Source organism: Castanea sativa, chromosome 1 (genome assembly GCF_040712315.1).
Source record: "Castanea sativa cultivar Marrone di Chiusa Pesio chromosome 1, ASM4071231v1".
NCBI classification, from domain to species: Eukaryota; Viridiplantae; Streptophyta; class Magnoliopsida; order Fagales; family Fagaceae; genus Castanea; species Castanea sativa.
In genome coordinates this window covers 10954807-11026895 of record NC_134013.1, presented here as the reverse complement: position 1 = coordinate 11026895, position 72089 = coordinate 10954807, and the positions used below count along the sequence as shown (strand labels likewise).

Here is a 72089-nt window from a genome sequence, read left to right as displayed (position 1 = left end):
TAATTAAGCTTTTGTGTATTGGTTTTGCTAAGATCTATTTTCAATTGATAATATGTTTAATCCATTTAATATTTTTGAGTGAGACAATCGATTTTAAGTATCCATTTTAATTTTGAAAAAAATCTTTTTGTGTAAAAAATTATAACAAGTATTGTCTGTAAAAATTTTATAAGAGATACTTCATTTGAAAAAAAAAATCTGTATTTAGTACATAATCAATAATTATTATATTACATGTTTAAATATCATTATAATTATTTTTCTAACACCGTGAAACCGTTCTCTTCATATTTTTCATAAATTTTGTACATAAATATAAAAGTTATGCTATGTATTATACATTTTATAACATGGTGAAATATTTGACTCATATTACACGTATATGTAAATTATTTTCTTCAAATGTTATATCACCGCTGTCTTTCTTTTTCTCAATAAAGTAATAGATTTCTTCTGGGGCAAGAGCATGTCAAAAATGGATAAGTAGTGTTGCAGTGTCAATAAGTTTATTTATTGGAACCAAATGCAACTTAAAATTAATTTTTGTCTTATTCTTTGGAGTAGCTAAATAAATTAATAAAAACCACTAGTTTCGAGAAGCTTGAAGCAAGATACAAGTTCTATTTGTTTTGTTCACCAAAAATACAAATCTTTACACATGATACTTCTACCGAAGGCTATTCTATAATTCATACCGTGGCCAGAGCATTAAGCAAAAATGAAAATTGTCTATACCTACCTGACATTATTATTTTCATTCGAATTAATTTGAATGGGTTTGACAATGTTTCACTCAAGAAGAATTTGGCAATGAAGCAACAAATTATAATGATGATAGAGTTAAAGCAAGAGGCAAACAAAGACTATAAAGCAAGCTAACTTGCATTCAAACTGTAATTTAGTACAAGTCAATTGGCTCCAAGAGCTCCACTAAAATGAATCCAATATGTAAGTAAGTTTGAGTACAAGATTAATTAAGGCACACTTATATATGAAACTACTCTTCAGTCTTTACTAGGCAAACTTCATGGATAGATAGATAGCTACATTTAACTTTGTCAGTTCTGAAAAAACCAAGCTAACAACTGGATTTGAATGTGTATTAATCACTACTCGACGCAATAGTTTGTTTACTAATCAAGGACTTATTCTTGATAGAAAGATACAAACATAATTTTCGATCGATCACCAACCAAAAATTTTGCTGGAATTTGAATAATTAATTAAGCCGAATTGATCCATGCTTCTCCTCCAATATTTGGCCCTGAGTCATTTTCCAGTTACGATAAAATTTTATTTAGTTGTTAAACTATTCATATCCTTCTTCTTTTTGATAACATAGTTTTAGTTAAGGTGTAGAGAATTACTCAGCTATGGTTGTCCTTTTGCAATAATTATTATTTATGCTCAGATTAAATGAAACAATCAGAAGGGTTTTAGGCAATTCAGAGAATATCAACATCAAGCTCTCAATAATTAAATAGTGATAATGACTTGTTAGGTTTTAGGGTCATGATTATAATACCTTGAAGATGTATTGACTAAGACAGTTCAAATGTTCAATATATATAATTAAGCAATTGTCGTAAATTATAAATAAACTAATGCTTTAAGTGATCATCTATTCATCTAATTAATAATTGCAAAAATGGTTTATTCTGTGTGATTGACTTTTTCTTATTGTTGTGGGGTCAGCCGGTCAGGTAGGGTTCCCCATTTTTGTTGAGTTATGGCCAGAATTACTCAAATAAATGGGCTGTTTGCTTATCTGTTTGCCTGGGTGGCTTTTTGCTTTTAGTTTTTATGTACACTTTTTTTATAAAAAAAAATTTAATTTTTTTTAAAGTATAAATATAGTTTAATACACTTTCAGTAAAAAAATTTCTGTAAAAAAAAAAAATTAAATAAAATGTTCTCAAATGCAAAATGGCTAAATAAATTTTCAATAATTGACTTGGAATGTTGTTCTTGTTATCCTTTCTAATATGTCATTATTAATTAAGTGGAACTAGTAGTGGTTTAGGTGTCGTTTTAACCCAAACGTTTATTAAATATATGAAGTGTAAAGGGAAAAGGATAGACGGGGAAACATTAATTGGATGCTTCCTCTAACTGGACAGTAATGTAAAGAGGAAATTCCAATTTGCCAGCTAGAATGATAGCATATCTCCAAATGAAAATGACGACTTTATATTATAATATTACATAAATATCGTAGCATGACGTGTGGATTTTTATTTATTGGTCTATTTTTAAAAAACTTGTTGAATTAAGATTATTGAACTTTATCCAGTGCGCTGAGCTCAATGTAATTTTATAATACATAACTTCTTGGTCTTTCATGCAATTAATTAATATGTATTACACACAAATAATATTATATGTATATATGTATTAATATTACTATTATTTTTATGGTACCGATCGATGTTTATAGAGCAGTACGAGAGAGAAGAAGAAAAGTTATGCATCATGATATATGGACCTCAGTTGTATGCTTTTAAGTTGCATGCACATGTGACAGTGCACGTACACATTTGTATATATATGTGCTTCATGTGAAAGGGCGTACGTGTTCCAATTTTACACACGAAGCATTAATATTTAATAAGATATAGTAGATACTATTGGATTGTCATATAATCGTATAGCCAACTCAGAAAAAAGAAATATAATCGAAAAGCCAAATATAATCAAGGTAGAAACTTGAAAATTGGAATTAATTTATTTCAGACCTTTCAGCTCACATAATTAGAGGATAATCCGGAAAACAAAAATTTAAGTGACAACATAAACCAAATAGTCTTTAGAACAATTTGCAGAATATACCATTGGATAGTCATATAATCGTATAGTAGCCAAATATAATCAAGGTACAATTTGAAATTTATTTATTTTTCAGACTTTTCATTAGGGAGAAAAAAAAAAGTTGCAGAGAAAAAAATTGCTCACATAATTAAAAGGATAATCCGGAAAACAAAAATTAAAGTGACAACATAAATCAAATAGTATGCAAAACAATATGCAGAATAATATATGTTTGTATTAATTTTTTTTAATATAAGCTTATTTGTTTTTTTTAATTAATTCTTATTAGTTGAAAGTTGATAGAAGTATAATTCTATTTAAAAATAAGTGAAACTTTAAAAAGCTATAGATAAACAAATAAGGCAATAATTAAGCTAATATAATATGGACAAAGTTTGATTACAAATTTTCTTGTAACCTTAAATGACGTGTCTTTTTCATTTGCATACTAAACTATAGTTAAGTGATTGTATACAATCATTTTAAGCGAGTCATGTGCAATGGATATTACAGGAACACATGTGATATGTCACATTCCTATTGTTGAATATATGGAAAAAGTTAATGGATGCTCTAAGCGATTGTATACAATTTATTTTAAATGAATCATATGCATGCATATGACAGGAACACATGTGACATGTCACACGTTGAATATATGCAATAGATGCTCTAAGGAGAATGATTTAACAAATATATTTTAAAACTTTTGATAGGAAAATAAAAATATAATTAATTTTTTTTTGCTATTTTTATATATTATTTTTCATATAAATGATATCAAAACTTTTCTAAAACTATCTATTATTAAATGTTTTAAGAGCATTCATTAATCAGGCCCATAATATATATTACACGCATGTGCAAGTGCATGCGCGCAAACATATAATAGTGTGAGAGAGCCGCATAGGCGATGGTAAAGCCAAGGTTGTGGGCTTTTTCCCCTAGTTGGAGATGATGAATAGATAGCATTCTTAAAAACCCCTTTAAAATTTCAAAGAGAAATGTGAGTGGTGGTGGAGGCACGGCATGGGGATGAGATCTGAGAATAAGAATGATTGCTAATAACATGGAGAGCCAGCCTCATTAGTTTTTGTGTATACAGGTTCTCTCTCTCTTTTTGTGGGAATTTTGAACCTTTGCTTTGTTGGTACGAAAGAATTTTATTTATGGGTGGGGGAAGAGAGTAATGTTATAGAACCCAAAAAAAATTATACCCACTTGGGGTCCCACGTTTACACAAGACAGCTTTAGTCCACCTCCCCATACTTTCTATGCTAAAGCAACCCAGTTTTTTTTTTTTTTCTTGGATTCGATTTGCTTTTGGTACTTCTCCAATCTCCCAAGTCATGTGTGCTCTTTTCTTTTTGCTTTCCCCTTTGGTGATTATGATCAACATTGTTTTTTTGTTTATCTTTGACTTAAGTTGCATTAAAATTCTAGCATTAATTATTGATGCCAGGTAACTGACCTTGGAAACTTAATGACACTCTTCTTTAGGTGTGTGTGCTTTCTATCTTAAGTTACATTATGTTATACAACTTTATAACTTTTTATTGAAATAGTATTTTGACAAAATTTTAGATTAAATTATCTCTTTATGCCCTTCATGTTTGTAGAATATAAAGCTAATTGAATATCAATAACTATTTTATAATTAAATGTTTAAATTTAAAAAATAACTTTAAACTTTTTTTTTTGGAAGATAATATAGAGAAAAGAAACAAGAAAAGGATGAGAAAACAAGACTTACAATACTAACATTTACAAAATGGCCTAACCTTTGTAAGTACTAGCAAGGTTTATAAACTGAAAACTCATTCACCAATTGACCGATTTGTACTTTAGACCGCTTATCTTTTTCTCTTTTTTTTTTTGAGATAATATAAATAGAAGACACAGGAGAATGAGAATGAGAAAATAACTTTAAACTTATAAACTTAAATTTATAAATAAATTTAAACTTATAACACAAAATATGAGTTTAAGAATTAAGAAATAAATAACTTTCAATTAACACGAATTTTGATGCACATAGAATATATGTAATCCAACCATTAAATTTTCATAATATTAATCCTATCAAAAGTATTTAACATCGCAAAAAAAGTTACATAAAAATATATTTTGGTCCTAACTATATAACACACACACATATATATCAACATGTTTGGGTATAACTAAAAAAAAAGTTCATGCTAGTGGATTTATATATCGCCTAACACGAAAATTTAAATAAAGATTATGCCCATCAACATTATATCGGTTACTAATTTTGTTATAATCATAGAGTCTCTATACCAACTTGCTTAGGTCGAGCTTTTTTACTTTTAGAAAACTGTTTCCAATTTTTTCTACCTCTTAGTTTTTATTTTTTATTTTTAAGAAAAAAATATTTTTTTAATAGGATGCTTAAAAACTTAACATTGAGTATTCTATGTGAGAGTCTACAGTATTATATTGGGACACTGTCTAGGTATCTAACCCCAAAAGGGCCAAAACCTTAAGTTGGTGAGTTTGCATTAATCAGTGTAATATCAAAATTAAATAAATATAGTATGTCTACTTGGATTCGCATTACATAATAGATAATAGAGCTGTCAAAGACTTAGTGGCAAATAAAAGAAAATATTTTATATGGAAGAAGATTAAAATGGTACAACAAACATTGCAAATTGTATCTTTGAAGTTTAATTTATTAAAGGATTTAACAATTTTATTGCAGGTTATCTTAGCATGATCATGAGGAATTAGTAAACAAGTAGCTAATGAAAATTGATCCATGTGCAGAAATCCATGAATATCCTAATAAAAGAAATTGCATGGGTTACTGTAGCCAAAGCGACTACTTCAAATGTGAAATAATTAATTACTTATTGACTTAGGCAATCACATATAATTACTTCAAATGTTTTTTAACATTTACGATTCCATAAACAAAAGATGAAAAAGAAAATAAGTTAACGGATATGATGCTAGACTGTGAACATTTGGAAACAACCATAAAACAATAAATGAAAGGGCAGTGGTACAGAACTTAAGATAGCTCGTTATGATTGAGATAATATTTCTTTTATATGGGTTTACTGTAGATAAGCTTTAATCGGATAAGGGGTATTTACGGTGTGGTTGGATATGATTTTGGACCATATTTAACACCGTCCCGCACGGTTTTTCCAAAGCCCTTCCTACACCACACTTTAATAAATTAGTCACTATGAGGTGCAACGCAGTTTAATCGGTTTTCATATATACTAAATATAGGCTAAATATTTATAAAACCTATATAAAATATAAAATAAAAATTATATATTAATAGGTGGGGTGTTGGATAGTTTTTTGAAGTTTTTTGAAAACCTTAAAACAATTTGGTGTGGTGCGGATCTCATCATTTTTTCCTCTCGATCTCGTCGTTGCCGCCGCCGCCACCTCTAGATCGACCCACACATGACCGATCGCCTCTATCTCTTTCTCGATTTGCCTCTCTTTTTTCCTCAATTGCTCACTCTTTCTTCCTCCCTCTCTCAGTTTGACCGAGGATGACAGAGTTTGATGAATGTTTTTTGTTTTGAGTTTTGTTTTTTTAAGTTTATATATTGAAATTTTCGATTATAAAATTTATTTGGAAGCTGAGAAAATATGAAAAACTAATAGAAAATGAGCATTTTCAGAATAAAACCAAACACTTGAAAATATTTTCCAAAGCAATTTTTAAAATGCAACCAAACAATTGAAAATATTTTCCTTACCCAAAAATATTTTCACCTGAAAATATTTTACGTTCGGAAAATATTTCACATGTTACCAAATGCAGCTTTAGAAACAATTGTCGGAGTGGTTTTGGGAATAAACCTAATTGCAGATAAGTTTTTGCCAGAGAAGTCATAGATTTTAGGTTGAATCTTAGGGGAAACAAAAGACTATTTAAAGTTTAAAACATCTATAAACCACATAAATCCAAACTTAGAATGTGTGATCACACGATTGGCTTTTGCCAAGCTGAGTATCATTGTCTTTTAACCCGAAAAGTCTGGGGGCTCAAAATTTGGTATGATCTAGGGCGTTGATTTGACACAAACCGAAGTTGATGGAAGCTGGGCCATGGCTCGTAAACTGGCTTAAATTGCAGGGGGGCAAACTAACCAGGGGCCCATTATGTCCTTGAAGTGGAGAGTACTGGTTTAGCTCTTAGCATGTTCTTCTATAACTTACGTGTCACGAAAGTTCTCTCTTTTTTGAATTGCTTACCTTACTCTCATTGCTTGTACTTCCATCTGTTTTCACCAGCTTTTCGTTTTCCTAATCTTCCAGTGTTTGTTTGAAACTAATAAAGAGAAATGGCTGTACCGACATTTTTACAATAAGGGGTAGAGACCAAAATAGCTGAGTGCAAGAATATATCCAATGTTCACCTTTTGTATATCAGTTTCTAGTTTGGGAATTGGGATCTAATGCGAATTGGGCTCCCCTGGAAATGCACTATGAACTGAGAGAGAGAGAGTTCTCATCTGTTCCAAACATACTAGTGTAGAGGATTTATAGAGAATAGTTACTCACTTACTTGGGAGTAACCTTAGTTTGTTGGTTTGAATCTTGAATTCAGGACCTCATCAATAAATTGGACCCAAAAACCATTAAACCAACAATACAATAATACTTCGGACATATATGGCGACTTGTGTGATGGTGAATGGTTAATGAAAAGTGATGGGTCATAAGTTGGTTCAAATTTTTTAATAATGAGTAAAAAGTGTCTATTACTTACATTTACACAAGTTAATAAGTTGTGAAATTAGGTGTACTCGGTATAATATAACCTATGAGTATTAAAAGAATAAACTAGTTGCAATAGAAAAATAGAATAATACGGTAGTATTCTAACAATATTGTAATAACTAATTCACTTATATTTAACATCTTCCCATTTCAAGGTGGTGATTGCCAACTTGGATCCATTTGTCATGAGCCTTTTCATTTAGCATCTAACATTTTGTTTATGCACAACTTTTTTTAAATTTTACTTTTTTTAAATATAAATATTCTTTAGCTCACTTTTACTGAAATAATAATAATAATAATAATTAAAGAGATGCCAAACAAATACTTAATTTAGACAAAAGATAATAATAGATATATAATTTGTTAAAAAAAACTTAGTAGATGTCTTTTTGTGAAAATATCTATTAACATATTAATGTAATATCATCTTAACATTATAACTGTAGTAAGTGGGTTCCAGTTTAAGTTTAAGTGATAGTTTGGTGGTAATGACATACTTCTGTGGTGTTTTATGTTTGTGATTCCATTCAAATAAGTTGATGTTTAATTTGCTAATTTTTAAAACTTTACAATTTAATTTTTTACTTATAGAACTATATATCGGGTTCAATTTGTTATGCCCTCTAAACAATAGAGATTATTAAAATATAATTTACCCTTTTTTAAGTGGGATTTTATCTCTTTCTAAAAAAAAAGATGAGATTTTATCTTGAGGAGAGTATAATTTTATCCTAACATGAAAAAAAAGAAGACAGAAAGAAGAGAGATTCATATTAATGATTTCTGCTTCATGGGATGTGTTTCCCAACTGATTGTGACTGTGCTACCTTACGGGATTAATTTGATTTGCTTCACTTTGGGCTCTTCATGCAAGGCTTTATCAAATTCTTATAGTTTATTCTAGAACATTTACCAAATTTGATTTTATATATAATTCGATTAAGCATTTAAATCAGATAACTCTATCTTCACATATGACTTATATAAGTATGACTATCTGATTATCAATCAAGATGGCAAGTGTTTTGAAGAGTACGGACTCAAAGTCACAACTCACAAATACACAAAACAACAAAAACGTTGAAAAGAAATAATCACTATTCACAATTGTGTCAATTTCACTCAATAACATCATCATTATCTTAGCTCCTAGTGTTCAAGTAAAATTCGTTGTTGTCATTTATGGATTTTACTAATGATGACAAATGATCACATAATTGGAATATTTTATTCTTTTATTTTGGTAAAATTCGTTGATACTAAACGTAGTTCTTAATTTCTTTCTTTTTGGTAATCATTGAAACTAATCCTAGTTCTCTAGAGTGAGGACAAGCCAAAAGTAACGACAAACTAAAAAAGAGAAAGCAATCTCATAATTAAGAAATATATATATATATATATATATAAAGTCTATAACATTATCTTCATGCTTTAATTGTAGATTTGGCCGTTGATGAAACATCTTTGTTCTTTTTTGGCGATGTGATGGACAATCATCACGTCATTTATAGAGGACTTGGCAGAGGTTGTTGAACATTGAACATTCTACAACTTCTCATGCCTAGAGATTTTAGTCTGCAAAGTAATTTTTTGCGGGTTCAGTTAATTAAGTTAACAATTTTTTTTTTTCTCTATTGAGATTCAATTTCCACTTTGATATTTTAGTTTGAAAGTAAAAAGCATTTATCAAAACCGGATGTTATAAATTAAAATTATTTTAAAAATAAAAAAGAAAAGAGAAAAAAGAATGAGTAGTGAGTAGCGTGAAAGGGGTTCTAGCTAGCTTGTGACTGAGTAGTACAGTAGGCTTTAAGAAAGAGACAGGAATTCTAAGATCAGAAACTGTAAGGACACTCTCGTCTTCTCAGTGGGGTTGGGATAAACTACAATGACTGATCGTAGGAGCTTTACTGTGACTCAGAGTCTGTGAGTGTAGAACTGTCTTACTGTCGGTGCTGCACCATAGGTTTGGTACTGATTTTTTGGATCAACAATGAGTGTTGATAACATTACGTGGTCCACCCAAGAGGACTAAACAATTTAGTACTGTGTAATTTTTTAGTTTTATAAAAACAATTGTTAATATTCGACTTGATTAAATTCTGTTGAATGAAAAATGTTTTTAGTTGAATACATTTTTAAGTATTTAGTTGAGTTCCTAAAAAAGATCCAAAACATTTTTTTGATAGTAAAGTAAAAATTCTAATTTTTATTAATGAACACAAACTTTACCATATCAATATTTAATGAATATAAGAGGTTTCAGATGTTTAAAGTTTATACTATGTATTCAAGAGTTAGGTCATTTTGAATATACATGACTGTCAGTTTTCTTAAGACATTTTTCTCTTTTCTCGTATGTGTTAAAATACTTAGTATTCTAAAATAAAATATTTAACAAATCATATTCTCACAAAATTTAATATAAATAACACAAATCCATAGTTCTAACAAATCGACGGATGGGTGGTTAGGTTGGAAGGGGGAATTGGGTCTTTTACGTGTTTTACTTCTTTATAATGTTGATTGATATGGTTGTGAATTTAAGTTTAAGTGTAAAATTCAACTTAAACTCAATTAAATAGATTTTTGGTTGAGGATTTGGTGGAGCACTCCCTCCCACATAGATGTGGTGAAGACTAATTACACCTTATGAGCTGGAAGTGGACTTGTTAATACGTCGAGCTCATGAAAGAGATTTCCTAATTTGACTTAGTTACTTAACACGATATTTTTTTGGTGTGCAAGAAATGTTTATTAGTTTGATAATGAATCAATATTATGTTCTTGTCCGCCAAGAAACAGATACTAAACCCTCATATATATAGGTTGCACCACAAGTTGGTTTTGTGAGTATTATAATTCTTATTATTCATAGTGGCTTTTAAAAAAAAAATCAGCATGTAGGCATAGAGTTGTTACGAAGTTATGTTTAAGCTCATCATAGCCTCTTATTTTGCCAATATGAAACATAATAAACATCTGATATGGAACCCAACACACACCCTTAATCCAAACATACGTAATCTGTAATCTGGGTATCATAATTCTACTATCAAATGTAAAGGGAATTTGGTTTAAAAAGGTGAAATTTGTAGAACACAAGACACAACCTAAAGGATTTGGAGATGAAACTTTAGTATCTTTCTTCATATAATGCGTCCGAACATAAAGATAAAGATGCCTAACAGACAGGTTACAATATTTAATGATTAGTCCATGCGCAAAGTGGTCCAAAACTAGTTTTCTTGCCTAGTAGTTGTGTGGATTCTGAGGAATCCAAACTCACCCCAAATACAGTCCTATAAGGCAATAACTACGTACCAATGTACCATGCTTCATAATTGTAAGTTTCTCTCTTGTTGTTTTCTTCGTGGACATTAATTTTCAATTCATGCCCTGACCTGCAATCTTGGACACCATACATGCACATTTTTGGTTCACATGCCTTCCACTTTAAATGCCTCATGTGCACATCTTTACTACATTTTGGTTGGTTTAGTTATTACTAGATTTTAATCCTGTAATTTCTTCACCAATAATGTAACTAGTTTTGTGGGGCAATCTAGTTTGAACCAAAACTGTAATATAGAATGCAGCCCAGACATACGGAGAAGATGTAATGAAAGTCTATAATGGAGCCAATGGACCAACACAGCTGGAGACTCTTTGTCCCTATTTTCCTACCTAGCCGTGAGCATTGTTTGGTTGTAGCTGTACTACTAATCACATAGAGCAACTTTGGTATTTCTGAAACTTTAGCCTCTGTAACAACCGGCAAGGTGATTAATACTGTCCTCTGTATGATGGTGTCGTAGTCTCCTCAATCACACGTTTTAACTTTTGATGATAGTACGTCACTATTTTTTGGGATTGAGACTGGCCTCCACATCTATTACAATGACATAGTTGTACTTTTAGTTAACTTAATTGGTAAAATCTCTTATCATCAAATAAGAGATTTAGAATTCAATTTTTGCTTACACAAAAAAATTCAATTAATATTTTGGCCTTATAAGAAAGAGTAATTATAAAAAACCTACGGCATTTAAAACTATCTCTTAAAAACAAAAACAAAAAAACTTTTTCTTTTTTTCAACTCAGGGCCCAAATGAGCATGAGTTGCCCATTACTTACTCAATGTGCACGGGTATGTCACATTCTGCATTGCTGTTTTTTGTTCTTTGGGTTATAATTTCACGACCTAAAACGTCAAGTGAGCCTTAAAACTTGAGTCCAGCTTAGGATAACCCAAATTGACAAGCCCATTGGATTGAGTGAATCCCCACTCTGCTTCAGGGAAGATAGGCCTAGTTTTCGGTTTAATTTTTTGGCCCATTCGTGGTTCAGTACGCCAGGACCATGGAGCCTGTTTCTAATGGATCGAATATTGAATTGCTTTGTGAGTGATAATTTTTTCGAATTGTCTTCTTACTTTTCTGAATTTTGGTTCAAAGAAATAAAAAAAATAACTTTGAGAGAAACGGAAACCTTCCAAGTTCCAATTACACTAGCTAACAATTTATAATTGAGAAAATTCTTCAAATTTCTAGAATTTATCATTAAAATAAATCATAATTTATCCTAATTCAAATAACTTTAATTCATTTTTCTGGGATATTTGAATTAATTATAAAAAATTCCTATCCTGCAAGATAAACAAATTCAAACTAACATGTTTGAATTTATAAAAAATTCTTAGTCTAATTTAACTTATTAAAATCAATCATAACAAACTAAAAACATATTCCCGCCCAATCTTAACAAAATCTAGATACATAATAACGCTCCGTTTGTTTCAATGGAAAACCTTGTGTAAAGATAGTTTTCCTTATTTTCCAATGTTTGGTAGCATAAAAAAATATGAGTCAAAGGAAAATTATCTTTGGTCAATTTAAAAAGTATAGCTTATTTTTAGAGATTGTTTTCCATTAAATTTTTTTGGAAAACAACTTTATCTCACAGCAAGCTAAATAAGGGAAGTTAAGAGGTTGTTTTTCAACTTATTTAAAGTTGCTACCAAACATTGGAAAATGAGATAGTTTTATGGAAAATGCTTTTTAGAAATTTACTCATTTTCTAAAAAACATCATTATTGAAACAAACAGAGCGTAAATCCCTAAATAATTTCACCTAATAAAGTCATAATAGTTTACTAAAGAAATTGCCCGAAGTATTGGATGAGAACATAGTCTTAATACGAGAACGAGTTTTAGATCACAATCATAATCTACATTTAGGCAAGCGGCTCAGCATATTCTAAAATGAGTTCTAGATCACAATTATAGTCTACATTTAGGCAGGCGGCTTAACATATTTTGAGGTGTAAGGTGATAACTTCTCTTATCATTTATTTTATGTAGAATTATTAATTTCTTCCAATATTCCAACAGTGGTTTTCATTGAACACTTCTTTACAAAGCCATCAATTTGGTATTTGTATTTTTTTCAAAAATTTTAGTCCAATTGAATTGATTTCTTTCTACTAATACCACGATGATCATACCAAAATCATGAAACATGTTAAATGCCTTTCATGCAAAATATGACCACATTACTATGAGAATTTTTCATATATATAGAGTATTTTAAATATAAAATAATATTTTAATAAAACTTGTAAATTCTAAATAGTGTCTTTTCTGTCAAATACCTCAAATCAATTTCAAATAATTTCATTTCAAACCGTGCTCAAATTCGCAGTTTGCAATAACAAGCTCAACCCATTTTCAAAATTTTTTTTGTGGGAACTTCTCTTATTATAAATATTAATTGAATAATATTTATATTTTGATATAATTTTAAATAAAAAATCTATTTTCTTGCTTTTTGAGATGCAGGATTACTACAAAATATTTTTTTTGTGTTCAACTTCATGCCGCTAAGATTTCCTTTTCAATTGGTAATATCGTTATTTCACTTACTCTTCCTTGTGACATATTCTATCTTAAATAAGATTTCATCAATTTTAATTTTGGATGACTTCTTTTCTACATATGCAAATGTAAGATATATTGTTAGTTAGTACTGTATAAGCGATACATACATTAGAAAAATAATCTAGCATTTTTATATAACTTAATATGTCAATTAGATTATTTTCGTCTATTTATAAAACATAATTTAAAATTTTTATTTCTAAAAAATAAGTATTATAATAAATATAATGTCTGAGATGGTCATTGTCTCTCCTGGCACTATTGGACTTTAGGTATTAAATAATGAATTTCAATATTGAATTTGTACTGAAAACTATTAATTCTAATTTTAATTTTGATAGAGTAAGAAAAGAATAGTAAAGTTACTGAGAGATTGATGACTTTTACTCTTGTAATAGAATGCACAACATTAAAAAAACTATAATATTTTTTTTAAATTAATTTGGTATTCATTACATTTTTGGGCTTTAATTAAAAATGGACAAAGTTTAGCTACAAAATTGGTTGTAGCTTAAGGTTACGCACTTACTCAATAAAATAAATATTACAACATATTTTGAAAATCTAACCGTTGAATTGCATATTTTTTATGCTCTTAATACGCATGTCAAATTTTGTGTCAATTGAATATTATTTACTATATGATCTATAAGCTTATATTTTGTGCATAATTTCAAATTACAAAAACTTTCAATTTTAAAAAAAAATTAGTGATGACATAGTTATTGATCTTTAATTTTCTTGAAATTTTGCAAGTATAAAGGATATAAGAAGAAGATGTAATCTAATGATGGATTTGTCAAAATTCACCTCCAATAAAAAAATATTGAGTAAACTTGTAGCCTAAAAAAATTTTGTAGCTAAATTTGTTCATTAAAAATTTAACATTATAGGACCAATAGATAAGGCATCTGTTGGCCATTAGAAAAGGTCAAGGCATTTTATAGGCCATAAGAAGATGTCTCTTTCTTTTAGTGTCTTAAGTCATTGCCTAAATGGCCTAATGGTTAAGTCACCCCTATGTCCAGGTACAATCCTTACAAGTAACAATTGAGGGTTGGTTGGCTACAAGAATAATTGGGGAAAACATGAAATGATTTTTCCTAAGCAAACTCGGTTGACCAAGTTATAGGAAAATTTCAAGCGAATTGTTATGTGTAATTAAAATTTAAATTGTAATTGTCTCGCTTGTAATCTCTCCTGATAAACTGAAACTCGCTCAACTAACATTCTTGTTGTAGCACTTTGAACTCTTTCTTCTAAGCTTAAACCTCAATGACCTGATGTAATTACAATTAAAATGAAAATTCAATTCATGAAAATATGCATCTACAACTTAAATTTTTTACACTTTTTTTGGGGGGGGGGGGGGGTTGAAAGTGCTGATATATTAGCTAAACAAAAATACAAATAAAACTATTACATATGTTGGTTGCCTTCTCAAAAGCAAGCAAATTTTCAACCATAGGCAATGAGTTATTAAAAAACACAAAATAAATGCTCTCCTATAGATATACTCAATTCAAATCATAATAAATGTACTCATTAGGTTCCTGTAATTAGTGAGAAATAAGTTTGAACAAACACAATATCCAAACAGGGTCGTTACACATAAATTCATCCCACCCCCCCCCCCCCCACCTTCTTTTCCTTCCACTTTAACGAATTAATTTGTCGCAAAGCCATTTGTTATGAGTCGTGTTCCAATTATCAAACCGTCCAATTCAATAGAAAGCAAAATCCTGCCTAATCTGATCCCCATTCGATTGTGGCTAGACCCACCAAGGCTATTGAATACAAATTATCTTTCTTTCTTAACCTGACACTCATTTTTCCTCTACTGAATACACTTCAAAAGAAAGTGACAATTCTGCACTACCACTGGTTCTACTACTCTCAGAATGATTCTTCAACCCTACACACCTTTCAAGATTACATTACTTGGACTCAAAAGCATGGCTTTAAAGCTTTGATTTTGACGCCCATTTTCTAAAACTGAATTTAAAGTCAAATTTTCACATGGCATTCTGCGAAGGTACAAAGCTTGTCACTTTCAACAAAGATTGTCTCTGTACGAGGTCGATCGCCACAGTATCAATGTAATTCAACGTGAACAATTTGGATTTGTAGTGCTGCTCCATTGTATACCCGTTTATATCCACTGTCACAATTATTCTGCCCACTGATACTGTGTGGTCAATTTATTTTATAGAAAATGTTAACTCGGTAAGGATGATTATCGGGGGGGTCTAACACTCTAACTAATAAAAAATGGGTTGTGTTCATTAACAACAAACTCTTAGGTAATTTTTTCAGGTTTTGGCAATTTTTTTGACAACTTTTTTTTTCTTTTTTTTTAAATAAAACACAAAAAAAAAAACGTTAACAAACACCACATAGTACTTGCTAACATTTCCCATAAAAAAAAAAGTATAAATTAGTGTGGTGGTTAAATATAATATTGAAGCAATAAGTAAAACTAAAAAAAATAACTTTATTGGATCTACATCTTATAAGGTTTGTCAAAAATCTAACATAAAACAAAATAATTTGATATAAAGTTGTTTGTTAATGGACACTATAAGGTGTCCATTAACACTACCCTTATTTTATTAGACATTGAAATACTTTTGAGTTTTGACAAATAATAATCTACTAAAATCTTTTTTTTTTTTAGGATAAAGTTAAACGAAAGTTGATAAACCTATAATCCGTTTGAATCGAGCGAAAGAGAGAAAATGTAGAGTAAAATTGACTAAAAATTATCAAGAAAACAAGCCCATTACTCGCGTTATAGCCCATTGAAAACAAGAGGCAGAGTCAAAGGTCAAATAGAACAGGCAAATATAATGATTTGATATTTTGAATTAAAATTATAGAACAGCCTAAGGCAGTGATTATGGGCTATAATTCATAGTGGTCTAGGCAAAAAAAAAACACCTGTTTTTGGGTCCTAAAATTTAGATATCAAAATAAGAAATGCAAGGTTCATGATCAAGTCAAAGGTCCATAATTTGGGTAGGGTATGGTTGGCTAATCATCTTGACTTCCTCTCCTCTATGGCCCATCCAAAAGCAATTGCTACTGGCTTAATCATAATCACGAACACCTTGGAAGATCACTGCATCTAAGCTCATAACTATTATTCAAGTTTATAGATCAGTCTTTTAAGAAAAATTTTCATATCCCCTTTCTCACCGGTCAATGGCCATTTTGGTCCACTGGCACTTTGTTAAAAAAGAAAAAAAAATCATAATTTAATCCTTTCGTCTATCTGTTCACTTGCGAAAAACAAGTTAATATGAGCAATTGCATTTTAAATCATATAGTTTGAATATATAAAACAAAGTAAATCTTATAATTTTAAAATAACAAATTAAACTCAAAATATAGCTAAGGTTTTAACTTTTAAGTTTCAAAGCTTTGAATTTAAATTGTTATACACTCCTAAACTATTGGGTCCCTAAATTATATAGCTAAGACTAAGATGCTCTTTTGGTAGCTTCCCTTCAAATAAAAAGTGTTTGTCTAGTACTCTAGTCTATTACTCTGTTTATTGAGATTAAATTAAATTAAATATTTAGAATAAAAAAACATTCAGCACAAACCTTTCTAATTAAATAAAAATATATCTAATTATCTAAATTTACTGTGCAAGCTACTTTATCCAGTGCACACAGTTCATGACATGATGCACATGCATTGGCCTCTTTTGGCGGACCATACCCAACTATCCTTTTAATCTAGAGGGTCAAAATTCAAGTACATCTTTTTTTCTTTTTCCATAACACAACACAAGCATTTGATCGTGTTATCAATTATAGGTCCGTCCAATGCAGTGGCATCCACTTCATATGAATTATAATTTCAAAGATCGAATCTTCTTATTTACACTTTAAAAACCAAAAAAAAAAAAAAAACTTGTGATAAAAAAAAGAATGGCACAAGTTTTATAACAAAAAAAAAAAACAAAGGTTAGAGACAAAACATATCAGGTGAAAGAAACACAGCAAACGGAAGAGGAAGACTTGCTTTGCTTTCACGTGGGTTGGTGTCATTATAACTCCCACAACGGCTACCATGATTGAAATCTTCACCATAATTTTTATATAAAAAATAATAATACTCAATTAAAGAAAAACAAACAAACAAACGTACTGTTAATAATTAATATAACTAATGATCGTGTTAGTTGTCAAATAACAAAGTATTACCGAGATAATGGACAATCATCATGGCAGAATATTTTCTCTACAATTTTCCCATTAATCAATCAATAAATAACATGAATTTACAAAAGTGACCTCACCCCCACCAATCACTTTTTTCTCTCTCTCTCTTTGCCTGAAATTTCAAGTGCCTCCTCTTTCTCTCTCTCTCTCTCTCTCTCTCTCTCGCTCACATTGTTGATTGAGTGAGTAATCAATAAAATCTTCTGGCCTCCACTCCGATCCGAACCCGGGACGACTCGGTGGATAACTCGCCCACCCATTTTGCCATCTCCGTAGCTTTCTCCGGAGCCAATTACAGTATCATATAATTTTCTTACACTCGCTCTCACAGCCCAATGGTAAAAAATAATAAAAATTCAATAAAAGTAAAGAGTAAAAATCCCCAACTGGGTTAGTTAACTCGGCCGAGTCAGTTGCAATTTTTTTTGCAAGTATTATACTCAGCTGGCTACTTCTTTTTTCTTTCCGTGGAGGCGAGCTAACTCGAACTGAGTCACACCCGGGTCAGAAACAAATCGTTTTCCTCATTATTATTATTATTTTTTTTCAAATATAAATTTCTCCGAAAAGCGTTACCAAATAGTTTTGTCGGCGATCCCATGAAGCAACGGTCGAGATTCAGGCCAGAAGTCAAGGTTGTTCCGGATGCCCACGTGGCAGTACCTCTGAAAATCCTCGAGATTCACGAACCGGGTCGGGTTGTTGCCGTTCTTACCCGACTCGGATCGCGAAATGAATCGGAGCACTTCCTCGAATAGCGACTCGTCGCACGGAATCGCCAACGGGCCTTGGTTGTTGAACCCGTACTCCTCTTCGGCTTGGACCAGGAGCTTCTTGAAGATGGGGTGGTTCAGGTGCGTCGCGCGCACAACGAATCTCCTGCAACTGCTGCCCACGCAGACCGCCACGTGTCCCGCCGGCACATCGGACGGTATGCGATTGGCTGAAAGCCGTGCCTTGTTGCGCCACCGTCTCAACATTTGGCGGAGCCTCACAATGTGGCGGATTTTGCTGCATTTTCCGAGTCCGGCTGACATTTTTTTTTTCCCTGGAAAGTGACGGAAAAAGTGGCTGAAGAGACTATTTGGTTTTGTTTTTTGTTTTGTTTTTGGGTTTGGGTTTGTTTTGTTTTTTGAAAATGAGAGAGTTTTGAGGGATTGAGATAGTGGGGAGAGAAGAGGGTTATATAAGGATGAGGTTTGGAAAGGACCCTTGATTTTGGAGATAATTACAAAGTTAATGTCTACTGTTTTCGCAGCAATTTCGAAGGACAGTGATATGCTGACCTGACGTTGGTAGATTTATTATGTGATGGCCTGTATATAATACTCCACTAGTGAATGCTTTTAGAAAAGTAGAATAGCCAAGATTTTGAGAGGGTAAGGCATCTATCCTATTCTATTTTACCATTTTAAAAAGTTACTTTATCAATTATATTATATTATTTTATAATTTTTTCAGCAATTTAACTTTTATTTTTTTTATTCTACTTATTAAAATAATATATTTACACAATAAAATATATATATATATATATATAATATTTTTTGTTTTTTTCCAATTGTCTCATTCCACCCGTGCTTCCTGACTCTTCCATTCTTTTGCTTTTCACCATCTTCTCCTTCTCCTTCCATCTTCCATCTTCCATCTTCCATCTTCATATCTACTCAATAAAATAAACCCAGCAATTCCATTAAACATATCCAGCAAATCAATTAAACATACCCAGCAAACCATTAAAATACCTAGCAAACCAGTAAAATCTTAACAGTATCAGGAAAACCCAAATCAATCCACCACCCACCGATACACCACCTCGGCACCACCCTGATCTGCCACATCTGCCTCCACATCAAACCCATAACTGCCACCAACCCATGAGACCCACGATCCACGGCGAGCTCGGCACCACCCCAATCCACCACCACGGCACCACCTCGAGACCCACAGCGACTTAGTCACGGCGAGCACGACACCACCCTGATCCACCACATCAAACCATGAGCTCCACCAAATATGAGACCCACGGAGGTTTGATCTAAGGGAAAATAGAGAGAGAAAAAAAAAGAAGAAAGGCAAGACAGGGACAATAGAGGGGGAAGGGTTGAATGAGAGAATCAGAGAACTGAAAAAGAAGAAAGAACAAAAAAAAAAAAAAAGAGGAGATGAGAGTACCGGTGAGAGAGTGAGGTGATAAAGCAAATAGTAAATATAATAAAATATTAATATTTGGTTTTGCAATTGAGCTAGAGTGCGATTCTAAATGTAAAATCGCACTGCAAGGCCTATAGCTCAATTGTATTTTTTTTTTTTTTTTTTGTGCAATAGTTGCATTTTACACCTTCCAATGGAGCTGACATTTTGGGCCTGGATTGTATAATAAGCTTACATTTGGGATTTGTCATTTCTGTTGCTGATGCTCTAAGAGCATCCACAACGTTTTAGCAAATTCCATCCTATTTAACCATTCAAAAAGTCACTTTATCAAATATATAATACAATTTTACAATATTCCAGCATCCCAACTTTTATTTTCCTATTCTACTAATTAAAATAATATTTCTATACAATAAAAGAATATATCACACAATCACCATCATTCACAATACAACACATTATTTATTCTTTCTTTCTCTTTCTTTCTGTTCAAGAACAACAATCACCACCACCGCTGCACTACACACACTTGACATCACCACCACCATCACTAGCGACCCATAATCTACCATCAACACCAAAAAAAAAAAAAAAACCCAGACCATCAACACCACCCTTTCCGATCATCAACACCACAAAAAAAAAAACACAACAACCCACCGCCACCTAGCACCACCAAAACGACACAACCCACAACCACTGTGACCCACACCTCAACCACACCATGATCCACCGTGACCCACACCTGTGACACCTCAACCACACCTCGATCCACCATGATCCGTCGAACTTGAAACCAACCCACACCACATACCTAGCAACCACCGTGAACACAAACCTTAACCACAACACATTGCCACCACCACCACCACTGAAGAGCATGACTGTGAGCAAAACCCACCACCAAAAAAAAAAAAAAGACCCACGGTGAGCAAATGCAGACCCATGGCAAGCAAAACCCAAACCCATGGCCGCAAACCCACGATAAGCAAATCCTAGATTTACGCCAGCAAACTCAGACTCACGGTAAGCACACCCTGATTTCGTTCAACCACCTAATTGCCACTCCAAAACCCATTCAAAAAATCTAACACAATCAACCCAAACCAACACCGATCCATGTCACCGTTGTCAACTAGAGAGAGAGAAACCAAGCCACGACGTCGCCGTCAGCCAGGCCAATCTGCCGTGGTGTGGTGGCTCGCCGTGGTGTGGTACCTATGGGTTTTGGGTCTGAAGACTAAAGAGAGAAGGAAGAGAGCAGAGAAATAACGAGAGAGAGAGAGAGAGAGAAAGTATAGGAATTGCTTAATAAAAAGGAGGAGAGAGAGAGAATTAAATAATATTATTTACATTTACAATTCAGCTAAAGTGCATTCTACATTTAGAATTACATTGTAGCTAAATTGCAAAAAAATTTGCAATTGTTGGCTTTTACAATAACTGATGGAGTGATGTTTTTGGGCTTAAATTGCAAATTTGGTTTACATTTGCAATATGCCCCATAGGCTGTGGATGCTCTAAGAGCATCCACAGTGGAGCTAAAAATTTAGCTTTTTAGCTTCACAAAAAGTTACTTTATCTATTTTACCTACTCACTTTACAAAACATGTTGCAGCAGTGGATCTATTTTAGCTTTAAATACAATAAAATAATATGAGCATCACAATAAAATAATATATCCTCTACAATAAACGTCCATCACAACCACAGACGTCTCCACACCACCACCACCACCGCCACCACAACAAAGAAAAAAAAAATCAACCAAGCCCACACCCACCCGAGCCACCACCACGAAACCCACCCGAGCCACCCAGCAACCCATAAACCACATTGACCCACCACAGCACACCAACCACACCACAACCCACCGACGCCGATCTACCCACCACAGCCCAGCAACGTCGATCTACCCACTACAGCCCAGCAACTATTCAACCACACCACAGTGACGTTGACGATGAGTCAGGCCGGCGACGGTAAACAGAGTGAGCTTGAGAGATCGGAGTTGAGAGGGTGAGCTTGAGAGAGATGAGCTTTAGATGAGACGAGAGTGAATGAGAGAGAAAGGCATGGTGTGATAAAAGAATTAAAAAAGAAGAAGCAAGTTGTATTATTTTAATTGCCGGCAGGAATAAAAAATCTTTTTTTTTTTTTTCTCAGCTACAGTGCACATGTATCTATACATGTACACTGTAGCTGAGAGCTAAAAAAAAAAAAGCTATACCTCCACTGCTGCAAGGTGATTTTTTGTGTTTTGGTGAAGCTAAAATAGTTATATAGCTATTTAGTCCCACTGATGCAAATGCTCTAAATTCCACTCATCTATGGAGTTTTTTTTTTAACTGGATTTTTTTTAAAAGACATTCTGGTAAAAATACAATCCTAATTTCCACTAAAAAATAAACTCTCACTAAAATATTGCATAAAAAATAAAGTTACTCTTCTATTGATTTTCAAATTTCTTTATTCACTTATAAATTAGATTCTCAAAATAAAAATTATATATATAAAACAAAAAAAACACAATTTTATTTTTTGCTACGACCGCAAAAAAAAAAAATCTCATCGCATGTGCGAAGCGCATGTGATGAGATTAGTAATGTATAATGGGGTTTAAGTTCATATTAGCTAATGAATAAGATTTTTTTTTTACAAGATATAAATTTTACTCTAATTTAATTTAAGTGAATAAAATGTGTAAAGCCTAGAAATTAAACTTCGACTCTTACCCCCCCTTACAAGAACTTTGTACTTCTGGAATGCCAATTAGGTCCAAAACTTTTTAAAATTGATCAATTTGGTCCTTAAAACTAATTTAGTCTCTAAACACTATTAGGTCAGTTAATTATTCATTATCAACTATTTTGGGGACTAATTTGGCTTTAGAGATCAAATTGTTTAGTTTTGAAAAGTCTTGGACCTGATTGGCATTAGTCCAAACCTTAGAATATGTTAATAGAATTTATTCATTTTAAAAATACTAAACAAAACAAATAAGAAGTTATTCAATGTCCCATGAAATAAAATAAATAAAGTTATTCTATCTTTAAAAAAAAATACTCACACAAGAAGTGAGGTTGATTTTTTCTACCGTTTTAATAAAAACAATAACAAAAAACAAAGCAAGTAGTGGATTTTTATCACGATTCTTACCGAATATCTAGTAATATAAGTTAAGATTCAAGTGATTGTACATTTGTAATGTCATTCTTTGTAGTTTCTTGTTCCATGTGACTTGAATTTAGTTTTTTAAAAAAATAAAAATGTGACTTGAGTTTTATTTTTATTTTTCCATTATTTACTTATCTTAAGAAAATGAGAATTTATACGTCCATAACATTTTTATAATATTTTCACAACAAATTATAGGTGTTTAATTGTTATTGGTTCAAATTTGAACATACCACTGAGATTACTTTTTTGCCACAACAATAACAATATGCCACTTAAAATTTGTTGTGAACATGTTTTTAACTTTCGTTAGCTTTTAATTACTATATATAACAAAATGCTACCCCCCTGTTTTCAATCTTATTCGATATTTGAAACTCTATAGCAAGCTTGGTGAGACATCACTGCTTACTTCTAATAAAGGAGTGTCTAAAATCTATCTAGTCGGATATGTGACAAGACAATAGCTTCAAAAAAGAAATGTTTATTATTATTATTATTATTATATTTTTAAGGCTTTTATTAATAGGAGTCGAAGTGCACTTATTGAGAATAAATTGAGCAAGTCTTACATTTTTAATACTAAAAAATATCGGTTTAACTAAACGTTGCTCTGGGAAAATTCTTAGGTAGTCCCGAAGTATAGTGAAATGGTACTTCCTCCTCTCACATTCATGGTGGACCCCACCATAAATTTAATGAGTGGACCCCACCATGAATGTGAGAGGAGGGAGCACTATTTTCCGTGTTCTGAGAGTACCTAAGAATTACTCGTTGCTCTGACTCCCTAAAAAAATTTGATCTGTTGCAATAAAAAACTCAAGTTTAACTAATACATTTCGACACTCGTTAATTAAACCTTAATTTTAAACCTTGTTATAAGCACCCTATTGAAAAACAAAGTAATTATGATAGTCATCTATTATGTTGTTGACATTGACCAATTATATTTATTATCATATCAGTTTGTAAATATCATATAGTAAAATTCATATAAGAATCTTTATTATTTTCTTTACGGAACGGAGCTTAAAAAGATGATCTTAACTCTTAAGTCTTAATTATTGGGCAAACTATTTAATTAAAAGGCCGGCTACCAAGGTGTAAGGGTTTGTAAATGCTAATCAATCTATCGTTCTAATTATTGTAATATCACTTTCATGCGACTGCCACTTGCATCACTTCATCTAGACTTAATACTAAATAAAGGGCAGTGTGGTTAAATCCTAACACATACACAAATCTTTTTGTGGATTGGCGGTTTTATGTAAAGGAGTCATTCAATTTGGTACGTAAATGCTACTTACCGAATCTTATCTCAAATCTGTGAAGATTATCAAAAAAACATGAAGCTGACCGGTTTGGCCTCGAAAAGAAAGGATTTTGGAAGAATTAGATTTAATTATTCACCTAAAAAGGTAAAGCTTGTAGTAGGCGGCTAGCTACTAGCCAAGGCAAAAGATAAAGTGTGAAAAATATCAGAACTGTTCTTGAGTAATTGGAATCCAAGACGTTATCTGAATTTCAGGGAAGAAGATTAAACTGGGCTTCATTATAATTTCGAAGTATCGAAAATAGAGACCCTCAAATTAAGTTTTGATTTTTGAGTTTGATACGTTAAAGTTTACAAATATAATAAAATTGCTTCAAAAACTTGGCCATATGAATAAATATCCAGTCAAGTGTGAACAGTTCTGCAGTTTAAAATAACTAAAACCTTAGCCATTTGCATTTTAAACCATGGGCATATCTCAGAACTTTGTGCTGCAAACCACCCATTCGTTCTCTCTAGTAATTTCAAGACGAAGATCCCAATAAACATTTCATATTATCACATCATAGATATAAATAAATAAATAAGGGAAAGAGACAGAAGTGTTATTAACATTTTGGTAGTTTGAGAAAATAAAATAACATCCACCTAATGCTGGCTAGCAACACAACTTACTAAGAATTATTTATTTATTTATTTTTAAAGATTAGAATTGTAAATTATGCCTGATCAACACCAGTTTTGCATAATTTTCCTTAAAAAAATAGAAATTCCACTCTAGAAATTCCACTCTAAAAATAGAAATGTAAATTATTAACATTTTTTTTTAAAATTTTTTTATGCAAAATAGAAATTTTACTATAGCCTAATTTAAGTGTATATGTGTGTTAAACTCTCTTTAAGACACTTGAACCGCGGCATTTGTCCCTACACCCCACACACACTTATGCTTGTAAAGTGACTATCGCACTATGGATTCACGGTGGTGATAAGTTTTTTTTTTTAGACATGGATTAGTAGGAGAGTGTCCTACTTTGTAAGTAGAGTTAGAAATATATTTTTACTGGATTGTTCTCAAGTTTTTTTCCTATTAAACCTAAGGTTTAGAGGTATTTTTAAATTACATAAAAATTTAGTCCAAAGAAAAGAATCCTCTTATATATATAGTAATAGATTACAACATATTTTTTAAGAAAAGTGTTATATTCATAACAAATCATACCATTTTCTACCTTCAAAACAAATTTTTAAGTTTATAACAATTCATAATTATCTGACACCTAATATTTATGGTGTAAATATTTAAACCTATAACATTCTCTATTGTCGTAGGCTATTACTAGTATTAAAAAAAAATTGTGCAAAATTTTATATGATTTTTTTAATGAACAAAACATAATTTAAAGTGATTCCGTGAATAACTAGGGGTAGTCTGGCAGCCGTCTAGGGCAAAGAAAGAAAGTCTGGGCGAAAATAACGGTGTTTGAGACTTTGAGCTGTTCGTGCGGGGATGCTTCTTTTGGCGCACGAAGTCGAAAAATTGAAACTAAAAAACGCACCACATGCGTAGTTGGAACAAAAGGTTCTCTCTCTCTGTCTCTCTCTCTCTCTCAACTAGTAGTTGACACTTGAGTCCATTGAAGATGCTTTTTCATTTTGGTGCTCTCTCTAAAAAAAAAACAATTAGTAACAAATTCAAGCTCTCCCAAAGGCAACGATTTTGTATTTGTAATCTTCAAAATCTGACAAAGTCCCATGTGCAAGGATGCCCCATCTTCACCATTTCTTTAAAGCTCCCAAAAACAAACAGCCAAAAAATTGCTCTCTCCTAATCAGTAATCAACTCTTTTAGTCTTTTGCTTATATTTGAGCATCCCTAACCAATCAAATACTATCACCTTATTTTCTAATTGGATCCATTCATCCTAACATGTGTCACTTAAAAAGTGACCAATCAAGATCAAAGAACGATCATTTTCATTATTATCATTATTCTCACACTCCCAAAAAGATTTTCCAATGTCTAAACCCACTATTAAATCACTATTAAGAAATATGGTCAAGATGGGCCAATATGGATCAATGGGTCCATGTGCATGTTATCATGTAAGGTATGGTGCATCCCCCCAAAACGTCCCATTAGCATTGATAAATACCCTACATGTTAGGATTTAAAGGATCATACCATTTATTTCCATTGCTCTAAATTTTTAAAAACCAAATACGCCTCCAAACAAAATCCAGTAAACTATTTAAATTGTCGTTAGGAAACATTGAGCTATAATTATAAAAAAAACCTTTGTATCATGTTAGATGCATTAATTTCACTTGTTTGTTTTCTTGTACAAATTTAATTTTCATGTTCCTTGTTTCTTTTTGAGACAAAAATTGTAGGAAGATTTGGGGAATATATGCAGGATTTATGGAAGGACAATTTCGAAATTATGCGATACAACCGTGGCCGTTTTCAGGTATCTACCTTCCTAACTTGGGTTTACTATCCAATGCAACTCGAACATGTGAAAATCTCGAATCTCAAGGGGATTGGGTCCCACTTTTTTTGCAATGACGTGGCAACAATTTCATATATACTACTATTGATGATAGCACGCCACCATTCTTATTTTGTTCGAATTGAAATTTTCTTTCCTTAACGTACTGTACAGTAGATAAATAGGAAAGTTAATTGAAGTTATACAGTGTGACCTATAAATAATATTAAAAAGTGTAGTAGGTTCATGAATAGTAACAAAAATAATTTTTACTAAATACACACTCAATTTCACTTTATTTGTGCAATTATAAGTGGTTAATGAAGAGTTGTGAGTCTATACGGGTAGAAAGTGTCTATCACTTTTAGTGTTCGTTTGGAAATAATTTGTCTAATTTTTTACTGATATTTTTTGTTGAAAGTGTGTTAAAATATATTTGTACCTTTAAAAAATTTGAAAATGTGAAAAAATACAAAAAAAGTGCAATTTTTAAACGCTATACATAAAAACTAAAAGTTAAAAGCTACTGGTTGAAACTAATACCAAATAGGTTCAAACGGAAAAATTGGCAAGTAAATTGTGAAATTTGGTATGCAATCATTATAATTATTTATTTCAACACAATTCTCAAGGAATAAAATTGAGTAAGTCTAGTACCATATTAATTTTCACAATTTTATTACAATTTTACCACATGACAACTTATAAACGGTGAAAATAAAATAATGATAAAAATAAAATTCTGTATCCATAATTCTACTAGGAAAATTATGAAAATTAGTGCTAGATTTACTCAACAGAATTATCCCAAGTCACGGCCATTTGCTGACATGGAATCGTAAATGGTCTGGGGAGGCATTACAAATGGGTCATTGAGTGGGACCCATGATAAAAGATTAAAGCCCCCCCCCCCCCCCCCCCCCCAACTATTTGGTCAATTGGATTATATTTTATGTGGTGAGAGATTAAAACGAGAAGAAGAAGAAAAAAAAAAAGAAAAGACAGAAACATATAGTTGGGGCCTAGGGGAGTAGTACTTTTAGGGAAGACCGTCTAGGTTCGGAGCCGCTTAGTTGTACTGAACTGTGTCACGGGCCTCACGGACCCACGGCCCGTCATCTCCTTCTTGTACGGCCAGTAGCAAATTTTTTAATTCTCAAGAGTAAAATAAAATGTTACTTCTGTGTATTACACTCGCATCATAGTTTTGAAGAAAAAAAATGTTAGGTATTAGAGAAAGTATCTTCTGCGGCGGTTTTACGTCTCACTGTGATTCTCACGTCTATTTTATAGAATTTAAAACTTATAACATTTGTTTCATAATATAGTTGTTATTTATTATTAAGTCAATTCATTAATAATTCTCTTTTTGTTGCAGTTAGATTCAAATCCTCTCTAATTATTATTATATACTTTTGATATGATGGTTATTCAACAAATACAATTAGTTCATGTGAAGTAATGGAATAAAGGTCGAGATTCAAGGTTTTAGAAGAGAGATTCATACAAACATATACTAGTAAAATTTATATTTAAAGTCACAGGGAAGCATTTTACAGTAAAATTTATATTAGTTTTAAACTTTTTTTTTTTTTAACAATGGACACATTAATTTATAAGGCATTTAAAAAGAAAAAGAAAAAGGAACCATGTCTTTAGTTGCATTTCTTTCAACAAAATGTGAATTACTCAATCATGATTCATAAGACCTCAAGTGTTCACCAACAACACCTCTATTATTGACCAACTGATCATGAATCTACCTAAATTGAACAACGATTGATTATAATAAATGATTATTGATATGGGAGACATTATCTAACCAAATTGTTCATCACGATAGTATAACTCCGTAGAAGAGTGCAATCACCATCGATGAGCTTTGCCTAGAAAGGAAATACTGGAAATCAAAATTACCTATAGGCTTCATTCACATATGTCAATAGTTAGAAACCGAGAGTGACACACAACCAACGCAACTCCCTCGATTTTGGCCATGATGACCACATAAATGCCCATATACATGACCAACAGGTCTACATATTGTAGGATTCTTAACCAAAGTGAGGTATAAATGAGCAATCCATACACACACAAAAAAAGAATGTTTTCTCTAGCGAGGTCCGTAACTTAAGTTTACAAAACATTAGGCAAGTGCCACTGAGGTTGATTCTTCATTTTTGTATTACAAGCCTTTAAAATAGGGATCGATTAACAATAGCATCATGACAATTAAGGAGAGGATATATGGATGTCCCACCTTAGATTATAAAAGCTCATATTTCGGAGCATGTGGGGGCTATATTCAAGGTAATTAGAAGTATGCCACCTTCAAGCCAACATGAGGAGTAGGTATACTATACATTCACGAGATTACCTCCCTTATCTTCATCCATATGTGTAAGTCTAAAATCATGGAATACATACACCCCTTACTGTAGTTTTGGCCAATGTCACACTGGTATCGATCATGAGTTCTCGTGTTAGTTCTTGCAAATTGCCTAAAACTTAAGTGTGACGTATGATAATTGATTTTGGGTACCATCAACAACAATTTTACAATATATAATTGCATCATTTTCGTTGCAACGTTTATTGTCTTAAGGTTCTATCCTCCACTTACGTAAAAAATTAATTGTATTTTAGTCTGATAATAAATAACAATTATTAAGAACGGGCACTATGAATTAAAACTTTAGTTTCTAAAAAATAAAAAAAATCATGGAAACATGACTCCATTTTCCATTCCTTGCACTTGTAGAAAGAAAAGTTACTTTTCCATTGACAAATGACAAATTCACTCTCACACAATTCAATGTTTAGAAGATTTCTATTTCTCTTTTGTGGTGTAATACTAATAAGTCTTTAATTTGTTTCTTTGTAGGTTAGGTTGGGAAAAGGATAGAGAAGTTCTTGAGTTGAGACATGAAGAGCTGTTAATTGCTTTTGGAAGGTGGAAAGAGGACGTGTTTTGTCCATATGTTAAGTTTATAAACCATAAACTTTTTGTTCGCAAACTTCGTACAAAAATCTCTCTATATCATCGTTTGTCATCCACTAGGCATTATGGTAATTAAACTTGGATTAAGCCCGACAATCTTGCTGCAACATAATTAATTTTTTTTTAAATACTATTATTCCCTAGCTGTCACATGCTAACCTAGTTTTAGAGATGTCTTCTTGTCAGATTTATGCTTTGGATTTTTATCTCACCCACTTTCGGTGTGTACCAATAAAGTGTTAGGACGCTGCCACGTACTCTCGGGTGCGATTTCTAGATCACTGTCTTTGTCGCTTTCCTTGTTTCCATAGCTGGAACTGTGACAATAGACTCTGTACTAAGGACGACAATGGTGTCCTCTAGCTTAGCTAGCCTTGGTATTAACTCAGAAACAAAGGTAGGTTTTATTAGAGTTTTCTATGTACACATGTTGTACGAATTATAGTTCAAAAATATATATTGATGCTTCTCACGTATGCATGTTTTGTTAGGTTGTTGCAGATCGAGCTGCCATTTTTATTAGCTGAATGTATAATATCGAAGACACAGCTGGGTGAATATGATTTTGGATAAGCTTTCTTCAAGATATAGACATGTATGGTTCACGATCTGTGTCAGAGTATTGCAACACAAACCAACATTTTTACTTCAATGTATCTGTATATCCTATCCATAAAGTAGAAATTGGTCAAATATTACACGTGCAAATGCTACTTGACGAGTAGATACTAACGTGATGAACCATAATATTAAAGACGTCAAAGTGCCTCCAAAATCGAACGCAAGATTGACGCTTCTTATTTTTGTTGTTGTTATTTGACTGGTGACTGTGTTCAATGAATTTAGGTTCTTAGTTCTTACTAATAATATGAATTTGATAATAAAAAATAAATAAATAAATTGACCGGTGCTACGTTACAAAACTAGTTCAACTGTAAAATTTGGGTCATGGAGGTTGGCAGAGAAGTCTAAGCTAATATTTCATAGTTGATTATGTTGGGTGAAGTTGAGAACCATACTGCTTGTTAATGGTCTGAGACTTAAGGGCTAGGGTCCGTTTAGTTAAGCATTTTGAGAAATTAAAAATATGTTGTTAAAACTCAAAATTCTATTTTGCAACAATAATTCTTCATGATTTTGTTTACAAACAGTCATTTTAAACCAAAAAAAAAAATTGTTTTGCAACAGTTTATCCAAATGCGCTTTAAATTAGATAAATTAACCACACCAAATTTGGTTTTTATTTGCAATAAATCAAATATAGTTCTTGGTGTATCCTTGGAAATGTAATTTTTTTGAACAGCTTAAGACTTGGTTAAAATGGTTAATTCGCTTTGGCTGAGAAGTAGAAGAAAAATACATTTTGAAACATTGCAAATCTAGTCAACTAGGCAAGTAATTTGGTCCCAACAGAAAACGTCAAAACAGCACTGCTAATGCAAAAGATTCTTTGCGAACGTAAACATACAGTGAACTCCTTCCATGCTTGCTTGTTTGAATAAAATATGTTTATAATTTTGTGTGACTGCGATATAAGATTTGTGGCGAGCAGTCTAATAGACCAGATTAGTCGGTCAACTTCACATTTCCCGTAGTATTCTGAAAGAGATTTTTTTTTTTTTTTTATTGAAGTTAGGATTTAGTGAAATTATATACTACATATACAATATACTAAAAGTCCGTTTATATAAAAAAAAATGTACTAAAAGTCCAAACACAATTCAAATCAAATCTAAAGTAATTTATAATTTTAATATGATTTTGCCTCAAATGTTTATTTTAATTTTCTTAAAATTGGTGTCTGAGTTGCTTATTCATAATACTCAAAACAAAAATAAAGATGATTACCTCATTAATTAATTTAGATAAAATCAACCCATTGTCACTATTGTTAAATGTTTCCATGTGTAAATATGAGTAATTTAGTTTTTCATTAAAGCAAAGAGTTAATAGCAGAAACTTGAGGAGATAATTAATATGTAAATTGCCAAGAGTCAAGTAGCTCAATTGATAATATTTAGTGTTCCAAGATTTACATTCCTCTTCCTCAAATATCGAATTATAATTTTTTTTTAAATTGTAAATTAAAACTTAGTTGCATCATATAATATGGACTATTAATAAAGTAAGCTACATATTAGAAATCCTATTTAGACCAGGCCTTCTTGCCAACTTTTCTATTGCAGATACAAGGGTGGCCATGGAGGTTGAAACAAGGGTAACTCACTGGAAGTTATCTATACTACTATTTAAGAGGCTTTCCCTGTTTGGATTCCACATTTTTTAGTTCAAAATACCTCTACAATCCTATATTTAAGTAGAGACAAGATTAAAGGACAATCAGATAAAAATGCAACTTTAACCCCCACTAAAACGTTGCCTAAAAAATAGGACACCCCCAATACACTCACGTTGGTTTTCAAACTCAAATTGCTTCTTCTTCAGTTCTCTAATTCTCTCAATTTTGTGTTTTCAAACTCCTTTCACTCACCTCTTTGCTTCAGATTTCACTACAAACAACAATAACAACAGCAGGTAGATTTGAGGTAAGCTCTTTCTTAGATCAAATTTCAGCCCTCTCTCTCTAATCAAATTTGGCCATGTTTTGCTTATTGTTATTTCGAAACAAACTGGATATTTTCTGATCTATTGTTATTTCGAAACTTACTGGATATTTCTCGCAATTCTGTGTCATTCTTCTTTTCACCATTATCATCATTGTTAAGAAACTCCTCTCACCCACCTTTTTACTTCAGATTTCACTACAAACAACAACAACAACAATAGTAGATATATAGATTTGAGGTAAGCTCTTTCTCATTTCAATTTCTCTCTCTATTTGGCCATGTTTTGCTTATTGTTTTCCTTAATCTCATCTCACGAGGGATCTTTTTTTTCTTTTCTTTAGTCTTATATCTAAATAGTAGTGCTGTTCGTTTGTGTTTTTCCTCTTGAGAAGAACACACATGTATAATCGAACAATTAGGGTTAAAACGGAGAACAGATTTGGACCGTTGATTTCAGAGGTTTGAAAACCTGTAAAACATAAAAAAAAAAACAAAAATAAAAGATTTATTTGGGGTTAAAGCTATTTAGAGGCGAGCTAATAGTTGATTTTACAGATTTTTTTTCTTTAGTCTTATATCTTTTCTTTCCGTAGTCTTTTACTTTTTTGAGGGATTTCTTTCTTTAGTGTTTTTTTTTTTTTGATGGAAACGTTATGTGAATGTTTTGTCGAGCACTTCTTCACTTCTTCATATATTCTTAACTTTAATTTTGTTAACTTAAAGTGCATAAAGTGAGCGGACGTGTAATGAATTGATGATAAATTAATTGGTGATTTTAGCACAGTTTTTCTTTAGAAAGGTTATGAAAACTTAAAGAATTATGAGGTTATTTTTTGTCTTTTAGAGTTCTTATGGAGTTCTTCTCTACATTATTTGGCCATGTTTTGTTTATTGTTATTTAGAGACTTATTGGATATTTTATGGACTATTGTTTTACAGGCCTTCACAAGACGCTGTTAAAAGATGTTTCATTTTTTATGACTCTTCATTGATGTGTAGGCTTTGAGGTCAGTACTATTCGAATGAACGTGTCTTCTATTTCCCTCAGGGCCACATTGAATAGGTTCGTTTTTAACTCTAAAGCTAGCATGTTTCACTTTAGCTTAAATTGTGATGGTTTGCAAGTCTGATTTTGAGCATGACAGTTGTGAAAGCTTGAGTTTTTTTTTTTTTTTTTAAATTTATTTATAGTTTTGGTTCGTTTTTAACTATAAAGCTAGCATTTTTCACCTTAGCTTCAATTGTTATGGTTTGCAAGTCTGATTTTGGGCATGGCAGTTGTGAAAGCTTGAGTTTTTTTTTTATAGTTATGGTTCGTTTTTAACTCTAAAGCTAGCATTTTTCACCTTAGCTTAAATTGTTATGGTTTGCAAGTCTGATGTTAGGCGTGACAGCTGTGAAAGCTTCAGTTTTTTTTTTTTTTTTTTTAATATAGTTTTGAGCTTTTGTTTTTGGGTTTTGTTGTTCAAACTTCAAAGTGGCTAATAAGTAATGATTTTTTTTTTAAGTCTTGGATTATCGTTTAGCAAAAAAAAGTCTTGGATTATCAGATTATGTGTTAATTTTCTTCTCCATGTGTTGGTTTACCAATGAGAAATTAAATTTATGCGGTAGAATTTGGGTCATATGAGGTTCTCAATCTCAAATGCTAGGATAATTATTGCTTAATTTTTTAAAAAGTGTTGTTTTATCTCCAACAAAAACTTATTATTTTATCATGATTCACAATCTAAAAGGACTACACTTTCTTATCATTATCATTTCCATATCATTATCTTATCTTATCTTATCTTTCTTTTCTTTTCTTTTCTTTTATCTGGTCAGTTTGATGGGTGTTTAAGTATTTTCTCTAATTAATGACTATTTTTTAAAGAATAGGAATGATATATATTGATTTGTCTTTTTTTTTTTTTGTGGTTATCAGGTTTGACTCATTATTTTATTGTATGTGTTCTAAGTGGTGCCCTCTCTTCCTCTTATTATTTTTTTTTGTTGTTTTTCTTACATTTAAGCCTTACTCTCTATTTTCTTTTGTATGTTTTTTTAGGTTGAGATATCAACAATTTGGTTAGATTGCACAGCAGACACATTGGATGAATTCAGGTGAGTGAAATGGTAGTCAATCTATCAAGTAGTTGTTAAAAAACATTTTTTGTAAATATCCTACCTTATGAAATTTAATATTTTCCTTTTTTGTGCCTTTCATTGCACATTTGATGATTTTTAATATTGTCATTTCACAAGTCTATGCTTCATGTTTATTGTACTTATCATTATTGTGTACATTTTAAAGTCTCTATTAATACAAACACACACATTTTGATCATAGGTTCATGGCAAATGCTGCTGGAAAGCAATTAAAATGTGGAACAAATAACATTTCTCCACCAACTTCTCCACCGTAGCCGGCATAATATTAATAAGTTCACATATTCCATGTTTCAGATATAGTGAACTATTTTATAGTTTTACCTGATGTAAATATTTCACTTTTCTACATTGATCTATCAACTTTTCATAATAGCTTTTGTAAAGGTCACCACATAATACTCATCACACCCCTAGATTTTTTTTTTTTTGTAATTGAAAAATGTAGTGATTCGAAATTATAATAGATGCTCTAAATTAACCCTTACCAAAAAAAAAAAGAGCTTCTAAGCACGCACGTGAGCGTGTGCTCAGAGGCTAGTTTATATAAAAGGGGAGGAGAAAAGTGGTTATTCATAACATTTTTGTGGAGATTTATGGGATAATATGTGGAATTGGGGTAGGGCTGTCCAAAGACCCATAGGAACCGACCCACCCGATGTTGCCAACGGGTCAGAGATCGGATCTCCTCCTCTCAAATTCGTGAAACCTGATCCGACCAACCCATCATTTTCTTGATGAGTTTTGAGATTTTTTGGGAAGATTTAAGCTAGATCTGACGAGATTTAGCTAGATCTAGCCAAGATCTTGCCAAAAATGGCCAAGATCTCGCTGGATCTGTTGAGATCTGGCCGGATTTCTAATGTTTTTCAAAAAACATTTCGCCAGATTCTATGTTTTTCATATTTTCTTGGCTGAATTCTCGCCGTTTGCAAATAATCAACCCCGACCGAGACCCGACCACTTTCCGGCAAGAACCGTCCGACCCGATCCGATTTTCTGACTAGCTGGTGGCGGGTCTGAAAATCTGGAACTTGACTTGGTCGGGTCGGTCGCGGGTTGGGCACAAACCCGACCTGGACCGACCTGTGGACACCCCTAAATTGGGGGTACTTTTTATTGTGTGTGTACATTTAATCATATATAACTTATATAATTATATTGTATTTCGAAACCATTTTTATCGGTTTAGTTGAGCACTAAATATAAAAATTTCATAAAATTGCATGAACTCATCTGTTCAAATTTTCTGTAAAATGCTAGGAAGTGGTTCAACTCCTGAAAAGGCATTTGCAGAAGGCTAACCCTATTTGTTTCTTTGATCCTCTTTGTACAGGGAGTATCTTGTAATAGATTAATTGCTTCGTAATTTTAGTAAGCCTCTATGTTACCAAAAAAACAAAAACAAAACTATTTGCTTCAAAACTAATTATGCAAGAATAATTATTTAAAGGAGTTTTTTGGTCCAATCCCTTGTCAAAGGTACTAATGCAAGAATAATAATTCAAAAGTACCTAGGTCATTTTTGGTCCAATCTCATGTCATTGTCATAACAGGGTTTCCTAGTTTATACATATATACACCATTATAATTAAATAATAATAATAATAATTTTCCAGTTTTCTTTTGAAAAAAAAGTTTTTGTTCGGGCATAATAAATGGTGCTTAATTATATATAAAGGATAAACCCAAGCCAGCTATTGAACCAGCTCATCGGATTGGTTGTTGCACAATTTGCTCTCAATCTGTCAGCCTAAACTAATCTTTAAAAGTAGGGAACCACTGTATCAAAAAAAAAAAAAAAGTAGGGAACCACATAATATATAGATTAGATTTTAGATGCACAAAAGCATTTCAATGAAGAGAAAGAAGAATTTATGGAGGAACACTCATCAAAATATTAGTTTTGGTCAAAGTCTAGCAGCAAAATCAACACTTGAGGTCCACCATTGTTGATTGTACCATCGTTATCAAAATATTTAGGGTCTAAAGGTGCACTAATTAGTGTACACTATTGTACCATCGCTAAATATTACTAAATTTTTTTATAATTAGCGGCGAAATATAAATTTCATCACTATAAGGTACTTTTTGCGACGAAAATATTTTCATCACTAAAATTCGTCACTGTAGTTACATATTGTTGTAGTGTAGGGATATTTGGGTAGTATGTTTAATCATTGAACTAGAGCGTGATATAAAAAACCCAAAATTATAATGTTCAATCCACCAATTCATGAGTTTTTTACGATGTCTCATTATTAAAGTGAAATAATCTAACCAAAAACTTTATTTCCTTAAATAAAAGGAAAAAAAAATCTATAAAGCTAAAACTTTATTTTTTATAATAACCCTTAAGATATGTTTGTTTGGAGGTGAAATAGGATAAATGGAAAATTTTAGAAAAAAATTAGAAAGGAAATTTTTTTTGAAGTGTGTTTGGTTGGTGGAGTAAAGGAAAATAAATTTTGGGGCCGGATGTTTTCTTCTTTGGTTCATCAAAAAGGTTTCTCCAAAACGGAAAAAAAACAATAGAGAAATTGTTTGGAGAAAAAACTATCCTCTCTCACGTACAAGATACGGTTTGTGGGGAGTAAAAATATCTTGGTAGGAATATGGGCCGTTGGGTCTTGCTAAGTAAGGCCGACCTGCTCTTGAGTTTAGGGCTTGTGAGTACTTTAAGTCGGCCCATACGCCGAGGATCCGAGGGTCCAGCCGAGGATGGTTTTCCCCTCGGACTGATACTAGAGAACCCGGGACTTCATGGTAAAGGTTAGGGAATGACACGGTCAAGACCAATGGTTAAAGGGGGTGAACCCTTGAATGTCCTAGAAGCACCGATGTTGGAAGAATATCAAAGATAAAGGCTGCTACCTCCACATTAAAGACCCTGCACCTACCACCCTGGCCGCATTAATGGGGAAGTGACACTTGAACAGTGGAAGGGAAACTTCTAGTTACTGTTCAAAGGCACTAAGAAAAGAAATATCTAGGCTAAGGGAGGAATTGGGGGCAACACGTGTATAAAGTATTAAAAAGGGGAGTATTTAAGGGGGGACCTAGAACAGAAACGAGGCGGAACTTTTTGTAACCTAAGAAAGATAAAAAGAAGGAAAGAGAAATTACATAAGAACAGCTCTCGGCTTACGTCCGAGGAGGCCTATTTACATTACTCCTTGTTGTTTCCAGGTACTGGCAATCTTTAATTTGTCATTTAATCCCCATACATTTCTAACCTAGGTTTAAAGCCCACACTCTACAAATTCATATTGTTTAAGGCTCATTGGGCCTGAGCCCGTAACTGTTCTTGAGGCCAGGTGCAATTGTGCACTTACAATTGGCGCCGTCTGTGGGAACCTAGTCTAGAAGTAGTAGGGATATTATGGCAGGCTTAGGCTCTCACCATGCAGAGTCACAAGGATCACAACCAGAAGATCATTTTGAACGTCTTGAACAACGTAGGGATCGTGAGGGAAGCGTCCATACAGAATACCCGGGGGCTAGCCATACTCATGGAGGGGGTAGCACTACCCATGATGAGGGTTCTAAATCCATGCAGAAGGAAATCAATCGTTTGAAGAGGAAGTTACGCCGTGCTAAATGCAAGGTTTCCCCGTCCTTGTCTAGTTCTTCCTTAGAGAAGGATAGGGAAGTTGGCTACAGTTCAAGGTCATATTCCCCCACCAGTGCAACGTCCTCCGGTGAGGAAGACGACCAACCAACCCGTAGACATAAGAAGCTTCGATCTAGGGGCTTAGGCAACGATACCATGAGTAGGGCGTTGCACCAACTCTCTAAATCTCCGTTTTCACGGAGGATTGAGAGGGGGAGGCTTCCTAGGAGGTTCACCCAGCCCACCTTTACCATCTATAATGGCCGGACTGATCCGGTGGAGCACGTGAGTCATTTCAACCAAAGGATGGCAGTGCATTCTCACAACGAGACTTTGATGTGTAAAGTCTTCCCCTCCAGCTTAGGACCTGTGGCTATGAGATGGTTTAACGGTCTCAAGTCGGGATCTGTAGGGTCATTTGGGGAACTAACTAGGGCATTTGCTTCGCGGTTCATTACGTGTAGCAGAGTTCCTCGGCCATTGGACTCGTTGCTGTCCATGGTTATGAAGGAAGGGGAGACACTGAAAGCATACTCCGACAGATACTGGAAAATGTTTAATGAAATAAATGGCAACTTTGACGAGGTGGCCCTTAATACCTTTAAGGTGGGCCTCCCTACTGATCACGACCTAAGAAAGTCTTTGACGAAAAAGCCCGTCCGCAGCGTACGTCGTCTTATGGATCGTATTGATGAATATAAAAGGGTAGAGGAAGACCAGCAGCAGGGGAAAGGAAAGGAGAAGGTTATCCCGCAGGAGAGAAGGGATTTTAGGTCGGACAGATATCACAACAACAAGCCGAGGAGGGATTACTTTGGACAATCCGGCTCGGCAGCACCTCAGGCTGTAAATACTGTGTTCCGAGAACCAGTGCATCAGTTGTTAGAAAAAATTCGTAAAGAGCCCTTCTTCAGATGGCCCGGCAAGATGGCAGGGGACCCTGCGAGAAGAAATCAAAATCTTTTCTGTCAGTACCATCAGGATGTGGGCCACACTACTGAGAACTGTCGGACCCTGTGGAACCATCTAGAGCAGCTCGTCGGTGAGGGAAAGTTAAAGCAGCACTTGTGTCCGCCCACTGGGCAAGTCAGTCAAGTTGGTTCAAATAACCAGAGGAGCAGTTCATCTCGGCCAGCATTGGGAACAATTAATGTTATCTTCGCTGCACCTGGTAGGACCGGCTCAGGTCCCACTAGGGTTATGGCGGTTTCCCATCCGCAGGCCGAGGATGTGGGTAGCTAGCCGAAGAGATTAAGGAGTACTTTACCTGTCTTGGGTTTTTCCGAGGAGGATAAAGTAGGGACTATCCAGCCCCATGACGATGCTCTTATGGTTACCCTCAGGATAGGGAATTATGATGTGAGAAGGGTGATGATAGATCAGGGCAGCGGTGCAGATATCATGTACCCTGATCTATTTAAAGGGCTGAGGTTGGAGTTGCAAGATTTAACTCCTTACGACTCCCCACTTATAAGCTTTGAAGGAAGGCCCGTCGTGCCGAAGGGGCAGATCCGTTTACCTGTTCAATTCGACACAGAAACGGTTGAGGTAGATTTCATCGTGGTTGATGCGTATTCTCCATATACAGCCATCCTCGCCAGGCCATGGTTGCACGCCTTGGGAGCTGTCTCCTCTACCTTACATGTTAAGGTGAAATTCCCCTCGGGGGAGCATGTTGAGGAAATCCTCGGCAGCCAGGTAGTGGCTAGGTAATGCATATCGGCTGCGGTGCTTCGTCAGTCGGAAGTTGAGTCATCAACCTTGCCCATCTAGGAGTCATAGCAATTAACAGCTCCGGAGGCACCTGGAGCGATGACAGAAGATGAGGCTGTTTGTGAGGAGTTAGAGAAGTTTGTCATAACAGATGATCCAGAGAGGTTCTTCCAAGTTGGCATACGATTGCCACACCAAGAGAAGATGGAGTTGTTGAAATTTCTGAAGGATAATTTAGATGTCTTTGCGTGGGACCCCTATGACGCTCCGGGTGTAGATCCGAACTTTATTTGTCATCATTTAAACGTCAATCCGGCCATTGTTCCGAGGAGGTAGCCACCTCGGCGATCTTCCCGAGAACATTCTGAGGGTATGAAGGAAGATGTTCTTAAACTCAAAAGGGCGGGGGCTATCAAAGAAGTTTTCTACCCTGAATGGTTGGCCCATACTGTTGTCGTTAAGAAAAAGAACGGCAAGTGGAGAGTATGTGTAGACTTTACTGATCTGAACAAGGCCTGTCCTAAAGATTCGTTCCCAATGCCACGGATTGATCAACTGGTAGATGCTACTGTTGGACATCCTCGGATGAGTTTTTTGGACGCCTTCCAGGGTTACCACCAAATTCCCTTGGCGTTAGAAGATTAGGAGAAGACTGCTTTCATTACTCCAATTGGGAACTATCATTATAAGGTCATGCCATTTGGGTTAAAAAATGCTGGGGCTACTTACCAAAGAATGATGATCTGAATGTTTGAACAGCAACTGGGGAAAACCATAGAAGTATACGTGGATGATATGGTGGTGAAGAGTAAGACGGTACCTTCGCACATGACAGATTTGGCTGACACCTTCCAGACGCTGAGGAAGTATAAGTTGCGCCTTAACGCCTCCAAGTGTTCTTTTGGCGTGGGATCTGGAAAGTTCTTAGGATATATGATCACTCATAGGGGCATAGAGGTGAACCCAGTGCAGGTTAAGGCTATTCAGAATTTGCAATCGCCTCGGAACCCAAAGGAGATTCAGAAATTGACCGGGATGATTGCTGCGTTGAATAGATTTATTTCTCGGTCAGCTGACCGGTGCTGTCCTTTCTTTCAGTTGTTGAACAAGTGGAAAGGGTTTCAGTGGACTGAGGATTGTGAGTCAGCTTTCCAACAGCTTAAGCAATATCTTTCTCGGCCACCCATTTTATCTCGCCCTGAGGTGGACGAGGTTTTATTCGCTTATCTGGCCATGGCTATTCATGCGGTGAGTCTAGTTCTTGTAAGGAATGAAAATGGAATGCAGAGGCCGATCTATTATGTTAGTAAGTCCTTGAATGAGGCCGAGGTGCGCTATCTGCCATTGGAAAAAGTGCTTCTGGCTGTAGTCCACGCCACGCGCAAACTTCCTCATTATTTCCAATCTCATACTGTGGTTGTTTTGACCCAGTTGCCGCTCAAGGCTGTGTTGCGTAGTGCTGATTATTCTGGCAGGGTGGCAAAATGGGGAACCATTTTGGGAGCCTTTGATGTTAAATACAAACCTCGCACCTCGGTGAAGGGTCAGGTCCTCGCCGATTTGGTGGCAGAGTTTACTGAACCATTGTTAGAAGAAACTTCAAAGGAAGCACACATGGGTGAAAAATCAGTTGGTTTGATCACAGCCGTATCGCCCTCGGCTTGGAAAGTTTATGTGGATGGGGCTGCTAATCATAAAGGGTCTGGTGTTGGACTTGTTCTAATGTCCCCTGAAGGAATTGTTTTTGAAAAATCTTTGAGATTGGCCTTCTCAGCTACTAATAAAGAGGCTGAGTATGAAGCAGTCTTGGTAGGCATGCAAATGGTACATAAGATGGGTGGCAGGGCAATCCATATGTTCTCGGACTCACAGTTAGTGGTCGGCCAAGCCATGGGGACCATGGAGGCTAGAGACCCCAGAATGCAGGAATATTTGGCCCAGGTCAAGCGTCAACAAACTCAGTTTGGCTCCTTCGCCTTAACTCATATCTCTCGGAGCGGAAACACCCATGCAGACTCCTTAGCCACGCTGGCAACATCCTCGGCTCAAGTTTTACCTAGGGTTATCCTCGTCGAGGATTTGTTAGAACCCTCTCTTGTCGTTGCCAACGCGCCTCGTATCCATCTAATAAGGCTTAGACCTAGTTGGATCGACCTTGTCGTATCTTTTCTTAGGGATGATGTCCTTCCTGAGGACAAATCCGAAGCAGATAGGATACGCCGAAAGGCGCCACGATTCTGGCTGTCCGAGGATCAAAAATTGTACAAACGATCCTTTTCAGGACCGTACTTGTTATGTGTACACCCTGATTTAACGGAGGGGCTTCTAGAAGAATTGCATGAAGGGATTTGTGGCAGCCACACTGGGGGAAGGTCCTTAGCACACAGAGCACTGACTCAGGGTTATTGGTGGCCCAATATGCAAAGGGAGGCCCAGGATTATGCCAGGAAATGTGATCAGTGTCAGAGGTTTGCTCCTAATATTCACCAACCTGGGGGGGTTCTTAACCCTCTCTCCAGCCCTTGGCCTTTTGCACAATGGGGCTTGGACATTGTAGGGCCATTTCCGAGAGCTGCTGACAATAAGAGATGGCTTCTTGTGGGAACAGACTATTTCACTAAATGGGTTGAGGCCGAGCCTTTAGCTAATATAAGAGATATTGACTCCAAGAAGTTTGTCTGGAAAAACATCGTTACCAGATTCGGTATACCACACACGCTCATCTCGGACAATGGTGTTCAGTTCGACAGTAAGGCTTTTAGGAAGTATTGTGGTGACATGGGTATTATAAATAGGTACTCCACCCCAGCTTATCCTCGAGGAAACGGGCAGGCCAAGGCTGTTAACAAAGTCATTGTCAGTGGGCTAAAGAAAAGGTTGGATGATGCGAAAGGTAGATGGGTAGAAGAGCTCCCTCATGTTCTGTGGACGTATCGGACCACACCGCACAGGTCCACTGGAGAAACTGCATTTTCTATGACTTATGGAGCCGAGGCGGTAATACTTCTAGAATCTGGTTTTCCCACCTTAAAGACCAGCTCCTTTAGTCCTGCGAATAACAATGGACTCCTGGAAAGGGGCCTAGATTTGCTTGAGGAACGGCGCGAGGCAGCGATGGTCCAGATGGCTTATTATCAACAGAAGCTAAAACGAGGATATGATGCCCATGTGAAGCTAAGACCGCTTGCACCTGGTGATCTTGTGTTAAGAAAGGTTGTAGGCACTTCTAAGAACCCAGCTTGGGGCAAGCTAGGACCAAACTGGGAAGGCCCCTATCGCATTGTTTCAGTAGCAGGCATAGGGTCATATAGGCTAGCTGATCTAGACGAACGAATAGTACCACGTCCATGGAATGTAAATAATCTTAGAAGGTATTATTATTAATGAAATGAGCTTTTGTCAGTGTGTATTTCGAAATTATGAGTAGCTCTGACATTTGAAGTTACAATTTTGAAGAGTCAAACAGAAACTTGGTTAAGTGCAGTCCTCGGACCACCGACCTTGTGGAAATTGATGTCTTGTCATTTGTTAAACAGAACCTTAGTTATGACGGGTCTTCGGACCTCCTACTTTGGGAAAGTTAACATTTGAAGTTACAATTTTGAAGAATCAAACAGAAACTTGGTTAAGTGCAGTCTTCGGACCACCAACCTTGTGGAAATTGATGTCTTGTCATTTGTTAAACAGAACCTTAGTTATGCTGGGTCTTCGGACCTCCTACTTTGGGAAAATTAACATTTGAAGTTACAATTTTGAAGAGTCAAACAGAAACTTGGTTAAGTGCAGTCCTCGGACCACCGACCTTGTGGAAATTGATGTCTTGTCATTTGTTAAACAGAACCTTAGTTATGACGGGTCTTCGGACCTCCTACTTTGGGAAAATTAACATTTGAAGTTACAATTTTGAAGAATCAAACAGAAACTTGGTTAAGTGCAGTCCTCGGACCACCAACCTTGTAGAAATTGATGTCTTGTCATTTGTTAAACAGAACCTTAGTTATGCTGGGTCTTCGGACCTCCTACTTTGGGAAAATTAACATTTGAAGTTACAATTTTGAAGAGTCAAACAGAAACTTGGTTAAGTGCAGTCCTCGGACCACCGACCTTGTGGAAATTGATGTCTTGTCATTTGTTAAACAGAACCTTAGTTATGACGGGTCTTCGGACCTCCTACTTTGGGAAAATTAACATTTGAAGTTACAATTTTGAAGAATCAAACAGAAACTTGGTTAAGTGCAGTCCTCGGACCACCAACCTTGTGGAAATTGATGTCTTGTCATTTGTTAAACAGAACCTTAGTTATGCCGGGTCTTCGGACCTCCTACTTTGGGAAAATTAACATTTGAAGTTACAATTTTGAAGAATCAAACAGAAACTTGGTTAAGTGCAGTCCTCGGACCACCAACCTTGTGGAAATTGATGTCTTGTCACTTGTTAAACAGAACCTTAGTTATGCCGGGTCTTCGGACCTCCTACTTTGGGAAAATTAACATTTGAAGTCTTATCTTCGGACCACCATTCTGATCAAGGTTATCTCCTTATCATGTCTGGATGTTAATGCGTTACTGTTTATTAAACTCAAATCTTAAGTTTTATATCTTAAGTGTTGAGTAAATTCGTATAGGAAATGGTCCTCGGATCTTACATCTTACTAGATAATATGATATGCATTACAAAGGTTTAATCATTATATGAGGTCCTTTCTCCTTTTTAATTGAGGCATTGTTTAAATGTATTAACCATGTCACCTTGTATTAAATCTTTAATAATATACGCATGATTGTGTGGAAGTTATGATTGTGCAATCCTTGGAGTAAGATTTTTACACTCTTAGAAACTTTTGATATGACTTAATGGGAAACTTTTGTAATAAGCACAAAAAGAATAAAGTAAAAACAGATACAATCCAAGTGAAAAGTAAACGAAATCGTTCTTCATTAATCAGTTGAGCATGCATTACATATATAATTCAAAAAAAATGGAAAAAGAGAAGCCCTAAGCTAAGTCCTCAGCTGTTGGAGGAGGATCTTGCTGAGAGGTACTAGTGCCCTCGGTCTTTCTCAACTCCAGCTCAAAAGCAGTCATAACTTGCTTTCCTTTATCCGCTGTCTTTGTTGGAAGGACGTTGGGTTCCACTGTCTGGCTCAAGTCCTTCTCTGCATCCACTCCTCCTTCCTTCTCTTTATTGGAACCAGAAGGTTCTGTAGGATCAGGGATTTGCTGTGGGACTACTAGAGGTAGAGCAGGAAGAGTTGTCTCAGAGGTAGGAGTAGCAGCAGGAGCCTCTTCCATCTCCTGTATTTCTAGGGGAAGCCAAACGTTCTCGGACTTCCTCAAATCCGAAGATTGTGGAACTCCTGCTACGTTTAAAGCTTCGCCCCATACTTTTTGACAGTATTCGCGGCATAAAGTCGCGAATTCCTCTGTCAGCTGCTCCTTGGTGGTTGCTACCCCTTCATCGAAACTTGCCTGCTTGGCAGCTTGAAGAGAGAGTTGGAAGGCGCTGGCTTCTTCCTTCATCAGCGCCAGTTGCTTCTTCAGATCCGAGCACTCCCTTTGAACTTGGGAGAGCTCTTCATCTCTTTCACGAAGGAGCTTGCGCTGTCCTTCTATCTGGGTCTTCATAGTCTTCAAGTTGGACTCGACCCCGTTTTTCTCTCTCCTCAGATCTGCTACCTCCGAGGTCAGCTTTTCGTTCTCGGCAAGGGCTGTACCCAAGGACTTCTCAGTCTCCACCCTAATTTCGAGCTCAGCTCTGGCTATTTTCCGAGTGTCTTCAATAAACTTTTCAGCTACAAAGACCTCCTGAATAGCCTGTAACAAAGTATGATGGAGTTAGGAGTAACAAAAACAAACTTACTTATGAATATTGTTAAAAAGAGAAACACTTACTAGCGCTAAGTCTCTTTTTAGGGAGAGGAATAGTTGTGGCTGGCCCATTTTTTCCAAGGCCTTCATGTCCTTGGGCAGCAGAAGAGGGCGTTCCAGGACCTCGGCCAGGTGGTGGGCATGACCTTGTTGAACTGCCCTTATGCGGGACTGGCAGGAGATGGGAGCGCCGTCTAGCCTTAGATCGGGGGACCAGGTGGTCGGTGCTCGGCGCACTACAGCCTCATCCCTGATTTCCCCGAGTTCAACTGAACGGGCTCTACCCTTGCCCTTGTCCAGCTTCTGCTACTGGGCCGGTGGGAGTTGTTGACGGGGTTTCTTGGGGTCTTTACTAATCGTCCCCTCATTATCCCCCTTCCTCTTCTTCTTGGGATCCTCGGCTAGCAGTTTTGGCTCAGCTGGAGGAGGAGGAGGAGGTAAAGCTGGGGGAACTTGGAACGTCCCCGTTTTCTTTTTTTCTGCAACTTTGGCAGCCCTGTTGGTGAGAAGACCCTCAATTCTTCCCATTTTTTCTTCTAATTCGTCTTCGGGAAGGGCAATCACAAACCCAGCGATTCCAGAGGCCTCGGTGGCTTCTTCCTCCTCGTCGGAAAGTACCACAAACTGGTTCCCGCGAGGTCTCTCGATATCTTCGAGACGGAATTGATCTATCTCGTCGTCGAGTGTATGTGAAGAAGACACCTGCTCTTTTAGAACGACAGTTGCTTGTGAGTGCACAGCAAGGGGAACTGCTGCTATTGGCCGGTTGTACAAAATGGTGTTAGGAGCGTCCGGGAGGTCGTGATCGTCCAGGAAGTGGGGCCGAGCTACGTTTATCTTCTTTCGTCATCGGTCGCCCGCAATTATGGCGTTCTCTATCTCCTGGAAGTCCAAGGAAAGGGGAGTGTATCCTAGAATAAGGTGAGCAGCCCGGAGTTGTAAGTCTTCACTGACGAACACTTTAGAGCGAAGTACTCGGTTTAGATCTGCGATGTTACAGTGGCTTAGACGAGGGCGCACGTGTTGCTTATCTGCAAAGAAGACGTCAAAATAAACAAACCTGGTCAGATTCACACAGATGTTTAACAAATTTAAGTAAGTACGAATATGCATTTTAATGTGTGCTAGAAGAAGTTGTGCTGTGGGAAGATTAATCCTACGGCGTCGCACCTGGATCCCTTCACTGAACTGGGCAGTGGAGGCCATCGTGCCAGTTCCCAGACACGATCAAGTAGTCGTCCTTCATGCCTTTGTTTGATTTGGGCAGACAGGAAATTAACCTAACGGTGCTGGACCGAGATTTAATATAGTAACCTGCTTTAGAAAGTTTATGGGACTCATATAGGAACACGACATCGTGCCATGTGAGGTTTAAACCCATCTGCTCGTTTAGAGCATCTACACTACCTAGAACCCTAAAAACGTTTGGGAGGCATTGATCGGGACACAACCGGTGGTTGCGAAGGTACTCCCTCATTACGGGTTTCATTGGAAGGGTCATCCCACCCTCTATAAAGGCTATCATGGGGATGATAACCTCTCCCTCTTTCCTGGAACTGGCCACGGCTTCTGCCGGGCAATATTTTAGTCCTACATCGCTGGGAATACGGTACTTAGCCCTAAAACCCTCTATCCCAGCGACCGTATCAACTAGACACTTAAACTTACCCATTAGAAAAGAACGAAAAGTTAAACTCTAAAGGGGAGGGTGTTTACGAAGACAGCAGAGGACTGTATCCGAGGAGAAAAGGTTAAGAATAGAGAGAGTAAGAACTTACAAAGTTGAAGGTACAGGTTTCCACGGTTTTCTGCTGGTAAAGAATGATTGTTGTTGTTTTGATGGGATTGATCCCTGATGACTTAAATGAAGACGCAGGTTCCCGAAGCGTCACGATGTGCGAAAAGGCGGCCTCGAAATTATATTTGTCCCGCCTAAAATTTTGTAGAGTAACGAGGACCGTTGGATGCCCATCTCACCGTTGAACGGGGGAGACAAAGAGTAACTTACAGTAATAAATGCGCGCGTTTTTGAAAATAAAACCGCCAAGTGGCATCTTCTGGGACGCGAAACGATTTCCACACGTGCCATCACTTGTAAAGTGATAGGAATGGATCCTTGTTAGATCAAAACCCTATCTTTCTCCTCAGATGTCGAAAATTAGAGTTTTGAGGGGCTATTGTGGGGAGTAAAAATATCTTGGTAGGAATATGGGCCGTTGGGTCTTGCTAAGTAAGGCCGACCTGCTCTTGAGTTTAGGGCTTGTGAGTACTTTAAGTCGGCCCATACGCCGAGGATCCGAGGGTCCAGCCGAGGATGGTTTTCCCCTCGGACTGATACTAGAGAACCCGGGACTTCATGGTAAAGGTTAGGGAATGACACGGTCAAGACCAATGGTTAAAGGGGGTGAACCCTTGAATGTCCTAAAAGCACCGATGTTGGAAGAATATCAAAGATAAAGGCTGCTACCTCCACATTAAAGACCCTGCACCTACCACCCTGGCCGCATTAATGGAGAAGTGACACTCGAACAGTGGAAGGGAAACTTCTAGTTACTGTTCAAAGGCACTAAGAAAAGAAATATCTAGGCTAAGGGAGGAATTGGGGGCAACACGTGTATAAAGTATTAAAAAGGGGAGTATTTAAGGGGGGACCTAGAACAGAAACGGGGCGGAACTTTTTGTAACCTAAGAAAGATAAAAGGAAGGAAAGAGAAATTACATAAGAACAGCTCTCGGCTTACGTCCGAGGAGGCCTATTTACATTACTCCTTGTTGTTTCCAGGTACTGGCAATCTTTAATTTGTCATTTAATCCCCATACATTTCTAACCTAGGTTTAAAGCCCACACTCTACAAATTCATATTGTTTAAGGCTCATTGGGCCTGAGCCCGTAACTGTTCTTGGAGCCAGGTGCAATTGTGCACTTACACGGTTCATAGTCCTTTTTTTTTATGCTTTCTTTAGTTTTTTTTTTGGTCCATTTCCTTTTCTTAGTCCCCTTTATTTTATTTTTTGTTGTTTTCCTTTTTATTTGCTAAATTTTTTTTATATATTTCCTTTTTTAGCTTTTTTTTTATCCTTTTCTGTACACTTTTGGTGTTTTTTTTTTTCATTGGTATTTTTTTTTCTTATTTGTTTTTTTTTTTTATCTATTAGGGGATGAAAGTAAATTTATACCAACTATATTTTCTATCACTTCGCTTTTCTACTCTCAAACCAAACAACAAGAGAACTTTTTTATCCTCTCAGTGACTCACACTTTTTTATCTTCTTCCCATTTTCTATCCTCTAACTTTTTCACCATTTGAACCAAACAAACCCTTAATCACCCTAAAAACTTCCATAAAATTTGGTTGCCCCCCACCCAAAAAAAAAAAATTAGTAGAGTAAGAAAATATACTCTCTCTCTCTCTCTCTCTCTCTCTCTCTCTCTCTCTCTCTCTCTCTCTCTCTCTCTCTCATCTATCCTTTTGTTGCAGACTTGCAGATAATATTAGTTACAGTGAGCACCAAAATAAGTGTTATTTTATTTCAATGACCACGTAAAAAGGAAGGCACTTGTGTGCAACTAAAGATGAAGACAGCACAGATAGAGGTGCACTAGCACGTACAATTTAGGAACAAAGTAACAGTTTTCTTCTAACCAAAGAACCTAAAACCTTACGTAACAAAAGGTTTCCACTCATATGCTTTATTAATTTAATTCTAAGCAACAACAAACAAAGTACTAGCTAGCATTCTTGCTTTCATAATGATGTCAACGCACGCCCAGAACTTAAAAAAAAAAAAAGGCTTTCTATATGCTTGTTCCAGTTCCAGCTTTTCAGACCATAATTTGGCCGGTGAATAGAGAATCTAACTTCAAAATTTTATAAGCCCTGATTGGTACAACTACAAAGCCCACAGATTCTCTCTGCTACGTCACGAGCAAGATGGGGTGGTCTGAAACTCAGACCATGATTAATATATAAGGATAGCAACTTACGCACACTATTGCACACACATTTTATGAATCGAAATTGCGAGTTGAAAACACAATTTTAATTTTGGAATTGTATCTTTAACTCACGAAAACTGAAATCGTGATTTCAACTCAAAAAAATAGATGTGTAATAGGGGTTAAGTTTTTGTTTTGTGTAACAATATGCATATAACAAACACTACTCGATTAATATATACCTCTAATCTCTTACGGTCTTTACATGAGTATTTTTATCTAGGCAAGGCCGGCGCAATAGCCCATGTAACCAACTTACCTATTGGCAAACAAAACTGCAGTCGATAACAAACAAATAGCATTATTATTTCTTTCTGCTTTTTATCTTTATTAAACATTATCTTTGATTTTGAGAGAAATGGAGATTGTTCATTGACTCACTCTCAAGAAATCCGTACAATCAGAGAGAGCCCATAACACCCATGTCTCTAGCTTTCTTATAACCGCCCCATGTATGTGTTCAATCATTAACACCTTTCTCTATTTTGTTGGATAGCTTTGTAAAACGAATGTAAATTCCAATTTATCCCTGTGATTTGGCCTTATTTTAGTTTATTAATTTTCAATGATTACATTTGTTCTTCTCCCATTTATATCCTCTAGTTTTCTTCAATTTTAATCTAGATGTGAGATGTATCATGTATGACAATCAAAAAAATCCAATGATCTTTTAAAAAAAATGCACATAAACCACATATAAATAAATTTGACAAAAAATTGGAGGATTTATCACACCTACACTTCTAGTTAAAATAAAATTGTTAGGATTTCGTCTGTTAGGTTTTAGATTATTGAGAATGTTGGAAAATTGTAGTGCAAAACCATATAAAATTTGTGTTATGGTTAAGTATAGATCTAAAACCGCTCAAAGATGACAAAATTTTTATTTAATAAAAAGTGATAAGTTGATGATCTCTTGCTCATATTTTTTGTACTATATTAATTACTAAGTGAAACTTTTTTTTATTGAAAAGTAGACATTTGAGACTTCGATATGCATACAAATTATACCAAATTTGGAATTTGGTTTTGAAATGAGTATGATGTGGCCGGTTGACTTAGATAGACAAAGATTTCACCTATCACTTGCCCATTGTTTTCTCAAGCAAAATTGTTAGGTTTTGAATTATGAATTTTAGTAAAAGATAATTCTTGCTCAAATTTAATCATACTATGTGCAATTATATAAAACACCTTATGTGTAATTGTTAGAAGGGAGAAAAGTTGTCATATCAAAGCTAAGAAGTTATAAATCTTGAAGCCTTCTTCCTAAGCGTAAACAAAGAAAATAGAGATGACAAAAATTCTCTGCATGGCCTTGTTTTGTCTCGTGCGGATTTTTCCCACCTTAAGGAGGTGATGGGAGGAGCCAAGGAGGAATGTTTTGCTTACCTCTATACATACATTTTATTATCATCCCCAAAAAACTACTCTTCCCCTTTCTCTTTTATCTCTATTTTATTAATGTCAAAACCATCTCATTAAAAATAGCAAGATGAGTTCAATTGTAATTTTCATAACATAAATACATGTGAAAAGGTTCAAAGGTTCCTACTTTCCTAAAATAAGATTCGGTAATGGCATTAAACTATAAGATAAATAAACCTTCAATATAAACATATACTTCTAGGCTTCTAGCTGTCATAGCACCTTGATTTTTCAGACTACCTTACAACATCTCTCTCTCTCTCTCTCTCTCTCTCTCTCTCTCTCTCTCTCTCTCTCTCTCTCTCTCTCTCTCTCTCTCCGTGATGGTTATGATGAATTCAAGGATAATAATCAAAGAAGATCAAGGATTATTTAGGGACAGCATGATGCATGCATGCAAGCGACCTCGTTGACATGCATGATGGTATTAAATATTGGACAAGTTTTGGTGGGTGGGAAGTTGGGTGTAATTACTTAGAGCCCTAATCATTCCTTAACTGTTTTAATAATTTAATCAAAACAAATGATTGAAAATGATTGGCATCCCTTGGCGATTAGATTTCGATTTTGAATGACTTGCAAGCATCAACTATGACTTCATGGCCAAATCCTTCTCGACATTTTTTTTCAGTCTGCAATGGTAGTTAGGAGTTAGGGACCAGTACCACTGTTATGGTGTTATAGACACCCTTCAAAGCTCTTCATTTCTTTACCTTCTTTTTTTTTTTTGGGCTAACATAGCATAAGGGTTAAATGTGCAATTTAACTCCAAAAATCACCCATATCAATAATATACACATTTACTATTCACATACAAATATATATATATATATACATACACACACATACATTTTAATACTTCTTTACTCATATACACAAAAGAGAAGGTAATTAAATATTGATAAAGATAATATTTTAATGAAATATATTGTAAAATAAATAATTTAATGTTGACATTCTTATATTAAAATAGACAAAATACAGTACAGCCACCCGGCCATGCGGCCCATTCCCTACGCAGATCACTTGACGATACAAGTACAACCCCAAGAGCCATTAAAAGGACAAAGCCCTCTTACACAAAAAGTGGGCTACTTCATTTTCAAATGTCCGAGTGTTTTTTTTTTTTTTAATAGAGTAGATTTTTCAAAAGATAAAGTTTAGTTACAAAATTGTTTATAACTTAAGGTTACAAACTTACTCAATAAAATAATATTACAACATATTTTGAAAATCTAACCGTTGATATGCATGTATTTAATGTTCTTACTACACATCTTAAATTTTGTATCAATTGGATATTATCTACTATATGATTTATAAGTTTATATTTTATGCATAATTTTAAATTACAAAAACTTGCAATTTAAAAAATTTATTGATGACACAGCTATTGATCTTTAATTTTCTTGAAATTTTGAAAGTATGGAGGATATAAGAAGACGATATAATACAATGGTGGATTTGTCAAAATTCATCTATAATAAAAAGATATTAAGTAAGTTTGTAGCCTAAAGCTACAACTAATTTTGTAACTAAATTTTGTCATTTTTTCAAATCCAATTGTTAATCTCTATGAAAACGTAAGATTTTTTTTAAAATTTTTGTTAGGTGTTTGAATTCTTGAAATAATCGACTCCAATGTTAAGAAGGTCCTAATAATAGAGTTTAAACACTAGTTTTAGAAATCTTGAAAGTTTAATGTAAAGTGTACTCAAAAGAAACTGCCCACTAACCCACATAACCATTATGATTTACGCAATTCTATTTAATTTTAAGTGCAAGATGGATCAAAGTAATTCACCATTGTTTGTCGTTATTTTTTATTTCAGTGTGTTGTTCTAATTTGTAATCTTTATATCTTGTATAATCAATGTAATAAACTATGATCATTAAGATTGGAAAACGAATTGAAACTTTAATCTATGTTTGGATAAACTTATTTTCATTACTAGTTTATAAGCAATTTTTAAAATTAATATACTAAAATGTGATGATTGAAATTAGAAATGGAATTGAAACTTCAATGTGACTTTTGATAGGTTAAAATCCGACTTATATTCACGGTTAATTCATGTATAGTTTTTTATTTATTTAAATCTTTACATTTTTGTAAAGTAAAACAAGTCAATGAAAAAATTTAATCTTTTAAGCAAAACAAACAATTCCAAACAGACTACCAAATAAAGGCACCTTTTAGATTGTACCTAAAGTACTTTCCATACATATCAAAATCAACAACAACGCTACCAAAGCTAAATAAACAATCGCTCTTAACATTATTCCCCCAACCCCTCCAAAAAAAAAAATATTTTCTTGTTAAGCTTTAACACTTTCTACGCAAAATTCATCCCAAAAAAATAAAAAAATAAAAACAAACAAACAAACAAAACAAAACATCAAGTAAAACATAAATAATGGAATGTAAATTATGAGCATATATGTAACCGCTGCGCGCTTTTCAAGTTTTCAATATATTCGCATCAAAAAAAGATATATAAAATCTTTATCAACATGCAATCATACACATCTGAGAAGGAAAGAAAAAAGGCCGATGTGAAAGGTAAACTAAACAATTAAACAAAGATTCTGAGTTCACCAATTTTTTTTTTTTTTTTAGTTTACATTCAAACTTGAAAGTGTCATTATAGATTGGCGTAGCAAGTCAATCAAGTATAAAAAAAATATATATAGAGATTATTTTTAATACTTCATTTAATTAAGACAGTACAATGCATGTTACAATGGCGGATTATATGGAAAATTCTGTCACAACCATCTCTCCTATTCTTTTAATGCAAGAAAACAAATGTGGCTCACATGGGCGTTGGATGAAGCTGAGAAATGAGAATCATTCACCAACCAGAAAATAATTCTTTTCTCACTAACTCACCAGTCCTCTTTCAGCTAACAATATATATATATATATATACATAGCTTTTAAATTATATTTATACTTATCATTTATATTTTTTTAATGGGTTTATAATAGAAACTAGAACTACTATGGTCTATGGATTCTCAAAAAAAGAACAGCTATGGTCTATGGTCTATGGCCATTTTTTTATAGAAGCCCCCATACCTGACAATGATGAGGAAAATATTCCACCTTAACATATATACGGTCTATATATCTTTGTATTTCTTATCATAGTAGATAATATACAGTATATAATGGAACTGCGATGCCTATGATAAGTACATACATGGCGTAAATAGAATGTACTTCCTATATATACCCAAATCCCCCATAATAATGATTGATAAACCAACACTAGATGTGCCCAGATTTTTATATATGTTATAAGATTGACAAAATCTCGAGTCCAAAGTCTTGGGTTATTGACATCTGTCCAATATATAGCTGGAACAAAGGAAGAAAATCAATCATTCAATCCAACATCAAGTATGAGTCCCAAAACAATCACTGTATTTGATTTGAACACTATCCTGGTTGGTCCATAAAATAAATTTTATAAAAAAATAATAATAATAAAAACCATCACGTAAGAGTTCAGAACAAAAAGTACGGCCAGTAGCCATGTAATATACAGTATACACATGTTTTTAACAAAAAAAAAAAATGTAGGTCTGTTTGGTAACGTTATTTAAACAACAGTTCTCGTTACTTAAACAACATAACATATATTTTCATAAAAGTTTTTCATTCACACATATTTCCACAATACTTAAACAACGTTAATAGAACAACGTTATCAAATGATCTCATATAGTTGCAAAAAACTTTTTTTTTTAAAGGAAAAAAGTTTTTTTTTTTTTTTTTGCATTATACTTAGTTGGAAGTTGATTTAAGTTACATGTTTGGAATTGATTTGTTTCAATTTGCAGGATGGCAAAGAAAAAACGATATATATTTGCCTTATACTTCTCTCTTATAGATTTAGAGCCCGATTGGGATTGCCAGAAAGTAAAATTTTAGAAATAAAAGAGCTTTTTAACTATAAAGTTGTTAGTATTTGTCAATTATAGTTATAAAATGCTGTGAAATTGTAGAACGGATTCGATAACCAAGCTAATAAAAACCTTTTAATTTTACTATAAAATAATAAAAGAGGATTCAATACAAAATATTCAAGTAATTCAATTAATGGATATTGTTAATAATTATGCCCTTTTTTTTTCTTGCATTTTTGAAAATCTCATAACATAGTCTCAGGAAATCATCTTAAATATGTATATAATAATTATGCCCTTTTTTTTTCTTGCATTTTTGAAAATCTCATAATATAGTCTCAGGAAATCATCTTCTTACAACATAAAGAATTCATTGATGTTGTAAAAAAGAGAGGAGAAGAGAAGTCTAATTTTACTTTTATTATAAGATAATTTTCCCCTTAAATGAGAAATCAATTGTTATTCTATTAAAAAAACCATGTAAGATCCATAGATTCTATGAGAGAGAGAGAGAGAGAGAGAGAGGTTTTACTTGATTTTTCCATAAGATAATTTTTCCTTTAGATGAGACCTCAATTGGCATTCTATTAATAAGAAATCAAATTATTGTCATTGAGCCTTTAACTCAAGTTGTAGGGGCGCAGTTTTGGTACCTAAGCCCAAAGTAGGAAAGGGAGTAGGCCAAAAGAGTCCAACGCAATAAATTTGTAGAGAATGGATTAGAAAACTAAGTTCTAATGGTTTCAGACAATAATCATAGTGGATCAGAATGACAATAGAATAAAGATAAACTGATTTTATTTAAAGAAAATCATCCTCGAACACAATCCGAGGAGGTTGATTCTTATATCTGACTCTTTTGGGAATTGATTACAAGTGTTGTTCTTGACTCTACCCCTTAGAATCCTCCCTCTCTTTTATACTATCTTCCTTCTTTTATTTCTACCCTCCACATGTAAATTAGATTGCTAGTGTTGATCCTTATCCCATCAGCTCCTTCCTGAAGTCCTTGAGAGTAGCTGTAAGGCTGAAAACTACTGTTCAAATATTACTTCTTCATTCATGAGGCCAGAGAGTTAGCTACAGAGCATTCAATGCTGTGGTAGTAGCTTTCTCTTTGATATTTCCTAACTTCCCTTTGTCATGTGCTCTCATGATGTATATTTTTATCAATAGAATCTCCTAGAATATTGCTTCCGAATGACAGACCATACTTTCTAACCCCTGCTTCGCTCAGCTGAGGAAACATCCCTCTTTGGACAATCATAACCAGACCTCTCTCTTTATTCGTCAACGCCGACCTCCATAACAATGTCTACCTATCCTCGGACCGGGCCCTCGACCCAATATATACTACTAGGCATATCATCCCTACACAAGTGGTACTCTATCATCTCCCAATTGAGGAGGCTTAAGACAAAACAAATTGTTATCAATTATAGTGATGACTAATGACCATGTACACAACATGGATTCTCAAGTGAGGCTTCATAGTTCATCCATATTTGCCAGTATAATGGAAATATATTGATTAAAGGGCCTGGTATATTTAAACATTGTTTTCAAACCCGAATTTGACCACGAGGTCAAACCGTGAAAACCGAAAACCGGGGTAAAAATCGGTTTTTTAAGTATAAAGAACCGGATTTTTTGTTAATTTTGTGAACCCCTAAAACCGGGGTTGGACCGCACGAATCGATGGCAAGAACCTTGAGGTCCAACCCCTTAGCAATTTTTTTTTTAATAAAAACAACTTAACACAATTTTATTTTACTTAATTAAATTATCCATTCTTACAAGGAATAAAAAAAAATTATAATTAAAATCCTTCAAAGATATTCAATTTTACTTCAAAAATTAATCATAAATTTTAATGTTTTCATGATTATTATTTTATTTTATTAACTTTCTTATTTAATTATTAAATATATGCTTAAAAATTATTAAATTTCCCTCACCTATATAGATATATTAGTCAATTTTGCTTGTTTTATAAATTTAATATCTATATTTAAGCGTTAATTAATTATTAAATTAATTATGACATCATCACGATTCAACCTTGGTTTAACCTCAAAAACCTTAAACCTCTTCCTTTTACGGTTTAATGAACTGTCCGAGTTTTAAAACCATGTATTTAAAATCCAAAGGCTTCAATTCCTAATTGACATAACAAAAGTCTTGAGATTTTTTGTTCTCCTTTTCTTTTTTCTTTTTTTTTCATTTAAATTTTAATTTAGATATTACAAAAAATGTCTGAAGACTTTTTTTTTTCTTCTTCAGAGTTTAAAGAACATAAATAAGTAATGACAAGTATGAAATTTTTTTATGGATGAAATTTGTAAATAAATTCAAACATATGTCACATTATTTCAAAATTATGACACGTATTTTTGTTTGAGCAACTATCATGTGTATTAAAATAAATATAAAGCAATTTATAATAACAATTGTTCTTTAAATTCCTTAATCTTAAATCTTCAAATCCAAATGTGTCCCAAGAGTATTTAAAAGATTTCCATACAAACAAAATGGATTTTCTAATAAGGAAAGTTCTGATTGGGTCCTATTTGACCATAGGAAACTCTTTTTACTTTTTTTTTACCAAAAATTTAATGGAAAATAGAGCATCTTTATTAAGAATAAGATAAATACAATGCATCTTACCGACTCAATCAAAATCAAATGTTCCTCTATCTAAGTTAGAAAGATACGAAGACACTTGAAATGTTGAGCTAAGATATGTGCTAGTTTGTTTCCTCTCCATCTAACGTTAGACGGTTGAACTGATCTGAAGTCTTTCAGCTTGTGACAAATTCCTGTGATGATGTTGGCAAAGGCAACGGGGTGAAGAAAAGCCAATTAGTGAGTCATAACAAGCTTCGAATCACTTTTGAAAATAACATCTCTCACTCCAATATCCCAAGCGAATTGATCCGCTTCATCCATAGCCTTTGCTCCAGCCTCCACTGTTCTGGATCAACCATTTCAACCAATTGGTACTAGGTTGGAGCATCAGTGAGATTACACGTTATCAAGTATGCTGATAAAGCATGTACTTATAAAAGAAAATTCCATAAAATGATAAAAAGGCTTTCAGATTGACAAAAATGACGAAGTGAGATTAATGAGGTCAGAAACAAATCAAAAGCAGACTTAAAAAACTAAAAAAATTCTACGCAACAAGTTTGGCAAACAAATACATGAGAACAGATTGCCTTGCACAATCCCATGAAAACGAGAGAACATCTTGTGTATGGTAGAACCAACAATCTCTAAGACTATTCTCTAATTCTATGCTTCTTTGATTTCTTGATTTGATGGTCATTGTTCAAGGAATATGTTTCCCCACCTACCAATTCTCCCTCACTTTCACTCCTTTTCCTTGTGCTCCTGCAAAATTTTTACATTACTGACTTATACAACAGAAACTTAAAGTTTTCAAAATTTTCTTAAACTCAAAACTCAGTTGAAAACCTGTCAGATACTGAAAAATCTTCCGAATGTCTAGCCAACCAGCGAATGCTTCCTGTGTTAGCAGGAAGTAGAGATCCAGAAATGTGCAGTCTTTCCTCATCAAAACTGCAAATATGAAGATATAAAATTCAACACACAATTATGATATAAAGTTCAACACAATGTTTTGCAATTAAACGAGTGTAATTTTTTCCAATTTTCCAGAACTTTGACTTAAAGCACAAAATATCTAAACTCATATATAATTACACTAAGTTCAATGAATTCAAGCTGCCAGGGTTCAAGTGAGAGCCCAACAGTAATGACATCCTTTGTGGTGTCATATATTTGTGGTTAACACCACCTGCCCCGCCCCCACTATCTACCTATCAAAACAAATTTCAAGCTGCCAACAAAGCTATTGTGTAATTGATGGACTTGTTGCAACCAACATGTAAAAGTTTTTAGATTGATACACCAGCATCAAGAGATGAGATGATTTCTTTTTTCTTTTTTTCTTTTTTTGATAAGAAGAGATGAGATGATTTCTAAACTATAGCTAAATATGTCAACTTGGAGCAGTAAAACAATTTTTTAAGTAAATTGCAATTGATCAATCAATATAAAAGAAAATCTTGAATCGGAACAAACAATTAAAAAAAATTGTATCTGCCTTATTTCTTATTAATAGTTGAACAATCAGAGAGGAAAAAAAAAAAAAAGAAGAAGAAGAAGAAGAAGAAGAAGGAATGGATAAATAAGATCTATTCCTTTATGAACCCTCATGGTCATCATATCTATAAACAACAATAGTTGTTACCAACTACATGGGGTTGTACAAGTTAGGTAGAATCCCAATATTATTAGCACCTCAGGTAGTGAATCCCACTAGATGATCAGCATACCCATATTCTTAATTTCTTAAGTGCTGCAATTGATTGTGTAGGTTTCTCTATTAAATTCCTTTCACAAACAACTTAGATGTAACACAAGGAAAACAATTTACCGATTCTTCTTATAAGTAATAGGATTTTATTGAACATGAAAAGGACTACTCTATGTTCACAATGATGAACATAAAGCACCTTCAGAAAAAATAAAATAAAATAAAAATAAATAAAAACTAGTCAATTAGAAAATCTAAGAGAAAGTTGGAAATCAAAAATTGAAATACAGTTGGTAAAATTCCATGTTTGAAAGTACGGAGCAACAAAGACTTCAATTGATCAATAGGTCTCACAATCTCCTCAAATGTGAATCACATTTACCTGAATGAGTAGATTAATAGTTCTTTTAATTTGAACCAGTAGTCAACAACTTAGGAATTTTATCAAAGTTTGTTTCCTTCATCATAAAAGCTTCCTCTCTTTATGTTTACAGTATTAAGAATTTGAGACACACATATATAAATAGACTTCACAACCATCCATTGAAAATCGTTTCAATATCAATCTTTAGTATGAAACCAAGAGACCAATATTACCAAAATAGAGAGAGGGAGGATAAACAGACCATACTTAAGATATTAAATGAGTGAAATACACACACACATACACACATGTAAAGAACATGCCAGTCTAAATAAGTTGATGTAATAAAAATGTCACCTTTTGACTAAAAAGCGAATCATGGTTCCAACCTTTATCACATGTCGCTTTTGAGATCTGCTAGCAAATAGTTCATCACCATGTTTCTAGGACAAAATATGCATATCATATTATTCAATCAACATTCAAGTCCTCATACATACAAGATTAGAGGAAAATAATGTAGACTTTGAAAAAGATGATGAACTACTTACAATTTTATGATTGAAGTCTTCTCGAATGTCTTCACCTGTTATGATAGCAGATGAAAAACCAAGAACAATGACATGAATCGATCTTTCCGTAAGTTTCACCACCTTTCCCTCTGTAAGTGACATTATGAGAAAACAATCAGCAAGGACAACATAAAGACATATGAAGAAAATACATCACATGTTCATGAACGCTTCAATGAAGTTCACATTTGGTCCTTGCCTAACAAACTCTTATGATAATTTTTCTGTTCTTAATTTTTGGGGGTGGGGGGTGATTTAAGAATCGAAAAGAAAGCAAAGCACACTAGTCCTAAAATAGTTAGATGGGGCACCACAAAACTACCTAAAAGCATATTTGGCTTTGGAGCAAAAAGTAACAACTTTGCTTTTAGCTTCACACCAAAATAAGGGTGAAATCCTGGAAGAATCTTTGCAATTTTGTCTTGAATTTGGACGTCATAAGCTAAAACCACACCGTCAAAACTTTCATTGAACCTGTAATCAAAACCACAATGGCCACATACGCACATTAACAAATGCAGATCTACTAAATATTGATGATTTCAGAGAATAATAGATCCTGCATTTTTTTATTTCTACAAAACAATCTATAAAAATGAAGAAAGCGCGCCTTTTAACTATGCAAAATAACATAGTAAATAGTTATCCACGATAAGAAAACTTATGCCACATCATCTCAGCACTATGATAGTAAGAAAGCAACATCATGGTCAACAGCAACAATTATCAAAATGATAGGAGTTGCTATCTATGCAAAAGAGCTCCATATCATAAATTTGGTAGACTGGTATTGAAACACAGTGAGTAATCAAGGCATCACATAAGTAGATTGAACAGAAATTTCCTTTGGGGATCTGATGGTACAAGGAGGAAGATGCATTGGGTGGGTTGGAACAAAGTGACCCGGCCTGTGGTGGAGGGTGGTCTCGGACTACAAACTGCCAAAGGTAGGAACCTGACTTATCTAGCTAAACTGAATTGGAGACTTTATACTGAAAAAGATGCCCTATGGTCTCAAGTTATGAGGAACAAGTACATGTCTCCTAGAAGGGCTGCTTCCAATAACGAGAATGCTCTCCCAAGCTCTCGTATTTGGAAAGGAATGAAGGGATGGAAGTCTTTAAAGAGGGCATGAGATGGGGCCTTGGTCGGGACAGCAATCTAAGATTTTGGCTGGACAATTGGACCTCTTATGGTCCACTGCAACAGCTTATCCAAGGGCCTCTTAACAGAGGGGAAGAAGAGATGAGAGTTGGGGAAATTGCTGCACTGAATGGTTGGGATTGGGGGAAAATTTCTATGGTGATACCACCAGCGGTTGAATTAGAGATTCAAGCCATGCGTTGTGCCTGTGTAGCTGATGAGAAGGATAGACTTATTTTGGCTGTCACTCCTAATGTGGTTTTTAATCTAAATAGTGTCTATCTATTGGTAAGCAATCAGAATGATCATCAATTCTCTTTTAATGGTAAATGGATTTGGAATCTCAAGGTGTTGCCGAGGATCCAATCCTTCATTTGGTTGTGCTCCCATAACAGCTTAGCCACTAGGGAGTGTCTTGCTTCTAGAGGTATTCCTATCTCTACAATCTGTCCAATATGTCAGCTAGATTATGAATCAATCCTACATCTCCTTAGGGATTGCGGCTTTGCTTCCAATTGTTGGCAGAATTTATGAATGGGAGACCTCAGCTCGGATTTTTTCTCTCTAAATACTAGTACATGGCTGGGAAAAAAAAATTGCAAGCTAGAGAAAAGGATTATATACCTTCAAATTCTTTGGAACATTTTATTTGCCTTTGGAATATGGATATTATGGCAACACCGGAACAGGGTGGTTTTCAAAAATCTAACCACTAGTCAAGCAATTCACAAAGAAATCATCCAAAGGGCAGCTGAGTATGTTTTCTGTGCTCTGAACGTGGCTGCCAACAAGCCTCGAGTTGAAAAGCTCATCAGATGGGAGAGACCTCAAAGGGGCTGGTTTAAACTTAACACCGATGGCTCATCATTAGGCAATCCCGGTATGGCAGGTGGTGGGGGTATACTCTGAAACAATGCAGGTTTATGGGTTCATGCTTTTTCTAGGACCATTGTAACCACAACAAGTTTCCTAGCTGAACTTTGGGCTTTGAGGGATGGTCTGATCATGTGTCAAAATCTTCAAATCAATGCTCTAGAAATTGAGTTGGACGCTAAAATTATTGCTGATTTCATGACTAATCCTGGTAATTCTAACGCTGTAAATTCTGCTATGGTGGCTGACTGCAGGCTCCTAATTTCCCAAGTTCCGCAAGTTAAAGTGATGCATTGCTACAGGGAAACAAACCGCTGTGCTGATGGCCTTGCTAGATTGGGAAACAAACAGCTTGATGCTGATATAATGTATTACAATTAGCCCCCTCCCTGTCTGCCTGACTGTTATCTTTTGGATTTGTATGGTCTGTATCTTGTTAGGCTATGTCCTAACTCTGATGTTTCTGCTGTTCTTTTTTAGTTGAACGAATTTCCCTTTTTATTATAAAAAAAAAAACAATCAAGGCATCACAGATGATAAATATTTTCTTAGAGATTCCAATAAGAAGTCTTCCAAATCACATGAACAACAATAACAACATATAAATTTAACATCATCAACTGCTAAAAAAGGTGGAGATAAATGTTAACATTAGTGGGGGTGAGGGACAATACCTGAAAAGCAGAGAACTAAGCTCACGGAGGACCGCTTGTGGAACCTTGTTACTCTTTGATGGGTGCACGTAAACTACCAAATTGGCATCTGAAACCTTCAATCCTTCCATTACGGGCTCCAATTAGAACTAGTGCTTCATTAGCAGAAACTAAGAGCGCATTCAGGATTGCTGCAACAAGTAGAGCTTTTGTCAGTAAACCTTTACTACTGAAAAGCTATTTAGCATTTGGTAACTATAGTTCTGAAACGCTTTGAAGCTGTTACACCTGTTTGATAAAGAAACTGAGAAAGTAACTTATAAATAAGAAATCACAAAAGAGGACACTATAGAGAAGTGTTTTGTTTTTAGAAATATATGGCATCAAAAATGGTAGTACGGTTTTTTTTATATTATTTATATATAATTGTTTACTGTTACTTTTCACACTTGAATCCAAATAATTCAATTAATGGTCAATTTTCGAAAACAAATTAAACAATATAATTAATTTTGTATTTTACAGCATTTTCTTACAATTTATTTTGTATATTGTTCATATGTTGTACAACCTAAAAATAGGAGAAATTTTGATATGAGATTACATCCAATAATCTTATTTACACTTGGCGCGCACGCACACACACACTCTCACACACACACATACATCTTTCATACATAGATGTCATTAATTGGACCAAGATAAGAGGGAAACTACAATGTAGCGCCTTCCCATATAGAACTTCACTCATATTAGTCGCATAACTGTACAACAATCCTCACTGTTAATCAAACTCCTACGAGCAACTGACCCCAGCCGTCAAAACACCTGGCAATCCAAGTGCCTTCCCATGTTGTTCATATGTCAGCACTATATACAGGACTAAAACCTCAAACAAATTCAATTGAACCAAGCTCACCAAAAGCATAAACTAAACTCAACTCAACCAAGGACATATATATATTAAGAATACAAAAAAACACTAATAGCAAACAAAAGCATACTCTTAACGTAGTTCTGGTTGGTTTCACATAACCTAAGCCTAGCCTAAAACGACAGTGTGTGTGTAAAATTGAATTCTAAGAAAGTAAACCCCTACTGACAGCAAACAACAAACGAATAAAAATTGGGTCCGAATTTGATAAAGATGGGGAGTAAAACCCTTATTTTACACATCCAATAATAGATTGCCACGTTAGCTTTTCACTTAATAAGAAATACATCATACCACACCGAATAACATTTTGATTAACTCACACTTGAGAACAAACTAAAACCCAAATCTCATCCTTCCCTATACCAAAAAAAAATAAAATAAATAAATTCTGAAATCTCATCGTTTCCTGCATCGTTCGCTCAAGTTTTAACTTTTCAAATCTGAAATCTCATCAATTCAACAGGTTTGCTCAAGTTTTAATTTTTCTTGATTTCATCTTTTTTTCCCAAATGGATTGCAAGCTTTCTCAATCGTTCCAATTGTTGGCTCAAGCGAATGCTACTGAGATTTCTTGGTACAAACTGATACTAATTGAATTACATCATTAAGCCTATTCAATTATACATTGGAACTTCGTAAAAGACAAGATCCTATGCTAACAGCAACTATCAATATTTTGAAATATGGAACAAAAAACAAGATTCCGGCGAATATCAATAAAAGGCAGGACTCTATGGAACAAAAAACACACTTTCATCACCTACTTTGTTAACTATGGAACAAAACACATGGTCCTTGCCTACTTTGTTAACTATGGAATAAAAAACAAAATTCTATGTTACTGTGCAAACCCATACAGTCAAGATATCCAACACACACTTTCATCACCTAGTAAAATCCAATAACAAATATAGCAAAACAGACCTTGAAGTTAGCGACTCCGGCGAATCGATGTGGCGGAGAACGGAGATCCGGCGAGTTTGCGGTGGGAGACAGAGGAGCTGAGGAGGGAGTTCCGCCGAAAACACCGCCTCTTTCTCTCTCTCTCTCTCTCTCAACCTCTCTTTCCCTCTCTCGCTCTCTTTCGGGTTAGGTTTTGTTCTTGTGGGTGGGTTTTTTTGAATTTTTTTTGTATTCTTCAGATTCGGGTTTGGGCCTTTGGTCTGAATGTAAATAAAATAAAGGGAGCGGGGTACTAACATTTTGGGCGCCAAATTGAAGGCCCAATAAAAAAGATCCGATTGTGTGTGTGTGTGTGTGTTTTTTTTTTTTTAAAGCTTATCGGCAAACCGTGGAATGCATCCAATAGTTTAAGATAATATGGGTTTTTTTTAATCTCTTTTATTTTCTTGCTAAATATAAAATTTGAGAATTATGATAGTTGTTTTTTCTTATCAAATTGTTATATTCTCTATATATTAAGAGGGTTGAGAAAGTTAGTTATGATTTCATAAAATGTTAAAAATACTCCTAATATAATTAGATAATTTATATTCTTAAAAAATAAAAAAATATGGTTAAAACTGTAATTTAACAAAATTCAAAAAAAAAAATAATACTAGAGAAAATTTTTTCTTAAGAATTATTACACTTTCTATTTAAATATATCTCACTTAGGTTTAATACATTTTTTTTCCTAAAACTAGTTTTTTTTTTTTTTTTGAAAAGCTAAAACTAGTATTACATGTTGTGTTGGTATATAGAACTATATCATATGCCAAGATTCTACCTAATATATGGTTATTTGAATTTGACTAACATATTTGTTTCAAAAATATATTCAGTTAAAATATATTCAGTTAAAATATATTTATTTATATCCATATATTATAATAAATATACCTCAAGAATGTAAGTTCTCAAAAGCTTGTGTGACTTAATAATATAAAAAACAACCAAAACTTAATTTGCTTATGTTTTAAATACGTTTGAGAATTCTAATGGAATCGCTAAACAGGGCCTAAAACCCTACCAAACGGTCCAGCCCATAATCACCACAAGTCAGATTAACGCCGGAAAGCCACAAACCCATGTTAGAAATCAAACAAATTAAACACAAGAGATAGCAACCCATAACCACCACAAGAGGAAATCAACCACAAAAGGAAAGCCACACGCAAACAAACAAATCACAAACCCACATTGAAAATCACAAACCCACGCCACACCTTGGCTGAGATGAGCAGTGACAAGTCGGATTAACGCCGAAGAAGAGGAAATCAAACACAAACACACCGATAATTACCGCATAAGCCTGGATGAAAGGGAGAGAGGGCTGGGCTGGGCTGGGCTGAGCCGAGAGAGGCTGGAGGGAGAAATGTGGGCTTGAATTTCAGCTGGCTTTGATCAGTCTTGTGACTGAGTTTGTAAAGGCCCATTCAAATGTGGCTAAGGTGAGGCTGACCTATAATTTTTTTGGACATAAACTTCCCTGATAAAATATGGAAAAATACTATAACTACAAATTATTTTACAAATTACGGATGTGTTGAGTGATTATTGATAAATAAAAAAATAATTTCAATAATAAGCCCATATAAGAATCAGTGAAAGTTTTCTACAGTAACAAATGGTAAAAACATTGTAAAATAATTTATAATTGTAAATTTATAATATTACTTTAAAACGAAGGTAAAGTATATTTTTTAGTTTGTGGTGTGGACAGTTTGGTTTGCCAAAAACATGATTTTGAAAATGACACTTTATCCGAGTGAGATTCATTCTATTACTATCCATTATTATACTTAATTATTAATTAATATTTTTATGCTACTGCATTTTTTTTTTATAAAGATGATCATCAATTATAATCACTACATATAGGTAAAGTACCATTTTAAAAACCACTAATGCATAAAAGTAAAATATACAAACCACAAGTTGTCTGAGTGTCACATTTTTCTCAAGGTACGTAGTATGTATGTGCATGTTTATTGATAAAGTTCGGTTGATACTTGACATTAATGAGATAGATCTGAGTCGGTAAAGTTGATTTTTATTTTTATTTTTTATAAAAAATATTTTAAGTTAATTTTGTCACATAGTGTTAGTGTGCAAGAGTCTTACTTGCTAAGCATATATATTTATATTGAGCTTAAATTTTGAAAATCTAACCGTTAGATTGCATGTTCTTATTACATCATTAATGCTTACAAAATTTCAAGAAAATCAAAGATTAATTGCTATATCATCAAATAAATGTTATAATTTCAAGTTTTTGTAATCTAAAGTTGTATATAAAAAAGAAGATAATTAATCAAATGGTAAATAATGTCCGATTTGAACGAAATTTGATAGGCATGTTAAAAACATAAAGAACATAAAATTCAACGGTTAGATTTTTTAAATTCACACCCAAAAAATAAATATATAAGAAGTTTGAAGAGTTTCTCTCTAAACTAGTTTGGAGAAAAACTTTGTTTGAAGGAAAGTAACTCCTCATTAAATGCTAGTCCAGTCTTTATAATCCAATGTGACTATTCATGAGGAATGGAATTATGGGAAGATGAACTTCGCAGGCCCAAAAAATATATATTTTGGGCTCAAACTTAGTCATAACCTTAGCTTACAACTTCACTTCATATATTTTTATTGAATGTGAATTTTGGCAAATCCCCTATTGAATTACGTTTTCTTCTTATATCTTCTATACTTACAAATCTTTCAAAAATATCAAAGATCAATAACTATGTCATCAATTTCTTCTTAAATTGCAAATTTTAGTAGTCTAAGGATACGTTTGGTACACTGAATACGGATTACAATAGAAATTGTAATATTTATTACTAGTAATAAAGTGTGTTGTAATATAATAACTAAACCTATTCATTAGTTGCGTTGTGAGTTATAATATTAGAATGAAACTTAACATTTATTTTAGGAAATATCTTACTCATACAATTATATCTCCTTAAAAATCGTTATTTTTAAATTTAAGAGAGATATGTGTTTTTTTTTATGATTTTTTATTTTTATAATTGTTAAATGTATATGAAAAGCTTGTTTATTTAGAAATATATTAAGTTTTGAAATTATTGCACTTACTAAGAAATAGCTAATACAACATTTTAAAGAGGAATAGTTATTCCTCATTTAAAAATAATAGCTATTCATAAGAAATTACTATTTATTGTAATAAAAACATAATTAAACTAAAAAGTAACTAAACCATAGGAATAACTATTACATTACAGCGCTTATGGGTTTAGACTTTGCTTGCTATGGGTTTGGGTTTTGCTCACACTGGTGAGGATTGTGGGTTGTTGCATTTGGTGTTAATCATGTTGATGGTGATTAGTGCTATAGTCTCTCCACTTCTTCTTTTTTGGGCGTTGATTGTAGATCATGGGTTGTTGGTGGTGGTGGTGCCAGGTATGTGTAGTGCAGCGGTGATGGGCTTATGGTGATGGTGGTTTCAGTAAATTTGTGGTTGTTCTTGAATAGAAATAATAAGAGAAAGAATAAATAATGTATTGTATGCTAAATGATGGTGATTTTGAGATATATTATTTTATTGTGTAAAAATATTATTTTAATGAGTAGAATAGAAAAATAAAAGTTGAGATGTTAAAAATATTGTAAAATGATATGATATAAATGATAAAGTATGTTTTGAAATAGTAAAATAAAATAGTTTAAAAATTTCAGATGCCAATTTATAGCTGCGCTACTTTTATAGACTTTCTTTTTCAAAATCTTCACAAGTTACCTTTTCTGTGTGTTTCCTATCAAATTGATGCTTGATTTAAGGTGATATCACTTCACGTCGAGTGTTTGTCGATAGAAATTTATGAAAAATATTATCTACTGTTACCTTTAGGTTGAGTTGAGTCCCATCAAGTAAATACAAATGTTTTTCCTGTTCATTAATATATTTGGAAAAGGACGAGAGTGTGAATAAGAGGAAGAGGGCGTTTAAGCTAGAAGACAGTGCCCCAACTTGATCTTAAACTAAAGGATAATTCTATGTTTTGGACAAACTCATACTACCTATTGTGGCAAGTGTCAGTAAAACTTAAAACTAGAAGTTAAAAAAAAAAATCATTATCTATTATTTTAATATTATTTGTATTTTAATAAAAACTTAATCTTATGTAAGTTAAAAGTAAATTTTGTTATTTTAGTTTTAATCAAGTTTAATTTTTGTTATATTATTTAAAAAAATTTAGTTTATACATGTATTTCAGTTTACCGCTACATAATATGGATGTCATTATGGTGGAAGATGCCAACTCAAGTTGGCCATCTACTCATTTTTCTTTCAGAAAAAAAATAAAAATAAAAAGAGAGATGTGGTTTTTTAAAAATAACTAAATTGTTTTACAATTTGGTTTTTTTGAGGAAAAAAGAAAGGTTTAAGTACCTGTACCTCACAAGGCCTTACATTAGTTTAACCATTAGCTTTTTTAAGGAACACTTGGGTTCAAAGTTCGAACTGTTCAAGAATAGGACTTTGAAAAGTGATCATTCTTTTTGAAGTTTTTGGAAGAGTTCTCTAGTTTTGTTTGTAATAAAAACCTGTCTTGTTGATCCGTAAGCATCAACAGCTAATGGTTTAAAAATCATGTCTAGACAAATCAAACTGGCTAGATAATTGATCAAAATCCCAGAGGCCGATTAAAAAAACCCAAATCCCAATCCAATTTCGAGGATTGGTTTGGATTGGTCACTTTCAATGACTGATAGCTCTTGTTTCGTGTAGTCTTTGTCCATTAAATAAAAAAATAAAAAAAAAACAAAGTTCTTTTTCAAACTAGTTTGAAAAGAAACCCTTCAAATTTATCATATATCTTTTTTTTATGTGTGAATTTTAAAAATCTAACCGTTGAATTTTATGGTCCTTATGTTTTTAACATGTATATCAAATTTCATTCAAATCGGATTTTATTTACTATTTGATCAATGAACTTATTTTTTATACACAATTTTAGATTACAAAATTTTGAAATTTTAACATTTGTTTGATGACATAGCAATTGATTTTTTATTTTTTTGAAATTTTGCAAGCATGAATAATATAATAAGAACATGCAATCCAACGGTTAGATTTTCAAATTTTACACTCAATATAAAAATATTTGATAAATTTAAAGAATTTCTTTCTAAACTAGTTTGGAGAGAAACTTTTTTCCAGAGAGAAACTTTTTTCCAGAAAAAAACCCAAATGCAAATCTAAAATCTTTTACAACGTTAAAGCTCACCTGCTCTCTAGTGCTTACAGTGGTATAGCTTCAATCACTAGAGTGAGAAGATTCTCAAAATTGAAAAAAAAAAAAAAAAAAAAAAAAGGCCTTTTCTTCTTCTTTTTTAATCTAAAAAGCCTTTAAAAGAGCCTCGAATCTCGGCCCACAGTTCACAAAGACCAAAGAGAAAAAGAAAGAAAAAGAGAATGACTGCATGAATAAAAGTAATCATGATTAAATATTTTAAATAAGAAAAGTGAGCATATCTTGCAAAATGTTCTTGTTTTTTTATAAAGTAGAGAGAAAAAAAAACTAAAATATGGTTGGTGGAGACTAGAAGACAAAATAGAGGGTCTTAATAATCAGAGTTTCAGAAGCAAATGTCTCCATACATCCCTACATACTTCACTGCTTCTATGTTCCCCTCATACCACGCCCGTATTTAGGTTCTTTCACTCTCAATTATCACGTCTCTACACACTTTGGGACCCATTCTCATTATTATGCATATTTTTGTATGCATTCACAAATTGATTTGAATGTATATTATTATATCATTTTTCTTGATTAATTACTTTTGTTTTGACCCTAATAAAAGGTTATGATCTCCATAATAATCTCAATCATTTGTTTGTTTTTTTATTTTGTAAAGCAAATCACAGGTGAGGTGACTATGACCATGACCCATCATCACCGTTGTAGAAATTTTTTCAGAATTGGCTATGATTTTGGTGTTCAACTTTAATGAAGGGCTACTACTTTTTTTTGACTTCAAATTGTTAAATTTATTGGAGAGGCAATTTGTTGTTCTACAAAGCCTTACGGCATTTGAAAGAGCCTGATAAGTTGACTACGTTTTTTTTACTCTTCCTTGATGACAAATAATTATAGATTGCAGTGAGTTTAAAGGGGGAGATAAAGATAATGATGAAAACTATTCTCAATCTTGCGTTCAGAAGAAAAATAAAAAATAAAAAATTTGCAAGTATTTTTAAACTATAGATGAAGGAAGAACAGAGAGGAGAATGAAATAATTATGAATACATCCAAAACGGCTTTTTTTTTTAAAAATAGTCTTATTGTTGTATGTCATTAGATCATATATTAATAAATTATTTAAAAAAATTATAAAAAAAGAAACTCGGTAGAGGAAAAATAAAAGAAAATAAAATCACGCTTGGCTAAGATACATTATCAATTATTCATGTACTTCACATAAGGATGTGATAGCATCCTTTAATGTATCATACAAAAAGATGTGATAGGATTCTTTCCTTCTTCTTTTTTCACCTTTTAAGCTAAGATTGGAAAATTTTGGCAACGTATTTATTTTTCCTCAAATAGCAATAATTGTATGCATTACCAAGTTTAAAGGATGGTCTTTTCTTTTCTTTTTTCTTTCTTAAACCAAAATTTTTTATTGCAACAAAGAGGAACTTCACCAAGGCATCATATGTCAAGACCTCCAAAAGTGAAGGAACAACAAACCAATCCCAGAAAGGAGGCCAACAAAATGCTGCTTCAATCAAGACGGATCTATATTTTGGCCAAGGGGCCCATGGCTCCTGGCCATTTGAAAATCTCTTAGTTATAATATTATATAAATATAATATACAATTTTTGGTTTAAAATTTCATATTTGGCCCCTCGAATTTAAATAAGTTTTCTAGAAATCCGAAAGTTAAAATAAGTCTAGTTCATATATTTGGCTAGTAGTTCCTTCCGAAACATCAATAAAAAGTCACATTTTACTAACAAAACTTATAAATTATGCAAAAAAAAAAAAATGTAAATGACAGTACACATTATTAACTATATGACTCTATGAAATTTTGGTGGGGTTAGCTTATTTGGGACCAAAATTAAAGTTTGGGACTTCAAAATTTAGGTGCTACAGTGTTGTCTAGCTCCATCTA

At 33.9% G+C, this 72089-nt stretch overlaps 2 protein-coding genes across 2 annotated transcripts; both read right to left on the bottom strand.

Moving 5' to 3' along the window:
- Nucleotides 1-17761: 17761 nt before the first annotated feature.
- On the bottom strand, nt 17762-18908 carry LOC142644144 (auxin-induced protein 6B-like). The gene has a single exon (XM_075818822.1). The coding sequence runs from the start codon at nt 18793-18795 to the stop codon at nt 18331-18333; it is 465 nt and encodes a 154-aa protein (XP_075674937.1). The 5' UTR covers nt 18796-18908; the 3' UTR covers nt 17762-18330.
- A 39281-nt stretch (nt 18909-58189) lies between these two features.
- On the bottom strand, nt 58190-65101 carry LOC142621609 (uncharacterized). The gene is made up of 7 exons (XM_075794906.1): nt 64916-65101; nt 63076-63245; nt 60708-60859; nt 60365-60474; nt 60171-60256; nt 58585-58689; nt 58190-58500 (listed from the first exon to the last, which is right to left on the bottom strand). The coding sequence occupies exons 2-7, from the start codon at nt 63183-63185 to the stop codon at nt 58389-58391; spliced, it is 675 nt and encodes a 224-aa protein (XP_075651021.1). The 5' UTR covers nt 63186-63245; nt 64916-65101; the 3' UTR covers nt 58190-58388.
- Nucleotides 65102-72089: the final 6988 nt, after the last annotated feature.

Coding starts and splice junctions, on each gene's coding strand:
- LOC142621609 (XM_075794906.1), bottom strand. CDS start 63,185: ATGGAAGGATTGAAGGTTTCAGATGCCAATTTGGTAGTTTACGTGCAC. Junction 60,257..60,364: donor AAGACTTCAATCATAAAATT/GTAAGTAGTTCA, acceptor ATTTTGTCCTAG/AAACATGGTGATGAACTATT. Junction 58,690..60,170: donor ATTCGCTTTTTAGTCAAAAG/GTGACATTTTTA, acceptor TCATATTTGCAG/TTTTGATGAGGAAAGACTGC.
- LOC142644144 (XM_075818822.1), bottom strand. CDS start 18,795: ATGTCAGCCGGACTCGGAAAATGCAGCAAAATCCGCCACATTGTGAGG.